This window comes from Triticum urartu, chromosome 5A, assembly GCF_056163025.1.
Source record: "Triticum urartu cultivar PI428250 chromosome 5A, HENAU_Tu73, whole genome shotgun sequence".
In the NCBI taxonomy this organism is placed as follows: Eukaryota; Viridiplantae; Streptophyta; class Magnoliopsida; order Poales; family Poaceae; genus Triticum; species Triticum urartu.
Window position 1 is genome coordinate 598,750,893 of NC_141877.1, and position 72,089 is coordinate 598,822,981.

General features: G+C 44.5%; 1 protein-coding gene and 1 long non-coding RNA gene across 32 annotated transcripts; one reads left to right on the plus strand and one right to left on the minus strand.

Annotated features, from left to right (window-relative positions):
- Positions 1-20,457: 20,457 nt before the first annotated feature.
- LOC125538652 (uncharacterized) lies at positions 20,458-27,574 on the minus strand. Of its 31 annotated transcripts, none has more exons than XR_015602825.1 (10): positions 27,156-27,572; positions 26,931-27,056; positions 26,624-26,805; positions 26,186-26,308; positions 25,006-25,084; positions 23,488-24,274; positions 23,372-23,422; positions 22,559-22,667; positions 21,954-22,144; positions 20,458-21,157 (listed from the first exon to the last, which is right to left on the minus strand). It is a non-coding gene; the product is annotated as an uncharacterized LOC125538652 (long non-coding RNA). The 31 variants fall into 31 exon arrangements; XR_015602843.1 differs by lacking the exon at positions 20,458-21,157 and adding an exon at positions 25,416-25,446 and having other exon boundaries at positions 21,822-22,144; positions 27,156-27,574; XR_015602840.1 differs by lacking the exon at positions 20,458-21,157 and adding an exon at positions 25,416-25,446 and having other exon boundaries at positions 21,822-22,144; positions 23,488-24,296; positions 27,156-27,574.
- Positions 27,575-65,832: 38,258 nt separating this feature from the next.
- Positions 65,833-67,301, plus strand: LOC125510942 (2-hydroxyisoflavanone dehydratase). Its single transcript, XM_048676229.2, has one exon. It carries the CDS (start codon positions 65,985-65,987, stop codon positions 66,981-66,983), a length of 999 nt encoding a protein of 332 aa, XP_048532186.2. The 5' UTR covers positions 65,833-65,984; the 3' UTR covers positions 66,984-67,301.
- The last annotated feature ends 4,788 nt before the right edge of the window (positions 67,302-72,089 follow it).

The window sequence follows — 72,089 nt, forward strand, 5'->3', positions numbered from 1 at the left end:
TTTTATATCAATCTGAACTTTTGTCTTGAATCTTTTGGATCTGATTATTCATACCACAATTAAGAAGAATTACATTAAAATTATGCCAAGTAGCACTCCGCATCAAAAATTATGTTTTTATCATTTACCTACTCGAGGACGAGCAGGAATTAAGCTTGGGGATGCTTGATACGTCTCCAACATATCTATAATTTTTGATTGCTCCATGCTATATTATCTACTGTTTTGGACATTATTGGGCTTTATTATCCACTTTTACATTATTTTTGGGACTAACCTATTAACCGGAGGCCCAGCCCAGAATTGCTGTTTTTTTTGCCTGTTTTAGGGTTTCGAACAAAAGGAATATCAAACGGAGTCCAAATGGAATGAATGTTGGGGAACGTAGTAATTTCAAAAAATTTCCTACGCACACGCAAGATCATGGTGATGCATAGCAACGAGGGGAGAGTATGATCTACGTACCCTTGTAGATCGCAACGGAAGCGTTGACACAACGTAGAGGAAGTAGTCGTACGTCTTCTTCCCGATCCGACCGATCCAAGCACCGTTACTCCGGCACCTCCGAGTTCTTAGCACACGTTCAGCTCGATGACGATCCTCGGGCTCCGATCCAGCAAAGCGTCGAGGAAGAGTTCCGTCAGCACGACGGCGTGGTGACGATCTTGATGTACTACCGACGCAGGGCTTCGCCTAAGCACTGTAACGGTATGATCGAGGTGGAATTTGGTGGCAGGGGGCACCGCACACGGCTAAGGAATGATCTCAAGGATCAACTTGTGTGTCTTGGGGTGTCCCCTGCCCCCGTATATAAAGGATGAAGGGGGGGAGGCTGGCCGGCCAAGGAGGGAGGCGCAGGAGGAGTCCTACTCCTACCGGGAGTAGGACTCCCCCCCTCAATCCTATTCCTAATGGGATTCCTTAAAGGGGAGAGGGAGAGAGAGGTGGCCGGCCCCTCTCCTAGTCCTAATAGGACTAGGGAGAGGGGGGGAGGCGCAGCCCTATGTGGGCTGCCTTCTCAGCTTTCCACTAAGGCCCATGTTAGCCCATTTGGCTCCCGGGGGGTTCCGGTAACCCTCCCGGTAATCCGGTAAAATCCCGATTTCACCCGGAACACTTCCGATGTCCAAACATAGGCTTCCAATATATCAATCTTTACGTCTCGACCATCTCGAGACTCCTCGTCATGTCCGTGATCACATCCGGGACTCCGAACAACCTTCGGTACATCAAAATGCATAAACTCATAATAACTGTCATCGTAACGTTAAGCGTGCGGACCCTACGGTTCGAGAACAATGTAGACATGACCGAGACACATCTCCGGTCAATAACCAATAGCGGGACCTGGATGCCCATATTGGCTCCCACATATTCTACGAAGATCTTTATCGGTCAGACCGCATAACAACATACGTTGTTCCCTTTGTCATCGGTATGTTACTTGCCCGAGATTCGATCGTCGGTATCCAATACCTAGTTCAATCTCGTTACCAGCAAGTCTCTTTACTCGTTCCGTAATACATCATCCTGCAACTAACTCATTAGTTGCAATGCTTGCAAGGCTTTAAGTGATGTGCATTACCGAGAGGGCCCAGAGATACCTCTCCGACAATCGGAGTGACAAATCCTAATCTCGAAATACGCCAACCCAACATCTACCTTTGGAGCCACCTGTAGTACTCCTTTATAATCACCCAGTTACGTTGTGACGTTTGGTAGTACCCAAAGTGTTCCTCCGGCAAACGGGAGTTGCATAATCTCATAGTCATAGGAACATGTATAATTCATGGATAAAGCAATAGCAACATACTAAACGATCGGGTGCTAAGCTAATATAATGGGTCATGTCAATTAGATCATTCAACTAATGATGTGACCTCGTTAATCAAATAAAAACTCTTTGTTCATGGTTAGGAAACATAACCATCTTTGATTAACGAGCTAGTCTAGTAGAGGCATACTAGTGACACTCTGTTTGTCTATGTATTCACACATGTATTATGTTTCCGGTTAATACAATTCTAGCATGAATAATAAACACTTATCATGATTTAAGGAAATAAATAATAACTTTATTATTGCCTCTAGGGCATATTTCCTTCAGTCTCCCACTTGCACTAGAGTCAATAATCTAGATTACACCGTAATGATTCTAACACCCATGGAGTCTTGGTGCTGATCATGTTTTGCTTGTGGAAGAGGCTTAGTCAACGGGTCTGCAACATTCAGATCCGTATGTATCTTGCAAATCTCTATGTCTCCCACCTGGACTAAATCCCGGATGGAGTTGAAGCGTCTCTTGATGTGTTTGGTCCTTTTGTGAAATCTGGATTCCTTCGCCAAGGCAATAGCACCAGTATTGTCACAAAAGATTTTCATTGGACCCGATGCACTAGGTATGACACCTAGATCGGATATGAACTCCTTCATCCAGACTCCTTCGTTCGCTGCTTCCAAAGCAGCTATGTATTCTGCTTCACATGTAGATCCCGCTACGACGCTTTGTTTAGAACTGCACCAACTGACAGCTCCACCGTTTAATGTAAACACGTATTCGGTTTGCGATTTAGAATCGTCCGGATCAGTGTCAAAGCTTGCATCAACGTAACCTCTTACGGTGAGCTCTTTGTCACCTCCATATACGAGAAACATATCCTTAGTCCTTTTCAGGTATTTCAGGATGTTCTTGACCGCTGTCCAGTGATCCACTCCTGGATTACTTTGGTACCTCCCTGCTAAACTTATAGCAAGGCACACATCAGGTCTGGTACACAGCATTGCATACATGATAGAGCCTATGGCTGAAGCATAGGGAACATCTTTTATTTTCTCTCTATCTTCTGCAGTGGTCGGGCTTTGAGTCTTACTCAATCTCACACCTTGTAACACAGGCAAGAACCCTTTCTTTGCTTGATCCATTTTGAACTTCTTCAAAATCTTGTCAAGGTATGTGCTTTGTGAAAGTCCAATTAAGCGTCTTGATCTATCTCTATAGATCTTTATGCCTAATATGTAAGCAGCTTCACCGAGGTCTTTCATTGAAAAACTTTTATTCAAGTATCCCTTTATGCTATCCAGAAATTCTATATCATTTCCAATCAGTAATATGTCATCCACATATAATATCAGAAATGCTATAGAGCTCCCACTCACTTTCTTGTAAATACAGGCTTCTCCGAAAGTCTGTATAAAACCAAATGCTTTGATCACACTATCAAAGCGTTTATTCCAACTCCGAGAGGCTTGCACCAGTCCATAAATGGATCCCTGGAGCTTGCACACTTTGTTAGCTTCCTTTGGATCGACAAAACCTTCCGGTTGCATCATATACAACTCTTCTTCCAGAAATCCATTCAGGAATGCAGTTTTGACATCCATCCGCCAAATTTCATAATCATAAAATGCGGCAATTGCTAACATGATTCGGACAGACTTAAGCATCGCTACGGGTGAGAAAGTCTCATCGTAGTCAATCCCTTGAACTTGTCTAAAACCTTTTGCGACAAGTCGAGCTTTGTAGACAGTAACATTACCATCAGCGTCAGTCTTCTTCTTAAAGATCCATTTATTCTCAATTGCTTGCCGATCATCGGGCAAGTCAACCAAAGTCCATACTTTGTTCTCATACATGGATCCCATCTCAGATTTCATGGCTTCAAGCCACTTTGCGGAATCTGGGCTCACCATCGCTTCTTCATAGTTCGTAGGTTCATCATGATCTAATATCATGACCTCCAGAATAGGATTACCGTACCACTCTGGTGCGGATCTCACTCTGGTTGATCTACGAGTTTCTGTAGTATCTTGATCTAAAGTTTCATGATCATCATCATTAGCTTCCTCACTTATTGGTGTAGGTGTCGCAGAAACAGTTTTCTGTCATGTACTACTTCTCAATAAAGGAGTAGGTACAGTTACCTCGTCAAGTTCTACTTTCCTCCCACTCACTTCTTTCGAGAGAAACTCCTTCTCTAGAAAGTTTCCGAACTTAGCAACAAAAGTCTTGCCTTCGGATCTGTGATAGAAGGTGTATCCAACAGTTTCCTTTGGATATCCTATGAAGACACATTTCTCCGATTTGGGTTCGAGCTTATCAGGTTGAAGCTTTTTCACATAAGCATCGCAGCCCCAAACTTTAAGAAACGACAACTTTGGTTTCTTGCCAAACCATAGTTCATAAGGCGTCATCTCAACGGATTTTGATGGTGCCCTATTTAACGTGAATGCGGCCATCTCTAGAGCGTATCCCCAAAACGATAGCGGTAAATCAGTAAGAGACATCATAGATCACACCATATCTAGTAAAGTACGATTACGACGTTCGGACACACCATTACGCTATGGTGTTCCGGGTGGCGTGAGTTGTGAAACTATTCCACAATTTTTCAAACGTACACCAAACTCGTAACTCAAATATTCTCCTCCACGATCAGATCGTAGAAACTTTATTTTCTTGTTACGATGATTTTCAACTTCACTCTGAAATTCTTTGAACTTTTCAAATGTTTCAGACTTGTGTTTCATTAAGTAGATATACCCATATCTGCTTAAGTCATCTGTGAAGGTGAGAAAATAACGATATCCGCCACGAGCCTCAATATTCATCGGTCCACATACATCGGTATGTATGATTTCCAACAAATATGTTGCTCTCTCCATAGTACCGGAGAACGGTGTTTTAGTCATCTTGCCCATGAGACACGGTTCGCAAGTACCAAGTGATTCATAATCAAGTGGTTCCAAAAGTCCATCAGCATGGAGTTTCTTCATGCGCTTTATACCGATATGACCTAAACGGCAGTGCCACAAATAAGTTGCACTTTCATTATCAACTCTGCATCTTTTGGTTTCAACATTATGAATATGTGTACTACTACTATCGAGATTCATCAAAAATAGACCACTCTTCAAGGGTGCATGACCATAAAAGATATTACTCATATAAATAGAACAACCATTATTCTCTGATTTAAATGAATAACCGTCTCGCATTAAACAAGATCCAGATATAATGTTCATGCTCAACGCTGGCACCAAATAACAATTATTTAGGTCTAATATTAATCCCGAAGGTAGATGTAGAGGTAGCGTGCCGACCGCGATCACATCGACTTTGGAACCGTTTCCCACGCGCATCGTCACCTCGTCCTTTGCTAGTGTCCGCTTATTCTGTAGTCCCTGTTTCGAGTTGCAAATATTAGCAACAGAACCAGTATCAAATACCCAGGTGCTACTGCGAGCATTAGTAAGGTACACATCAATAACATGTATATCACATATACCTTTGTTCACCTTGCCATCCTTCTTATCCGCCAAATACTTGGGACAGTTGCGCTTCCAGTGACCAGTCTGCTTGCAGTAGAAGCACTCAGTTTCAGGCTTAGGTCCAGACTTGGGTTTCTTCTCTTGAGCAGCAACTTGCTTGCTGTTCTTCTTGAAGTTCCCCTTCTTCTTTTTCCCTTTTCCCTTTTTTTTGAAACTAGTGGTTTTGTTAACCATCAACACTTGATGCTCCTTCTTGATTTCTACCTCCGCAGCTTTAAGCATCGCGAAGAGCTCGGGAATAGTCTTGTTCATCCCTTGCATATTATAGTTCATCACGAAGCTCTTGTAGCTTGGTGGCAGTGATTGGAGAATTCTGTCAATGACGCAATCATCTGGAAGAGTAACTCCCAATTGAATCAAGTGGTTATTATACCCAGACATTTTGAGTATATGCTCACTGACAGAACTATTCTCCTCCATCTTGCAGCTATAGAACTTATTGGAGACTTCATATCTCTCAATTCAGGCATTTGCTTGAAATATTAACTTCAACTCCTGGAACATCTCATATGCTCCATGACGTTCAAAACGTCGTTGAAGTCCCGATTCTAAGCCGTAAAGCATGGCACACTGAACTATCGAGTAGTCATCAGCTTTGCTTTGCCAGACGTTCATAACTTCTGGTGTTGCTCTAGCAGCAGGCCTGGCACCCAGCGGTGCTTCCAGGACGTAATTCTTCTGTGCAGCAATGAGGATAATCCTCAAGTTACGGACCCAGTCTGTGTAATTGCTACCATCATCTTTCAACTTTGCTTTCTCAAGGAACGCATTAAAATTCAACGGAACAACAGCACGAGTCATCTATCTACAATCAACATAAACAAGCAAGATACTATCAGGTACTAAGTTCATGATAAGTTTTATGTTCAGTTAATCAAATTAATTAAGAACTCCCACTTAGATAGACATCCCTCTAATCCTCTAAGTGATCACGTGATCCAAATCAACTAAACCATACCCGATCATCACGTGATATGGAGTAGTTTTCAATGGTGAACATCGTTATGTTGATCATATCTACTATATGATTCACGCTCGACCTTTTGGTCTCTGTGTTCCGAGGCCATATCTGCATATGCTTGGCTCGTTAAGTATAACCTGAGTATTCCGCGTGTGCAACTGTTTTGCACCCGTTGTATTTGAACGTAGAGCCTATCACACCCGATCATCACGTGGTGTCTCAGCACGAAGAACTTTTGCAACGGTGCATACTCAGGGAGAACACTTCTTGATAATTTAGTGAGAGATCATCTTATAATGCTACCGTCAATCAAAGCAAGATAAGATGCATAAAAGGATAAACATCACATGCAATCAATATAAGTGATATGATATGGCCATCATCATCTTGTGCTTGTGATCTCCATCTCCGAAGCACCGTCATGATCACCATCGTCACCGGCACGACACCTTGATCTCCATCGTAGCATCGTTGTTGTCTCGCCAATATTATGCTTCCACGACTATCACTACCGCTTAGTAATAAAGTAAAGCATTACATCGCGATTGCATTGCATACAATAAAGCAACAACCATATGGCTCCTGCCAGTTGCCGATAACTCGGTTACAAAACATGATCATCTCATACAATAAAATTTAGCATCATGCCTTGACCATATCACATCACAACATGCCCTGCAAAAACAAGTTAGACGTCCTCTACTTTGTTGTTGCAAGTTTTACGTGGCTGCTACGGGCTTAAGTAAGAACTCATCTCACCTACGCATCAAAACCACAACGATAGTTTGTCAAATAGACTCCGTTTTAACCTTCTCAAGGACCGGGCGTAGTCACACTCGGTTCAACTAAAGTTGGAGAGACAGTCTTCCGCAAGCCATCTATGTGCAAAGCACGTCGAGGGAACCGGTCTCGCATAAGAGTATGCGTAAGGTTGGTCCGGATCGTCTCGTCCAACAATACCGCCGAACCAAAGTATGACATGCTGGTAGGCAGTATGACTTGTATCGCCCACAACTCACTTGTGTTCTACTCGTGCAAATAACATCAAACCATAAAACCAGGCTCGGATGCCACTGTTGGGGAACGTAGTAATTTCAAAAAATTTCCTACGCACACGCAAGATCATGGTGATGCATAGCAACGAGGGGAGAGTATGATCTACGTACCCTTGTAGATCGCAACGGAAGCGTCGACACAACGTAGAGGAAGTAGTCGTACGTCTTCTTCCCGATCCGACCGATCCAAGCACCGTTACTCCGGCACCTCCGAGTTCTTAGCACACGTTCAGCTCGATGACGATCCTCGGGCTCCGATCTAGCAAAGCGTCGAGGAAGAGTTCCGTCAGCACGACGGCGTGGTGACGATCTTGATGTACTACCGACGCAGGGCTTCGCCTAAGCACTGTAACGGTATGATCGAGGTGGAATTTGGTGGCAGGGGGCACCGCACACGGCTAAGGAACGATCTCAAGGATCAACTTGTGTGTCTTGGGGTGTCCCCTGCCCCCGTATATAAAGGATGAAGGGGGGGAGGCTGGCCGGCCAAGGAGGGAGGCGCAGGAGGAGTCCTACTCCTACCGGGAGTAGGACTCCCCCCCTCAATCCTATTCCTAATAGGATTCCTTAAAGGGGAGAGGGAGAGAGAGGTGGCCGGCCCCTCTCCTAGTCCTAATAGGACTAGGGAGAGGGGGGGAGGCGCAGCCCTATGTGGGCTGCCTTCTCACCTTTCCACTAAGGCCCATGTTAGCCCATTTGGCTCCCGGGGGGTTCCGGTAACCCTCCCGGTAATCCGGTAAAATCCCGATTTCACCCGGAACACTTCCGATGTCCAAACATAGGCTTCCAATATATCAATCTTTACGTCTCGACCATTTCGAGACTCCTCGTCATGTCCGTGATCACATCCGGGACTCCGAACAACCTTCGGTACATCAAAATGCATAAACTCATAATAACTGTCATCGTAACGTTAAGCGTGCGGACCCTACGGTTCGAGAACAATGTAGACATGACCGAGACACATCTCCGGTCAATAACCAATAGCGGGACCTGGATGCCCATATTGGCTCCCACATATTCTACGAAGATCTTTATCGGTCAGACCGCATAACAACATACGTTGTTCCCTTTGTCATCGGTATGTTACTTGCCCGAGATTCGATCGTCGGTATCCAATACCTAGTTCAATCTCGTTACCAGCAAGTCTCTTTACTCGTTCCGTAATACATCATCCTGCAACTAACTCATTAGTTGCAATGCTTGCAAGGCTTTAAGTGATGTGCATTACCGAGAGGGCCCAGAGATACCTCTCCGACAATCGGAGTGACAAATCCTAATCTCGAAATACGCCAACCCAACATCTACCTTTGGAGCCACCTGTAGTACTCCTTTATAATCACCCAGTTACGTTGTGACGTTTGGTAGTACCCAAAGTGTTCCTCCGGCAAACGGGAGTTGCATAATCTCATAGTCATAGGAACATGTATAATTCATGGATAAAGCAATAGCAACATACTAAACGATCGGGTGCTAAGCTAATATAATGGGTCATGTCAATCAGATCATTCAACTAATGATGTGACCTCGTTAATCAAATAACAACTCTTTGTTCATGGTTAGGAAACATAACCATCTTTGATTAACGAGCTAGTCTAGTAGAGGCATACTAGTGACACTCTGTTTGTCTATGTATTCACACATGTATTATGTTTCCGGTTAATACAATTCTAGCATGAATAATAAACACTTATCATGATTTAAGGAAATAAATAATAACTTTATTATTGCCTCTAGGGCATATTTCCTTCAATGAAACCTTCGGGAACGTGATTTTTAGGAAGATTATGATTTTTAGGAAGAAAGAAACGAGGAGGCCACGAGGAAGGGGGCGCGCCTGCCTACCCTAGGCGCGCCCTCCACCCTCGTGGGCCTCCTGTTGCTCCACTGACGTACTCCTTCCTCCTATATATACCTACGTACCCCCAAATGATTAGATACGGAGCCAAAAACCTAATTCCACCGCTGCAACTTTCTGTATCCAAGAGATCCCATCTTGGGGCCTGTTCTGGAGCTCCGCCGTAGGGGGCATCGATCACGGAGGGCTTCTACATCAACACCATAGCCCCTCCGATGAAGTGTGAGTAGTTTACCTCAGACCTACAGGTCCATAGTGAGTAGCTAGATGGCTTCTTCTCTCTTTTTGGATCTCAATACAATGTTCTCCCCCTCTCTTGTGGAGATCTATTCGATGTAATCTCCTTTTTGTCGTGTGTTTGTTGAGACCGATGAATTGTGGGTTTATGATCAAGTCTATCTATGAATAATATTTGAATCTTCTCTGAGTTCTTTTATGTATGATTGGTTATCTTTGCAAGTCTCTTCGAATTATCAGTTTGGTTTGGCCTACTAGATTGATCTTTCTTGCAATGGGAGAAGTGCATAGCTTTGGGTTCAATCTAGCGGTGTCCTTTCCCGGTGACAGTAAGGGCAACAAGGCACGTATTGTATTGTTGCCATCAAGGATAACAGGATGGGGTTTTCTTCATATTGCATGAGTCTATCCCTCTACATCATATCATCTTTCTTAAGGCGTTACTCTGTTTTTAACTTAATACTCTAGATGCATGCTGGATAGCGGTCGATGAGTGGAGTAATAGTAGTAGATGCAGGCAGGAGTCGGTCTACTTGTCTCGGACGTGATGCCTATATACATGATCATACCTAGATATTCTCATAACTATGCTCAATTCTGTCAATTGCTCAACAGTAATTTGTTCACCCACCGTAGAATACTTATGCTCTTGAGAGAAGCCACTAGTGAAACCTATGGCCCCCGGGTCTATCTTTATCATATTAATCTCCTACTATTTATTTATTTACTTTGCCTTTATTTTACTTTGCATCTTTATCATAAAAATACCAAAAACATTATCTTATCATATCTATCAGATCTCACTCTCGTAAGTGGCCCTATAGGGATTGACAACCCCTATTTGTGTTGATTGCGAGCATTTATTTGTTTTGTGCAGGTACGAGGGACTCGCGCGTAGCCTCCTGCTGGATTGATACCTTGGTTCTCAAAAACTGAGGGAAATACTTACGCTACTTTGATGCATCATCCCTTCCTCTTCGGGGAAAACTAACGCAGTTCTCAAGAGGTAGCAGGTCCTTGTTCTTCTGGATGTCCATAAGAACCTGAATTGCCGAGCCGTTCCCCAACCCCTGACAATTCCAAGCTATTACCTTCATTGGGGCTTGCAGGGCTGTTCTGATAGCCCCGCTTCATTATCTGGGTTGTAATCAACATTGTTCCTGGCTTTCGTTGGGTCCTTCCGCTCCTCACTTTCTACTTCCATCTGGTCCATACCTCTTTTACTACCACCGTGTACATCTACCTTGATTTGATCACCCTTGTTGTTCCTCCCTTTCCTTTTAAATTTGCCACCCTCTCTCTGAGTCCCCTTGGCTCCTCCTTCATCTTGTCCTACATGCATAGTCTCAGAATTCGGGGAAGCCCCTTGTCGGTGTCAAAACCGGCGGATCTCGGGTAGGGGGTCCCGAACTGTGCGTCTAAGGAGGATGGTAACAGGAGGCAGGGGACACGATGTTTTACCCCGGTTCGGGCCCTCTTGATGGAGGTAAAACCCTACATCCTGCTTGATTTATTCTTGATGATATGAGTATTACAAGAGTTGATCTACCACAAGATCGAAGAGGCTAAACCCTAGAAGCTAGCCTATGGTATGATTGTATGTTGTCCTACGGACTAAAACCCTCCGGTTTATATAGACACCGGAGGGGGCTAGGGTTACACAAGGTCGGTTATAAAGGAGGAGATATACATATCCGTATTGCCTAGCTTGCCTTCCACGCCAAGTAGAGTCCTATCCGGACACGAGACGAAGTCTTCAATCTTGTATCTTCATAGTCCAACAGTCCGGTCAAAGGATATAATCCGGCTGTCCGGATACCCCCTAATCCAGGACTCCCTCAGTAGCCCCCGAACCAGGCTTCAATGACGATGAGTCCGGCGCGCAGTGTTGTCTTCGACATTGCAAGGTGGGTTCTTCTCCATCTTTAAAACGTTTGTAAAGCAGTGTCTGGCCCATAAATGTTTGGACCTCTTGGCTTCTGTGCCCAATAAGGGCTATCTCCCACGCGTCGAATGAATACGAGGCGCCAGGGCGTTTTTGCATTCGCCCCCTAGCTAGATAAATAAATTGTCTATTAAAGGGATGGGGATTCTTAGATCCGATCCATACCATCCTCCCCCAGCGAGAATCCATTAGAGCCTGTTTCGGAAAGATCCATTCCAGCATGCCCGACCCCCGTAGCTCCTCCTCCTGCCCCCGTAGCCCTAAGCCCGGTGATTGGGAGAGATGTTTAGTCCCTCACAGTCGATTAGTCGAACTGCAGACTAAGGGATTTCTCCCTCCGACGTATATGGTGCCCGTTCGAGCCGGGCTTGCCACCTACAATGGCAGGGAGCAAGCGGAGAGCTTTCCCTGTCCCTCTATGGGGGAACGGGTCTGCCTTGTTCCTTATTTATTAAGGGGACTCGGATTTCCAATTCATCCGTTCCTCCGCGGGCTCCTGGAGTTCTACGGCCTCCAATTACACAATTTCACCCCTGCCTCCATTCTACATATCGCCGGCTATGTTGCTCTCTGTGAGTTGTTCCTGGGCTGCGAGGCTCACTTCGAGTTGTGGAAAAGGCTATTTTGCCTCGTCCCTCGCACACAGAGGGGGTCACTTTACGAAGTGGGCGGAGCCGAAATATGGCGCATCGCCGGTACCGGATACCTGTCCGGTACCCCCAAGAAGTTGTCTGAAGACTGGCCTTCAGAATGGTTTTATATGGAGGACGTTCCCCTTCTGGAGCCTGTTCGGCGGGGTCTTCCTGAGTTCAACAATGCTCCTCCGAAGAAACGCCGAAGTTGGCGCCCACGGAGCCTCCAGGTGGAAGACAATGGAGAAGTCCTCTATCTGATGAATCGAATTAAAGCACTGGCTCAATCAGGATTGACAGTAATTGAAGTTATGTCGATTTGCATAATGCGGGGAGTGCAACCACTTCAATATCGTGGGCACCCCTTGTGGTGTTTTAACGGGGCGGATGATACCACCCGCTGCGGGCGTAAGGGTCCGGACAATGCTGCCGCTTTAGCAAAAATTATGTCTGAATTGTTCAAGGGAGAGGAGGAGGAGTTCATCCACATCAAGCCACGGGATGGATTCTCCCTGTACAATCCTCCAAGCTGGGTAAGTTATATCTCCTTACTCCCATTTTTCCCGCATTCTTTGTCGTAAGTATTCACCTTGCCACTTTGCGGCAGGAACTGCGAAAAGCCATAAAGGAGGTCAGCAGCCCTTCTCCACAACCAGAGGACCCTGACGGGGCCCTCGACTCCGGACTCGAAGAAGATCCGGTTATATTCGTGGAGCTGATAGACTGGCAGTTCTATCAACTAAGTTGTGATGACGCCATGGTGGCCATTATGGACGACTATCCCGGACTGCTTCCTACATCACACGTAAGAAAAACCAAAAATCCCAACTCCAAAAACTAGGACCCCCTTTTAGACACTTCACCTACCATATACATATGGTGTTTTTACAGGGAAGGCATTCGGGACGCCCTGCCGTACCCACAGCAACTCGCCAACAAGAGGCACCGAGGCTGGGCAGGCCAAAAAGGAAGGCGGTCAGGATGGAGACGCCGACGCAAAGGTATAACAAAAACCCCGCTCTGTGGTTGTCGTCTTTCTCGAAATGTAATGACGCCCGTGTTTCTTTAACAGAAAAAACGCTCGCCAGAATATGTCCGGCGATGTTGCTAATCACGCTTCCACCAGTCGGGCGCCAGGACCGGACATAGAGGCGGAAGCCGATATGGGGCGGGCGCAGGATAATCCTCCTACAGAGGATGCAGATAGATTATCTGCCACAAATTCAGAAGTGGAAAGAGCCATGAATCATAGGCGCCGCCGGACCGTACTCCGCGACGCTTGTTTCTCACCAGAGGCATTTGATGCCTTCAATTCTGGAGAGACGTACCTCCGTGCTGCTCAAGATGGTCTAGCCAGAGCCACGGATCAGTATGTAAAGGATGTACGGGTAAGTAAATCTGACGATTTATATGTATCAGTAGCCCCTAAGACTTGAAACAGTTACTGATTTAAGGATCATCTTTATTATGCAGGTTCTCACAAGGAAGAATACTAAGCTGTCATAGGAGCTGGTGGAATGCAAGACCCGACTGCGGGCCGCTGTTGCCGCATTGAAGGAGCCGAAAAAGTCTCCCGCTGGTAACATTTATTTTAAAGTATGATGGTTACCATCTAGTGTGCGGCGTGGCTGCAGATCTAACAATAGATGTTGCAGATGAATCCGGAGAAAATCCGGAGGACCAGCATGTCGTGCGGCAGCTGGAGGCTGGCAAACGCGTGCTGACTGAGGTTAGGCGGGAGAAAAACAATCTCCAAGACGCCAATATCAAGCTGAGCGTGGAACTAAAATATGTTCGAGCCCAGCTTGCAGACTCCGAGAAGGAGAATAAGCGGCTTTGACGCGGCATTTTCAGTAAGTGCTTGAACGAATCCTTTTGAAGGAGTTCGGCGAAGAAGCTGACTAACAACGTTATGTCTGTAGGTATGCTGATGGGTCGTCCCACGGAGGAAATGCCCGGGTCTACTGGTGATCTTCTATCCGAGCTTTCACATCTGCACGAACAAGTTCGGCAGGTGATGCAAGGTGTTGCCCAGGCCTTGTGGCCATCCGTCTCCCTGCCAGAAGGCATTGCAGAGCTTACGGAGAAGCTCAAGGGAGCACGGTGGTGCTTCCGATTATGGAAGGTATCAGCCTACCGACAAGGTGCCAGAGAAGCCTGGGCCATGGTGAAGACGCGGTATACCAAGGCTGACCCAAATCACATGGCCGAGGTCGGACCTGTGGGGCCCGACGGAAAAGAGATCCCTGTTAGCTTAGTTTATGGGCAAGTAGAATTAGCCGCAAAGTATTCCCAACAGGATTGTAGGCTAGACCGCCTGTTGGATGGTATAGAAGAAGAATTTAGTCAGTCTGCATGACTATGTAATTAAAGTGACATGTATAATGCCTTCTAGCCGGGTTGCAGATCATTTGTCATGGCGGACCTTTTCGCTTAAACCTCAGGACCCGATAGTCCGGAGTGTATCCGAATACCCGCTCAGTTATATAAGAACCGGGGTATGCGTGGAGACCAGGCGTAGGGGTCATTAGTGCTTGAACAGACAAGTGCCCAACTAGTTATGTTATATTACATGGGTAGTAAGAAACATCTTCCAGGGAGAATAGTTCCGTTAAGGGTTCCTTTCCCTGGGTATGCATGCCCTAAAGTGCATGTCCGGACTGCGATAAGAAACACAGGAAAAAACATCTGGGGGCAGATATGGAAAATGAAAAATTATCTTTTGTTCACCGACCAAATATTCCCTTAAGAACGCTAGCTTTCGGCTTCACCCAGTCCGAGGTACACATCCGGCTGACCCGGTAGTAACAATCGCAGAGGTGCTCCCCTTATGCCCTAGCCGAATTAACGGGAATGTAGGGCATAAATACAAGAGCCAGGCAACCCAGCTTGGCCAAAACTTAAGTCATATCGATGCATATAATGGCGAAAAAGGTACATGCGGAAGTATAACACATGTGCGGGGCATGAGGCCCAGATAAATAATTAAGCTTCTGTGAAAGAAGCCCCCAGGTATGATGAGCGTGGCTAGTGCATCTATAATGTGCGAGCGAGGCACAAGTTGGCCCTTGAAGGCCTATAGAAAGAATAAAAGAAAGGAACAAAGAAAAACAAGACAGATAATGTATATGCAAAAAATGGACAGAGGAAGGAAACGAACATAGAGTCCGGCGCTAGGCGTAGAATCTTCGGAGCCTGCCCGCGTTCCATGGGTTCGTCTCGAGTCGATTAGTCGATGCATCCCACAGTCGGTACGCTCCACCGGTCAGAACTTGGTCAATAATGAAGGGACCTTCCCATTTGGGCTCGAGCTTGTTCTTTTTCTTATCCGGCAGGCGTAGAACTAGTTCGCCAACGTTATAAGTTTTGGCCCGTACTTCTCTGCTTTGGTATCTGCGAGCCTGTTGCTGATAAAATGCGGAACGGGCTTTTGCTACGTCGCGCTCCTCCTCCAAGGTGTCCAGACTGTCCTGCCGATCGAGCTCGGCTTCTCTTTCTTCGTACATGCACACTCGAGGTGAATCATGAATTATGTCACAGGGCAAGATTGCCTATGCGCCATACACCATAAAGAAGGGTGTATATCCAGTACTACGGTTCGGCGTGGTCCGCAGCCCCCAGAGTACGGAGTCGAGCTCCTCTACCCAGTGCGTGTTAGACTCCATTAAGGAACACACTAATCTGGGTTTGATGCCGCTCATTATAAGACCGTTTGCTCGCTCAACCTGGCCGTTTGTTTGTGGGTGATAGACTGAAGCGTAATCGAGCTTGATGCCCATTTTACTGCACCAGAGTTTTACCTCATCGGCCGTGAAGTTCGTGCCGTTGTCAGTGATGATGTTGTGGGGGACGCCATAACGGTGTACGACCCCGGATATGAAGTCTATCACCGGTCCGGATTCGGCTGTTTTAATAGGTTTGGTCTCTATCCATTTGGTGAATTTATCCACCATGACTAGTAAGTATTTTTCCTTGTGGGTTCCCCCTTTAAGGGGTCCAACCATGTCAAGCCCCCAGACCGCAAAGGGCCACGTAATGGGGATTGTTTGGAGGGCGGTGGGTGACATGTGGCTTTGATTTGCAAAGAGCTGGCAACCGGCGCAACGTTGGACCAAGTCCTGTGCATCTGCCCGGGCCGTTGGCCAATAAAATCATGTATGGAAGGCCTTGCTTACAAGAGCCCGGGCTGCGGCATGGTGACCGCCGAGTCCGGCGTGAATTTCTGCCAAAAGTTTCCGCCCTTCCTCTTCGGAGATGCATCTTTGAAGGACCCCGGTAGTGCTTTTTGTATAATTCTCCCTCATGGACCCTGTAGGCCTTGGATCACCGCACTATGCAGCGTGCCTCATTTTGGTCCTCTGGAAGTTCCTGTCTAGTTAGGTAGGACAGGAATGGTTCTGTCCATGGGGCAATGATGGCCATTATTACGTGGGCTAAAGGTGTTATTTCGGTGGCAGAGCCTCCGATTGTGTCAGAGTGTTCGGTATCGGGTATTTTGGCCGGGTCCGGACTATTATTACCGGTGTCCCCTTCCCATACTACGGATGGCTTGAACAGCCTCTCCAAAAATATGTTGGGGGCGGCATTGCGTTTTGCGCCGATGCGGGTGAGGATATCCGCCGCCTGATTGTTTTCCCGAGCCACATGGTGAAATTCGAGCCCCTCGAACCGAGCTGACATTTTTAGGACGGCGTTTCGGTAGGCCGCCATTTTTGGATCCCTGGCGTCAAAGTCTCCATTTATTTGGGATATTGCGAGGTTTGAATCCCCACGCACCTCCAGGCGTTGAATGCCCATGGAGACTACCATTCGAAGACCATGCAACAGAGCTTCGTATTCGGTTGCGTTGTTGGAGTCTGTATACAATATTTGCAGCACGTACTGAATGGTATCTCCGGTTGGGGATGTCAGGACAATGCCAGCCCTTAGACCAGTCGGCATTTTAGAACCGTCGAAGTGCATGATCCAATTGGAGTATGCGCCGTACTCTTTAGGGAGTTCGGCCTCCGTACATTCGGCGACAAAGTCGGCCAATACTTGCGACTTAATGGCTCGTCGAGGTTTGTATGTTATGTCGAACGGGAGGAGCTCAATGGCCCATTTAGCAATCTGGCCCATGGCATCGCGGTTGTTTATAATATCATTAAGTGGCACTTCCGAGGCTACTGTAATCGAACACTCTTGAAAGTGTGTCGCAGCTTCCGGGATGCCATGAATACCGCATAGGCTATCTTTTGATAATGTGGGTACCGTGATTTGCATGGACTGAGGACAGTGGATACATAGTATACCGGCTTTTGAAGAGGGAATTTATGTCCGTCAGCTTCTCGTTCGACGACGAGCACTGCGCTTACAACTTGATGAGTTGCCGCAATGTACAACAGCATTGGTTCACCGATGTTTGGCGTGGCCAGGATTGGGTTGGTTGCCAAAATGGTCTTTATTTCTTCCAATCCGGCTGTGGCAGCGTCCGCCCACTCGAAGTGTTTGGTGCGCCGAAGGAGGCGATAAAGGGGTAAAGCCTTTTCTCCTAAGCGGGAGATAAAGCGGCTTAGAGCCGCCACGCATCCAGTTAACTTCTGGATTTGTTTGAGGTCTGTTGGGGTAGCCAACTGTGACAAAGCTCGGATTTTGGCTGGATTAGCTTCAATACCTCTACTGGAGACAATGAAACCCAGGAGCTTTCCGGCTGGTACGCCGAAAACGCATTTTTCCGGATTGAGCTTGATGTCGTATGTTCGGAGGTTGTCGAATGTGAGCCTCAAGTCGTCTATCAAAGAGTCTACGTGTTTGGTTTTGACGACCACATCGTCTACGTATGCCTCTACTGTTTTGCCGATTTGTTTCTCCAGACATGTCTGAATCATGCGCTGATATGTTGCGCCGGCGTTTTTGAGCCCAAAAGGCATTATGTTGAAACAGAAGGGACCGTATGGTGTGATGAATGCCGTTGCGGCTTGATCGGACTCTACCATCTTGATTTGGTGGTAACCGGAGTATGCGTCGAGGAAACACAATGACTCGTGTCCTGCGGTAGCATCGATAATTTGATCGATGCGGGGGAGGGGGAAGGGATCCTTTGGGCAAGCTTTATTGAGGTCCTTGAAATCGACACAAAGGCGCCAGGATTTATCCTTCTTTGGTACCATCACCAGGTTTGCTAGCCAGTCCGGGTGTTTTATTTCTCTGATGAATCTGGCCTCCAATAACTTGGCTAGTTCCTCTCCCATGGCCTGTCTCTTAGGTTTGGAGAAACGCTGAAGAGCTTGCTTGACCGGCTTGAATCCCTTTAGGATATTGAGGCTATGCTCAGCCAGCCTGCGTGGGATTCCTGGCATGTCTGAGGGATGCCAGGCGAATATGTCCCAATTCTCGCGCAGGAACTCTCGTAGTGCGGCGTCCACTACGGGGTTTAACTGTGCCCCGATGGAGGCTGTTTTTGTAGGGTCCGTTGGGTGGACTTGGAATTTGACTATTTCATCCGCTGGTTTAAAAGAGGTGGACTTGGATCTCTTATCGAGTATCACGTCATCCCTGTCCACTGTGGAGCGTAGCGTGGTTAATTCATCGGCCGAGAGGGCTTCGGATAATGCCTCGAGGGCCAGTGCGGCTGTTTTGTTTTCGGCGCAGAGTGCTGTGTCCGGATCACTGGTGAGGGTGATGATTCCGTTGGGCCCGGGCATTTTGAGCTTCATGTACCCATAATGGGGTACGGCTCGGAAGATCGTGAACACCTCACGTCCTAAAAGGGCGTGGTATCCACTGCTGAACGGGGCCACTTGAAATGTAATTTCTTCAGACCTATAGTTCTCTGGTGTACCGAATACCACATCTAGTGTGATTTTCCCAGCGCACCGTGCCTCTCGACTGGGTATGATTCCCCTGAAGGTTGTGCTACTTTGCTCAATGCGGTTCCAGTCTATTTCCATTTTTTGAAGAGTTTCCTCATAGCCGTCCACAATTGGACTGAGGACCAGTGCGGCTGGTGCTCGGGCTGTTCGGAATTTAGGTTCGTCACTGGCATTGAAGGTAATAGCCGTGTCACTCCATGGATTTATTGCTGCTACGTGGAAGATTTCGGCCATGCTGCGGAGTGTTCGCTTGCGCCTATTATTTGACGCGAAGGTCTCAAAGACTGTTAACACCATATTGTTATCCACGGGATGGTGCTCTGTGGCATTTGGGATAAGAAGATCCTCACCACTTTTGGCCACCTGCCGGAGTATCCAACATGCTCTAAGGCTGTGCGTTGGTATTGTATCCGCTGTACTATGAATTTTGCAGGGTCCGTTAAGCCATCCCTCCGGTACGGTTCCATTCCCTGTAGAGGGTTTTGTTTCCTTGCAACTAGCTCGGGTGTCTTATGATAGTGCACCCTTTTACTTCGGACTAGGTGTATATTCGGGGCCGGATTATCCCAAAATTTTGGTTCGGTTTTCCAGGTGCTTTCCATCGCACAGTACTTCCGTACTATGGATGCCAAGTCAGTGAAGCGTGATATGTCACGGCGACTTAAGGCGTTAAGGATTCCCTTGTCCGTGCAATTATTGCAGAAAAGTGAGACTGCATCTTCCTCGTGACAGTCCTTAACCTTGCTCATCACAAGGAGGAATCTGGCCCAATAATGATGTACTGTTTCATGGGGCTCTTGCCTGATGTGGGAAAGATCGTTTATGTCTGGGTGGGTGGGTGGATTTGAGTCCGAACCCCTACCCGATCTGAGACCCAGGGGCCGAGGAGCTTCCAATATTGGAAGTTCGGGTTCCGGAGTGTTGCCCGATAAGTCTGGCCCACTGCCTGATTCTAGGTTCAGGGCTTGGGTGATGTCCTCCCGTAAGCGGGTATCCGGCTCGGAGAGCTCTGGAATCCGGACATAGTTAGTCCTCAAAATAGGGGAAGAGTTGCCGCATTGTTCCTCTACCACCGCAACGTGATGGGTGACCGATGGAGAGTTAATCTCCCTTTGATCGGGTTTAAGCACAAAAATAACACCATGACAATTCTGCTGAAAACAGCGTCAGTCCGGGTTAGTTCCATTCAAATCATGCAAGTTAGAGTCCAAAACAAGGGCAAAAGTGTTTGGAAAAGTAGATATGGCGAAGACGTATCAACTCCCCCAAGCTTAAACCTTTGCTTGTCCTCAAGCAATTCCGTTGATAAACTGAAAATGATAAAGAAAACTTTTACAAACTCTGTTTGCTCTTGTTGTTGTAAATATGTAAAGCCAACATTTAAGTTTTCAGCAAAGATTATGAACTAACCATATTCACAATAACACTTAGGTCTCATGTTTACTCATATCAATGACATAATCAACTAGCAATCAATAATAATAAATCTCGGATGACAACACTTTCTCAAAAAAATCATAATATGATATGACAAGATGGTATCTCGCTAGCCCTTTCTGAGACTGCAAAACATAAATGCAGAGCACCTTTAAAGATCAAGGACAGACTAGACATTGTAATTCATGGTAAAAGAGATCCACTCAAGTCATACTCAATGTAAACTAGTAGACTGCCCGTGCGTTGCCATGGGCCAGGGAAAAATTTGTAAACAATGCTCAAGTTACCCGCCTCAGACGAAAACATTGCACGCAAGTATCTTCTCTCTATTCCAACAAACACCATGCACCCCATCTAGCCTCTGTTTTTTGTTGAACTTCTCCCTAGCCCTCTTTGTCCATACATAAACCATCCTCTCAATATGCGGTAACTTGATTATGCATGTGGCTTCTATGTCATTGTTTTGTTGTCTCGCACTACTACGTATGTTAAAAATATGGCATGTACAAGGCACCTCACCTTAGTAGAAATAGTAAGAAAATGTGGCATATGAACAAGAAAACAATCTTTCCACCACATGTTCATTCACAAACTAATAATTCTCTATTTATCTTTGGGCTCTGTTTCCATTTCTACCTAAGATGCATCTCCATCACTTTATCTCACTAATACATATTTTCCTACGAACCTCAAATATACATACAAGAATCACACGACAAGGTTGCATCATTGTCATTCCATCTCTTCTTTCACTTCGGCTCTTTTGGTCATTGCAACACCAGCGTGCGCCGTCTTCACACTGCTCCAAATCTGCCCATGTTTCCATCCGGCTCCAAATACGCCCATTTTTTCTCTAAGTCATGTCGTAACAAATTTGTACTTTCAGCCTCAGAATTTCATTGTTTGGAATGAGGAGGGATTTCAGAGTTCACTTCTCAAAAAGAGAACGCAACACATATTGATACAGATTAGTGATGAACAAAAAATTGCTTCCATAGATGTAAATTACTTCTGTATGAAAATATATTTTGTTTCAAATGTTGATACTCCTTGCTTTTGGAACTTAGTTTCCTTCATATGGTTTTTTCACTTCCTTTTTTGGATGGTAACTGTTTCGGGTCAAATTACTTCTATGGCAACTAAATATTGTTTCCATATGGTTAAATTTTGTTTGTTTGGACTGACCATAGAAAATGATTCCTTGAATTGGCAATCGCTTCAATGTAGTACTCCCTCCGTCCCGCAATAAGTGACTCAAAAATGACTCAACTTTGTACTCCTTACTTCAATTGGAGTATATGTTTTCTTTTCTCATAGGAAAGGAGAGTGCTTTAATTTTTTACAGAACAAAATTGAGATTGATTTATTCTTTAGTTAAAATTGGTGCCATGAATATGTTTCATGGAATCTGGGAATTGTTCCAAACGTATCGATAAAATACTTCCAATGAAGTAAAAATTGGCAGTCTGAGGATTTTGCATTGAACCTCTTTTAAAATGGTGATGAAAGACCACACATGTTGAAGATAAGTTTCGCCTTAATCTAATCGAGAAACAACTGTTTTTCATACCAGACAAGCAACTACTCCTCTCTGACTCAATGTGCCACACCATTCACTCACCAATGTAATCCATACACATGTTCAATACCTTTTGAATTTTATGCTCCCGCTTCTCCATGTGTCAACCCCTCTGTTCCTTGTTGACCCTAGCTTGTCTTGATTCAACATCAAGCAACAACAAAATATTACACCTGATACAACATCAAGCTATACAGGAACTATTAGACCACCCAAATTATTGAAGCTTCAGAATTTGTGTCTGGGACCATGCCTAATAAACTGGAAGAAAACCAAAAGATACTTATTGATATGAATCAACTTGGTTAAGTATGGTCAAATACAATGCACGGTGGAATATCTGCCCTGGAAAACAAAAGAAAAGGAGATGGAAGAAATCATGTACTCAATGGGTGGTTGTAAGTTCACGGGTATCAAGACTTGGCTCACATATCATTGATCATGGGTCTGTGTCAATATGGCTCCGGTGCCCAGTTTATCACAGTGTTTTGTTATTATTTCCGAGATAGTACTTTCTATTATAGTGTTGAGATAAGCAATTTAGATGTTTTAAATATTCCCAGCTCTTTGGATAAGAAGTATTTCAGTAACTGAATAATCTTTGACCGTCCAAAAGAACTACAATGTTTCTTTGGGAATAACAGCAGAACAAAAAATCCGAGAATCATGGCTGACCTATGAGGCGCAGATGTTGTCGAGGACCTAGCTGGCAAACCAGTGCCAGAAGACGACCTTGAACCATGCCTCCTCTCCTTTGCGCAACCTTGAAACCACAAGTAATTACCTGGCATTATTTCATTATCTCAGCTGGTTTTATGACTTCAAACATATGAGAGTACTCTAACATGTAAAATAATTCTTTCTCAGGTTCCAAATAAGTCAACAGTAGGTCAAAAATAGAGGTGAAACATTGCCAGGCAGGCAGACACACAACAACAGCCGATGATTATAGCTTAAGGTCCAATGAGGATAATATAAGTAGTGGAAAACGGAATTTTGTATCCACATCCCTATTGATCAAGGAGTAAGTCAACATGATACAAGGAACTTACAACAACACCCGAGACAATATAATTACAACACTGCAGAAAAATTAGAGATCCATGTAATCAAATATCTCTTTGTTAAATTTTAGCTGAACAACTTAACTTATAGAGTGTCGATGGTTCAGATCTTTTTCCTTTTAATTAACATGTGAGTTATTATAAAGTGGGTAATTTCTTTTTGCGGTATATAAAGTGGGTAATTCATATAGACTAAGACATGGAAAAAGGGTGTAGGTGGTGCAAATTCATAGCAAGTTTTATATTGGATGCACACAAACAACTGTATGGACACACAAAAAGAAAACAATCACTTTGAAAGTTTGAATAGAAATGTCTAAATGAACATCAGATGGTCTAGTGTCTCCACTGAAAGCACTACATGGACCCCTCATTAACAATTTAGCAATGAACAAACAATTCTAGTATTTAGACATGAGAATACCTTGTACAGAATTTCAAAGCCATAAAAAACGTTACCACTGGTTTTGGTATCCTGGAAATAAAACAGAGGTAATAAATTCCTTATAACTAATCAGGTGAACATAGAAAATTGATTACCTCTGGTTTGATCCCATGTGCTCTAGCCAAAAATAGATCAAATCGGCAGGATATCCTATAAGGAAACAAATCTAGCAAGGAAACTGATTATTATTATATCTAATTTCCAGCTACCAGTGGTAGGCGCAAAGTGGAACACTATTACGTAGGACAACAAATTTGGGCAGGAGGAAGTATAATGGTTATGAATGCCAGGCAAAGTGTATTAAGTTCATAACTATGAGCATGCAAATAATTTATATGAAGGGTCCCTTTTCTTCTGCATAAGTCAGACATACTGTATGTATGTGTAATGTGTCCAACTGTACACAAATACAAAATATATATTACAACAGAAAATGCGTGAATATGATGATGAATATCTTATTCTGAACTCTTTTGCATCTTGTATAATGGACAGGGATTGAGATTCTAATTTCGGCACTACTGGAGAGTATGTTGTGTGCAAAACGAAACTACATGCAGTAATCTACATGATTGTTCGTATCAACAGAGAAACAATTTTGCATTTAGTAGATGTGTGTATGTTTCAGGGTTACTTTCACAATATTTAGTTGGTATAGAAAAAACACTTAAGGCTAGCAAATAGAATTAACCTAGTACATAGAAAGTAGAGAACTGACCGCTGCAGTAAATTATGAACTGATATCACACATAAAACAGTAACATACCCCAAAATCTATTCCTCGCAGCTCCCCACAAGTCTTCCTTCGCCCTCTTCTGCTCCACCAACCCCTGTTATGATTTCTCTCCCCTTAAATCACTCTTCTTACTCCGCATACCATCTCTGTCTCCCCAGCCCAAACATGCTAGTACCGTCAGTAGCGCGTCCGGCACCCCACGAAAGAAAACACAATACAACCCACACATGAATAATGATGTAAACATACGTGAAATTATGAACGCTCCAAGAAAATCATTCTGTAAGTAACTTGAATGGTGTGTTGATATGCAGAAACATCTACTTCTTTACAAGACATTTACTTGTTTGGATTGCAAAACAAATATTGTTGTAGGAAATGATCTATTGGAAACTGGTACAAAACTTCAAACATCTTTACTGCTGGACATAGAACAAGCACACAACATCCTGTAATTATTTAGTTGCAGACGTACATGCATGACAGCCAACATATATAAAGTCTTGTGATGAATTGTGTTCAATGGTGAAGAAACTTGCAGCGAAGTGTTTCCTATTAAATGACCTCCCAAACCCAATGTTGGTTGGTACACTCTACTAAGCTGTGCTATGTCAATAATCAAAAGAAATATATGCTTGTTTTACCACTGGCAATCATGAAAAGCCTACTGACTTTCGAATATAACTTAATCTGAAGATTATGTTATTTGTCCCGTCGACTTTGTTGCCTAGCTGGACAATCAGTACTGCAGTTGCCTAGATCCTACCCTCCTACGGACACTTATGTTCTAATCTGGAGATGAGGTAAGTACAGGGGTCACCCATGGATATATTGTCTAGACGATGAGATAGCACAGGAGATGAAGCAATGTGTGTACCTGGACGCCGCACTGGTTGAGGCACTTGATGGCGACTGATAAGCGCCTCCTGTTGCCGATAAAATCAATTGTTCTTGACCTTCGTTTAGGAGAATATCCAGAGTCAATGTGAAAGCATACGACTACATTTTCAATAAAATGGCTGAGAAATATTCATGTTTTTATGGAAGCACAACATGCTCGGGAGGGTAAAACTATCAAATTAGAGCAAGGATAATTATAGGAATCCAATTTAATAAAACACATTTGAGAAATTAAGGAGATCATCTCAATACTGAATTACGAGGGTGGGTGATCCTCTAGGATTCCAGATCAATAAACACAACGTGGTGCGTGGTACGTTCACCCCGACTCAAGGGAGACAGTAGATTGATTAGAAATTCATTCTTGCTTCCTGTCGCATTGTCCACCTGTCTTGTTTCCTCGCAGCTCCACCTTCCCCTGCAGCAACAGCCAGACCCTAAAACACCGAGCTCCTCTGCATCTCAGCGGGAAAGATAGAGAGATCGGATTGCATCTCACAAGCACACTTTAAACATGAGTTGATGGATGGCATCCGTAGCCGAACCCTAGTAACAATTGTGTATTATTGATTGGCACAATCAGAACCTAACTAACAACCACCTTTCAGTGTCAGTAGATCTATAGATGTTGCATCCCACTTCACGTCCTAAGATTGTCTACAAAAACTTCACGTCCTAAGTGACAGAAGCACAAAGGCTTCCATCAACAAAATAATTTTTTCATAACAAAATCTCTGCTATAAAGGATGCAACTATGATGAAGATATGCCTCTGTGTTTACCTTACATCATCAGAAGTTCAAAACTAATGCTAGATTTATTTTTTATAGAGAGATGCTAGATATGATAATACAACAGTAGTAAATGCCACATGATCCATTTGTGCAACGTCTGCCCTCCAATTCTTATTTAAGTGCTGGAATTAAAAGGGCAAAGCAGTGGGACATCACCACCCACCCATTAAATTTTTTGGATATTAACAATATGACTTTAAGGGGGAAAATCCTCACTGAACAGTAAGCTCCCATTAAATATGCAGGTTTGGCCCCTATCCCAAAGCTACTCCGTAATGTGCCTTAGTGGAATATAGTCTGCCGCAATCAAAAGATGAAATAAACAGCAGCGACATTGCATTAGGGAGGTTCGTTGCGTACATACCAGATGTACTCGGCGACGAACACGGTAGTCTCAATGGCGAGGGCCAGAACCTTCAACCCAGATGCTCCTCCCGACGCCCCACACCCTTGCTGCCGCCGACTTCGTGTGGATGGCTTACTTGTCCTGCACCATGAATTGGGCACGACAAAGATTTTACTTTTAGGAAACAAATTTACCATAATGTGAAAGCACTGTAATTATGAGGCATAGCAGGACATTGACTTTATGCTCGCAGATTTATCACCTCTAGCAACGGTTGCCAAATTGCCACAACAATAGAGCCCCAACCAGATTACTGATCTATCTTAACTCTCAAGTATTAACTTATTAAATGTACAATTCAGATGCAAGTGCAGTAGATTACTGCAGTTTAGCACTAACTGTACAACCAACAATTAAGATTTCAGAGGGCAAGCACTGTAGAATAGCATATGCTACCTTCACATCGGGTCCATGAGGTGTCGTGCAGCCACTGTGCGAAACCGACAGGCTCAACCACGGTATGGGGGCACACATATCTTCAAATCCCGACAATCAACATCGTCCCACACTGGAAGATGCCAAGGCAATTCTGAACCTGACGTCCTACTGTTCTTTAATCTCTACATCCCAAATCAACTCTGGATCAACCAAAACAATAAAAAAAACATTAGTAAGTACTAAAAGGCAAATTAATGGCCGAATTTGGATATTTCTGCATGCATCAGACATGCAAAAGTACTGATTCTAGGCACATGAATCGTACATTTGGATGCTTGGACGGACTGGTTGCATCAAAGATAATTAAGCTCTCAGTGTTAGCAAGTATACTGCTTAAATACTGGCAGAATCATGTTCCTCACGCATGGTGTTGCAATATTGCTTTTGGCGTCTAGCTCAACCAAAACAGCCGAGATGAGACAGCAAGGAAGCGGGTCAGTGTTGTACCTCAAGGATTTTCCTTCTGAACAAATTCAGCAAAATAGATTACCTGGCATATAATCACCCAGTCGCTCCCAAGGTCCAAAGGCATAGGAGACTGCGACCGGGACCTTCGCAAGAGGCCGGTCATGGTGGTGGTCAGACGTCGATCCCGCAGCTCGGCAAAAGGCGGTCATGGATCGCGAGGCGCACGTGTGTAGTGCAGTCAGGGCATCGCGGATCGAGGAGGTCGAGGAGGAGGCGCGACGCTCGTGCCACAGACGACCGGCGACGGACCAGAGTTGGCGGAAGGAGAGGGCCATGAATCGTGGCGAGCTCGGGCGGCCGCGGATGAACAAGGGTCGGAGAGAGGAGGAGAACGGAGAGGAAACAGGAGGCAGGTAGGTTGCGCGAGATCGCCGGTGTGGCCCTCGTCGACGGCGGGGCTCCCAGCCAGATCTACATATGGTGGGGTGGATATAATGCATCATGTACATAAATATCGTAGAGGCTATGTTGATTTTGTTTCAACTACATGCGTGAACATATGCCAAGTCAAGCCACTCGAATCATTCAAAAGAGGATACCACCCTATCATACCACATCACAACCATTTTAATAGCATGTTGGCACGCAAGGTAAACCATTGTAAGCTCCTAGCTAATTAAGGATGGCATAAGTAACTATAATCTCTAATTGTCATTGCAAACATGTTTCTTTCATAATAGGCTGAATCAGGAACGATGAACTAATCATATTTACAAAAACAAAAGAGGTTGAGTTCATACCAGCTTTTCTCATCTCAATAAGTTCATCATATAATCATCATTATTGCCTATCACTTGCACGACCGAATAGTGTGGATAATAATAATAATAATACTGCACGTGCATTGGACTAAGCTGGAATCTGCAAGCATTCAATTCAAGAGAAGACAAGATAATATGGGCTCTTTGTTAGATCAACAATAATGCATATGAGAGCCACTCAACGTTTTTATTATGGTCTTCTCCTCTCGACCCCCAAAGAACAAGAAAAGAAATAAAACTATTTACACAGGAAAGCTCCCAATAAGCAAAAGAAGAACGAGAAATCTTTTGGGGTTTTCTTTTTAATTACTACCACTACAGGCATGGAAAGTAAACTAACTAAAAGCTACAACTAATTTTTTATTTTTTCTTAAGGTTTATCAAACACACAAGAAGAATGCATAAAAAGGGAAGTAAACTAGCATGGATGATACAATGAAAAAGTATGAGCACCAACAACTAGCATGAGTGTGTGAACATGAATGTAATGTCGGTGAGAAATACGTACTCCCCCAAGCTTAGGCTTTTGGCCTAAGTTGGTCTATGGCCACGGCTGCCCTGGCGGATATCCAAAGTTGTAGTTGGAGTCGTACTGAGAAGAATTCCCCTGGTGCCACTGGTTGGCGATCTCTTCCAGATTCCACTGATAAACAAACTGCCGGTGAGGATCAAATTGTGGTTTCGGCTCTGGCTCTGTAGCTGGTGTGGGGTTTTGGTAGGCGTGAATGGCCTCCGGCGGAACAAGGTACTTGCTTGCAGATAAGTCAAACAAGGAAGGAGCAGGCAAAGTAATAGTCTCAGGGTGATTTTTTATATCAGCTTGTACTTAAGCATCTTTTCCTTATTCACGATAAAATCATGTGCTACCATATTCTTATAGTCTAGAAAAACAGGAGGCATCAACTTCTCTTCCTTCTCATAATGCCTAATAGGTATGTTAAAGTGTGCAGCGAGGCGTGAGGCGAAGATGCCTCCAAGGACGGACCCTTAGTACAGTTAAGATTTAACCGCTTTGCAACAATAGCGCTCATACTAAATGTGTCATCATGGAACGGCATGGCACAAAATAACAATATCAGGGGCACTAAGGTTGCCACAGTTTCCGCAAGCAATTAAGCATCTACTAGCAAATATTGCAAAGTAACGTAAAACAGGAAAATGTATGCTAGTAATTCTTGCATCGGAGACCTTCCTCGTTTCCCCTACAGTAATTGTATCAATAAACCCTTCCACATTGTCATGATGTGGTTCCTCTACACTACCCTCAAAAGGGATCAAACAAACTCGACAAAAATCATGAAGTGATGTCTCCTTATACTCATCATATAAATAAAACTGCACCAAAGGTGGTGAGCTCCTAGCATGGAAATGACAGTTTTGCACAAAGATATTGGTGAGTAAGAGATATTGTTCGCGTTGGTCGTGGAGGAAGACGGTGAGGCCTGCATTCTCAGCCAACTCATAGAAATCATCATAAATCCTGGCTGCTCTCAAGAAATCATCACAAGGCCATTCACACGGCCGAACCTCCACGGTGTGAGGGAAATTATACTTGGGCTTCTTGTTCTCTTCACTTTGTTTATCCTTCGAGTTTCGGCTCGATGAGCCCCTCAAAAATCTCTTCATCTTTTTCTGAAATTTTTAGTAACTCAAAATAAAAGTGAACCAAACTCAATAAAATTGATAGCAACTACTCCTACAAGTTCCTAGAGGTAATATCATGCATTAAAACCACTTTTGACCATATAAATTTGATATGCAAGCTCAAGAACAAGGTCACCTAAGCAGCAAAAATTTGCAATGAATAAAGCACTAGAACAAAAACTAATTGGACCATTGGAGGAGTCACATACCAAAGAACAATCCCCGAAAGTAATTTTGTGAATGGAGCTTTGAGCTAGGAGATCGAAAATGCCAGCAAGATGAGTTTGAACTCGGTTTGAGGTGGCTAGTGATTTTTTTGGGAGGAAGAAGGAGTGTGTGGTAGCTGGAATAAGTGGAGGGGAGCCACCATGGGCCCACGAGGCAGGGGGGCGCGCCCTGGATCCTCGTGGCCAGGTGCTTGCTCCCCCTGCTGTGTTCTCAGTGCTAGATATTCTCAAATATTTTAGACAAAAATCATATTTAAATTTCAGGGCATTTGGAGAACTTTTATTTCGGGGTATTTTCCATTGCATGGATAATTCAGAAAACTGACAGAAAAAATACTATTTTTGCTTTATTTAATATAAATAACAGAAAGTAAAAAGAGGGTACAGAGAGTTGTGTTTTCTAAATTCATCCATCTCATGCTCATCAAAAGGAATCCACTAACAAGGTTGATCAAGTCTTGTTAACAAACTCATTCTGAATTGCATGAAACCGGAGAATTTTCAAATAACACTAGGTTATCTCAATGGGGATATGCATGTCCCCAACAATAAGAATATCATATTTCTTATTGACAGTAGGAAAAGGAAATTCAAAACCTCCAATAGTAATTGTTGAAATTTTTCCAATAGAATTGATACTGTGGACTTGAGGTTGTTTCCTTGGAAAGTGTACTGTATGCTCATTACCATTAACATGAAAAGTGACATTGCCTTTGGTGCAATCAATAACAGCCCCTGTAGTATTCAAAAAGGGTCTTGCAAGAATAATAGACATACTATCGTCCTCAGGGGTATCAAGAATAACAAAGTCTGTTAAAATAGTAACTTTTGCAACCACAACAGGCACATCCTCACAAATACCGACATGTATAGCAGTTGATTTATCAGCCATTTGCAAAGATATTTCAGTAGGTGTCAACTTATTCAAATCAAGTCTACGATGTAAAGAGAGAGGCATAACACTAACACCGGCTCCAAGATCACATAAAGCAATTTTAACATAGTCTCTTTTAATGGAGCATGGTATAGTTGGTACTCCTGGATCTCCAAGTTTCTTTGGTATTCCACCCTTAAAAGTATAATTAGCAAGCATGGTGGAAATTTCAGCTTCCGGTATCTTTCTCTTATTAGTAACAATATCTTTCATATATTTAGCATAAGGATTCATTTTAAGCATATCAGTCAAACGCATACGCAAAAAGATAGGTCTAATCATTTCAGCAAAGCGCTCAAAATCCTCATCATCCTTTTTCTTGGATGGTTTAGGAGGAAAAGACATGGGTTTCTGAACCCATGGTTCTCTTTCTTTACCGTGCTTCCTAGCAACAAAGTCTCTCTTATCATAACGTTGATTCTTTGATTGTGGGTTATCAAGATCAATAGCAGGTTCAATTTCCACATATTGTCATTACTAGGTTGAGCATCAACATGAACATCATCATTAACATTATCACTAGGTTCATGTTCATTACCAGATTGTGTTTCAACATCAGAAATAGAAATATCATTGGGATTCTCAAGTGTGTCAATAACAGGTTCACCAGAAGCATGCAAAGTCCTATCATTTTTCTTTTTCTTCCTCTTAAAAGGACTAGGTGCATCAACGTTATTTCTCTGAGAATCCTGCTCAATTCTCTTAGGGTGGCCCTCAGGATACAAAGGTTCCTGAGTCACTTTACCTCCTCTAGTCATAACTCTAACAACATTATCATTCTTTTTACTATTCAATTCATTGAGCAAATCATTCTCAGCTTTAACCACTTGTTCTACTTGAGTGGTAACCATAGATGCATTTTTACTAATAAGTTTAAGTTCACCTTTAACATTAGCCATATAATCACTCAAGTGTTCAATCATATAAGCATTATGTTTCAATTGTCTACCAACATAAGTATTGAAGTTTTCTTGTTTAATAATAAAATTATCAAACTCATCTAAACATTGGCTAGCAAACTTAGTAGGAGGGATTTCAGCTTTATCATATCTATAGAGAGAATTTACCTTTACTACCTGTGTCGGGTTATCAAGACCACGTATTTCTTCGATAGGTAATGAATTAAGACCATGTATTTCTTCAACATGAGGTAAATTCTTAACATCTTCAGCTTTTATACCTTTTTCTTTCATGGATTTCTTTTCCTCTTGCATATCTTCAGGACTAAGAACTAGAATACCCCTTTTCTTCGGAGTTGGCTTAGGAGTTGGTTCAGGAAGTGTCCAATTATTTCCATTAATCAACATACTATTCAATAGCAATTCAGCTTGATCAACAGTTTTTTCCCTGAAAACACAACGAGCACAACTATCCAGGCGCTCTCTGGAAGCATCGGTTAGTCCATTATAAAAGATATCAAGTATTTCATTTTTCTTGAGAGGATGATCAGGCAAAGCATTAAGTAATCGGAGAAGCCTCCCCCAAGCTTGTGCGAGACTCTCTTTTTCAATTTGCACAAAATTACATATTTCCCTTAAAGCAGCTTGTTTCTTATGAGCGGGGAAATATTTAGCAAAGAAATAGTAAATCATATCCTGGGGACTATGCACACAACCAGGATCAAGAGAATTAAACCATATCTTAGCATCACCCTTTAATGAGAACGAAAATAATTTAAGGATATAATAGTAGCGAGTTTTCTCATCATTAGTGAACAGGGTAGCTATATCATTTAATTTAGTAAGATGTGCCACAACAGTTTTAGATTCATAGCCATAGAAAGGATCAGATTCAACCAAAGTAATTATATCGGGATTAACTGAGAAATCATAATCCTTATCAGTAATAAAGATAGGTGAACTAGCATAAGCAGGATCATATTTCATTCTAGCATTCAGAGTTTTTTCTTTCAGCTTAGCTAATAGTTTCTTAAGATCACTTCTATCATTGCAAGCAATAAAGTTTCTAGCAGTTTCTTCATCCATAACATAACCCTCAGGAACAACAGGCAATTCATATCTAAGGGGATAATCTTCATCATCACTTTCATCAATATTATCGGTTTCAATAATTTCATTCTCTCTAGCCCTAGCAAGTTGTTCATCAAGAAATTCCCCAAGTGGCATAGTAGTATCAAGCATAGAAATAGTTTCATCAAAAGTATCATGCAAAGCAGAAGTGGCATCATCAGTAACAAGCGACATATCAGAATTAATAGTAGAAGCAGGTTTAGGTGTCGCAAGCTTACTCAAAATAGAAGGTGAATCAAGTGCAGAGCTAGATGGCAGTTCCTTACCTCCCCTCGTAGTTGAGGGAAAAATCTTGGTCCTTTGATCTTTCAAGTTCTTCATAATGATAAGCAGATATAAATCCCAAGTGACTCAAAGAATAGAGCTATGCTCCCCGGCAACGGCGCCAGAAAATAGTCTTGATAACCCACAAGTATAGGGGATCATAACAGTTTTCGGGGGTAGAGTATTCAACCCAAATTTATTGATTCGACACAAGGGGAGCCAAAGAATATTCCCGAGTAATAGCATCTGAGTTATCAATTCAACCACACCTGGAAACTTAATATCTGCAGCAAAGTGTTTAGTAGCAAAGTAATATGATAGTAGTGGTAACGGTAGCAAAAGTAATTTTTTTGGTTTTATAGTGATTGTAACAGTAGCAATGGAAAAGTAAATAAGCGAAGAACAATATAGGAAAAGCTCATAGGCATTGGATCGGTGATGGAGAATTATGTCGGATGCAATCGATCATGCAATAGTTATAACATAGGGTGACACAGAACTAGATCCAATTCATCAATGTAATGTAGGCATGTTTTCCGAATATAGTCATACGTGCTTATGGAAAAGAACTTGCATGGCATGTTTTTGTCCTACCCTCCCGTGGCAGCGGGGTCCTATTGGAAACTAAGGGATATTAAGGCCTCCTTTTAATAGAGAACCGGAACAAAGCATTAGCACATAGCATGAACTCCTCAAACTACGGTCATCACCGGGAGTGGTCCCGATTATTGTCACTTCGGGGTTGCCGGATCATAACACATAATAGGTGACTATAGACTTGCAAGATAGGATCAAGAACTCTCATATATTGATGAAAACATAATAGGTTCAGATCTGAAATCATGGCACTCGGGCCCTAGTGACAAGCATTAAGCATAGCAAAGTCATAGCAACATCAATCTCGGAACATAGTGGATACTAGGGATCAAACCCTAACAAAACTAACTCGATTACATGATAAATCTCATCCAACCCATCACCGTCCAGCAAGCCTACGATGGAATTACTCACGTACGCCGGTGAGCATCATGAAATTGGTGATGGAGGAAGGTTGATGATGATGACAGCGACGGATTCCCCTCTCCGGAGCCCCGAACGGACTCCAGATCAGCCCTCCTGAGAGAGTTTAGGGCTTGGCGGAGGCTTTGTATCGTAAAACGCGATGAATCCTTCTCATTGATTTTTTCTCCCTGAAAGTGAATATATGGAGTCAGGGTTGAGGTCGGTGGAGCATCAGGGGGGCCACGAGGCAGGGGGCGCGCCCCGGGGGGTAGGGCGCGCCCCCCACCCTCGTGGACAGGGTGTGGGCCCCCTGATGAGGATCTTTCTTCCAATATTTTTTATATATTCCAAAATAATACTCCGTTGATTTTTAGGTCATTCCGAGAACTTGTATTTCTGCACAAAAATAACACCATGGCAATTCTGCTGAAAACAGCGTCAGTCCGGGTTAGTTCCATTCAAATCATGCAAGTTAGAGTCCAAAACAAGGGCAAAAGTGTTTGGAAAAGTAGATACGACGGAGCATCAAATGCCAACTTTGGCTATCACTGCCACGCCCCCAATCCCTATTATCAAAACTGTCGAACCACCTCGATGAACCCCTCCTGTTGGAGCCCCATGAGTCTCTATCGTTACTTCCACTGCCCCTTCTTTGCTGAGAACATCTTAGCCATCGCCCAAACTGAGCTTCCTCCCCCTTTTTTAGTCTGATGCAACACCCCTTCTCTGTATGACCTATTATTCCACAAGCGTAACAAAAAGTTGGTAGGAATTCATATTCAAATCGGCACCAATCCTCTTCATCCTCCTCTTTGCCTTTATTTTTCTTATCATGCGCTTCGTCCTTCTCCAGATCGAGTCTTAGTACTTGATGACCCACAAGTATACGGGATCTATCGTAGTCCTTTCGATAAGTAAGAGTGTCGAACCCAACGAGAAGAAGAAGGAAATGATAAGCGGTTTCCAGCAAGGTATTCTCTGCAAGTACTAAAATAAGTGGTAACAGATAGTTTTGTGATAAGATAATTTGTAACGAGCAACAAGTAACAAAAGTAAATAAGGTGAAGCAAGGTGGCCCAATCCTTTTTGTAGCAAAGGACAAGCCTGGACAAACTCTTATATGATGTGAAGCGCTCCTGAGGACACATGGGAATATCGTCAAGCTAGTTTTCATCACGATCATATGATTCGCGTTCGGTACTTTGATAATTTGGTATGTGGGTGGACCGGTGCTTGGGTGCTGCCCTTACTTGGACAAGCATCCCACTTATGATTAACCTCTATTGCAAGCATCCGCAACTACAACAAAAGTATTAAGGTAAACCTAACCATAGCATGAAACATATGGATCCAAATCAGCCCCTTACAAAGCAACACATAAACTAGGGTTTAAGCTTCTGTCACTCTAGCAACCCATCATCTACTTATTACTTCCCAATGCCTTCCTCTAGGCCCAAATAATGGTGAAGTGTCATGTAGTTGACGTTCACATAACACCACTAGAGGAGAGACAACATACATATCATCAAAATATCGAACGAATACCAAATTCACATGACTACTAATAGCAAGACTTCTCCCATGTCCTCAGGAACAAAAGTAACTACTCACAAAGCATAAACATGTTCATAATCAGAGGGGTATTAATATGCATATAGGATCTGAACATATGATCTTCCACCAAATAAACCGGCTAGCATCAACTACAAGGTGTAATTTACACTACTAGCACCAATCCCGGACTTGGAGACAAGAATTGGATACAAGAGATGAACTAGGGTTTTGAGATGAGATGGTGCTGATGAAGATGTTGATGGAGATTGCCCTCTCCCGATGAGAGGAGCGTTGGTGATGACGATGGCGATGATTTCCCCCTCCGGGAGGGAAGTTTCCCCGGCAGAACAGCTCCGCCAGAGCCCTAGATTGGTTCTGCCAAGGTTCCGCCTCGTGGCGGCGGAGTTTCGTCCGAGAAGATGGCTTATGATTTTTTCCCATTGAAAGACTCCATATAGCAGAAGATGGCCATCGGAGGGCCACCAGGGGGCCCACGAGGTTGGGGGGCGCGCCCAGGGGGTAGGGCGCGCCCCCCCACCCTCGTGGGCAAGGTGTGGCCCCCCTGGTGAGGTTCTTGATCTCATTATTTTTTATATATTTGGAAAACATCTTCCGTGAAGTTTCAGGACTTTTGGAGTTGTGCAGAATAGGTCTCTAATATTTGCTCCTTTTCCAGCCCAGAATCCCAGCTGCTGGCATTCTCCCTCTTTATGTAAACCTTGTAAAATAAGAGAGAATAGGCATAATTATTGTGACATAATGTGTAATAACAGCCCATAATACAATAAATATTGATATAAAAGCATGATGCAAAATGGACGTATCAACTCCCCCAAGCTTAGACCTCGCTTGTCCTCAAGCGAAAAGCCGAAATCGAAAAATATGTCCACATGTTTAGGGATAGAGGTGTCGATAAAATAAAATAAAATACGGACATGAGGGCATCATGATCATTCTTAGAACAGCAACTCATATAATTCTTTGTCATATAGTATCTAATGCTAGAGTAATAATTCAATCACAATATCAACTATGAATCGTAAACTTCATTGAAAACTAACAAACTACAATCTCAGTCATTGAAGCAATTACAATTTATCATAACATAGGAAAGAGTCAATGTATAAGAGCTTTTCAGCAAGTCCACATACTCAACTATCATATAACCTTTCACAATTACTGACACTCACGCAAAACTTATGGGTATGGAGTTTTAATCGGACACAGAGAAAGATAGGGGCTTATAGTTTTGCCTCCCAATGTTTTACCTCAAGGGTAATGTCAACAGTAATAGTTCATGAAAACTCACATCCAATTAGCCATATATAATAGGATCTTTCCAACATACTATGCTTGCCAAAGGATAAAATGTAAAAAGGAAGGGTGAAGATCACCATGACTCTTATGCAATGTAGGAGATAAAAGTAAAAGATAGGCCCTTCGCAGAGGGAGGCAGAGGTTGTCATGCGCTTTTATGGTTGGATGCACAAAATCTTAATGCGAAAGAACATCACTTTATATTGTCACTTGTGGTATGGACCTTTATTATGCAGTCTGTCGCTTTTATTACTTTCATATCACACGATCGTATAAAGCTTAATTCCTCCACACCAATCAATCATACATATTTAGAGAGCAATTTTTATTGCTTGCACCGATGACAACTTACTTGATGGATCTTACTCAATCCATAGATAGATATGGTGGACTCTTATGGCAAGACTGGTTTAAGGGTATTTGGAAGCACAAGTAGTATATCTACTTGGTGCAATGAATTTGGCTAGCATGAGGGGGAAGGGCAAGCTCATCATGTTGGAAGATCCAAGTCAATATAATTTATCTCAGATGTAATAAAACATAACCCATTACGTTGTCTTTCTTGTCCAATGTCAACTCTTTAGCATGTCATATTTTAATGAGTGCTCACAATCATAAAAGATGTCCAAGATAGTATATTTATATATGAAGACCTCTCTTTCTTTATTACTTCCTATTAATTGCAATGATGACCAAAACTGTGTTCGTCAATCCTCAATAACTTTTATTCATCATACTTTTCTATGTGAGTTCATTACTCTCCATAAGACTCACATGATCTCTTTGTTTCTTTTTATTTCTTTCTCTTTTCTTTTATTCCCTTAGGATCATGGCAAAATAATCAAGCCCTTGACTCAACACTAATCTTTATTATATAGCTCACGGACTCGATTACATAGAAGGATAATAAAGCAAAACTCACAGCTAGATCATACTAAGAACTTTTATTCTACTAGATCAAGATATTACCAAAAGGATCGAACTAAGAAAAACGGTAAAGATAAAAGTGATGGTGATACGATACCGGGGCACTCCCCCAAGCTTGGCAGTTGCCAAGTGGAGTGCCCATACCAGATACTCAATTCTTCTTTGTTGGTGAAGAAGGTGGAGTTGTTGATGATGGATAGTCGCACATCGAGCGTAGGAGGTCTTCTAACTTGCGGATAATGCCCTTGAGTGCGATGATATGCTCCTTCAACAAAATATTTTCACGTGTGATATACTTATTTTGTATACGAGCTAACTCAATCATCTTGAAAGCTTCGATTTCTGTTGGGGTAAGAAGATTGTGATCCAGTTGAAGGGTGTCTTCTGTTGCCGGAACTTGGTCCTCCATGGCCTTCTTGATCCCTTCATCCTTATTGATCTCCATAGGTTCTTCTCTCTTCAGATCTATCTTCATTAGCCAAGCATCGTAGCCCTCATGGTTGGAGGAGGAGGGAGACGACATAGTGCCTGGCCTTGACAACCCTGACAGAAAACAACTCGAAACAAAGACATGAGATTTTTGCGTGATACGGGAGTCAATACCCCCGAGAGATTATATAATGAATTTTTACCGACCAAAATATGTGTCGTGTACGAAAACAGAGTCCGGAGAGCACATGAGGTGCCCACGAGGTAGGGGGCGCGCCGGGTAGGGTAGGGCGCACCCTCCACCCTCGTGGAGCCCTCGTGTCCTTCCCGGACTGCTGCTTATTTTTCTATTTTTCTAAATATTCCAAAACGGAGAAATATTGCCTTAAAAACTGTTTTGGAGTCGGTTTACTTACCGTACCACATACCTATTCCTTTTCGGAGTCTGAAACGTTCTGGAAAGTGTCCCTTATGTATTCCTCCGGGGTTACGGTTTCAATAACATTGGTTTAAACATTTATGGGATTACCTGAGATATAATGTTTGATTCTTTGACCGTTCACCACCTTCGGATTTGTGCCTTCGAAGTTGTTGATTTTTATGGCACCGGAATGGTAAACCTCCTCAACAACGTAAGGACCTTCCCATTTAGAGAGAAGTTTTCCTCCAAAAAATCTGAAATGAGAGTTGTACAGCAATACATAATCACCTACATTAAACTCACGCTTTTGTATCCTTTTGTCATGCCATCTTTTAACTTTTTCTTTAAACAACTTGGCATTTTCGTAGGCTTGGGTTCTCCATTCATCAAGTGAGCTAATATCAAATAACCTCTTCTCACCGGCAAGTTTTAAATCATAATTAAGTTCTTTAATAGCCCAATAAGCCTTGTGTTCTAGTTCGAGAGGTAAGTGACATGCTTTTCCATAGACCATTTTATACGGAGACATACCCATAGGATTTTTATATGCAGTTCTATAGGCCCATAATGCATCATCAAGTTTCTTGGACCAATTCTTTCTAGACCTATTAATAGTCTTTTGCAAAATTAATTTGAGTTCTCTATTACTCAATTCTACTTGACCACTAGACTGAGGGTGATAAGGAGATGCAATTCTATGATTAACATCACATTTAGCAAGCATTTTATGGAAAGCACCATGAATAAAATGTGAACCACCATCAGTCATTAAATATCTAGGGACTCCAAATCTTGGAAAAATAACTTCTTTAAGCATTTTAATAGAAGTGTTATGATCAGCACTACTAGTTGGAATAGCTTCTACCCACTTAGTAACGTAATCATCAGCAACTAAAATATGTGTATAACCATTAGAGGAAGGAAAAGGTCCCATATAGTCAAAGCCCCAAACATCAAATGGTTCAATAACAAGTGAATAATTCATAGGCATTTCTTGATGCCTACTAATATTACCAATTCTTTGACATTCATCACAAGATAAGACAAACTTACGGGCATCCTTGAAGAGAGTAGGCCAATAAAAACCAGATTGCAGTACCTTATGTGCAGTCCTATCTCCAGCATGGTGTCCTCCATAAGCTTCGGAGTGACACTAGCGTAGGATATGTTCCTATTCATGCTCAGGTACACAACGTCTAATTACACCATCTACTCCTTCTTTATACAGATGTGGGTCATCCCAGAAGTAATGCCTCAAATCATAGAAGAACTTTTTCTTTTGCTGGTATGTGAAACTAGGTGGTATAAACTTAGCAACAATGTAATTAGCATAATCAGCATACCATGGAGCAGTATGAGAAGCATTTATGACATTTAATTGCTCATCGAGAAAGCTATCATCAATAGGTAGTGGGTCATCAAGCACATTTTCTAACCTAGACGAGTTGTCTGCAACGGGGTTCTCAGCTCCTTTTCTATCAACAATATGCAAATCAAATTCTTGTAGCAAGAGAACCCATCTAATAAGTCTAGGTTTAGCATCTTTCTTTTCCATAAGATATTTAATAGCAGCATATTCAGTGTGAATAGTTACTTTAGAACCAACAATATAAGGTCTAAACTAATCACAAGCAAATACAACTGCAAAGAATTCTTTTTCAGTAGTAGCATAATTTCTTTGAGCATTGTCTAGAGTTTTACTAGCATATTGAATAACATTTAGTTTCTTATAAACTCTTTGTCCTAGAACAGCACCTACAGCATAATCACTAGCATCACACATAATTTCAAAGGGTAAATTCCAATCAGGTGGCTGAACAATAGGTGCAGAGATAAATGCTTTCTTAAGTATTTCAAATGCTTCTACACAATCATCATCAAAGACAAATGGTATATCTTTTTGTAATAAATTAGTCAGAGGCCGAGAAATTTTTGAGAAGTCCTTAATGAACCTCCTATAAAAACCGGCATGACCAAGGAAACTTCTTATACCTTTAATGTCCTTGGGACATGGCATCTTTTCAATGGCATCAACCTTGGCTTTATCAACTTCAATACCTCTTTCAGAAACTTTATGCCCCAAGACAATACCTTCATTAACCATAAAGTGGCACTTTTCCCAATTCAAGACAAGATTAGTTTCTTCACATCTCTGCAAAACTCGATCAAGGTTGCTCAAGCAATCATCAAAAGAAGATCCATAGACGGAAAAGTCGTCCATGAAAACCTCACAAATCTTTTCACAAAAGTCAGAGAATATAGCCATCATGCATCTTTGAAAGGTAGCAGGTGCATTACATAAACCAAAAGGCATACATCTATAAGCAAAAGTACCAAAAGGGCAAGTAAAAGTAGTCTTTGATTGATCTTTGGCCGACACAGGTATTTGAGAGAAACCAGAATAACCATCTAGAAAGCAAAAATGTGTATGTTTGGAAAATCTTTCTAGCATTTGATCGATAAAAGGTAAGGGGTAATGATCCTTTTTAGTAGCCTTATTTAATTTGCGGAAATCAATTACCATCCTATAACCTATAATAATTCTTTGAGGAATCAATTCATCTTTATCATTAGGAACAACAGTAATACCTCCCTTCTTAGGGACACAATGGACAGGGCTTACCCACTGACTATCAGCAACAAGATAAATTATACCTGCCTCAAGGAGCTTTAGTATCTCCTTTCTTACCACTTCTTTCATTTTAGGATTCAGCCGGTGTTGATGATCACGAACTGGTTTAGCATCTTCTTCCAAATTAATTTTATGTTGACATAGAATGGGACTAATGCCCTTAAGATCATCAAGAGTATACCCGATAGCAGCACGGTGCTTCTTCAGAGTTTTCAATAATCTCTCTTCTTCATGCTCTGAAAGGTTAACACTAATAATAACAGGATATATCTTTTTCTCATCAAGATAAGCATATTTAAGAGTATCAGGTAACGGTTTAATCTCAAATACGGGATCACCCTTGGGTGGAGGAGGATCCCCTAGGATTTCAACAGGTAAATTGTTTTTCAGAATAGGTTCCTGTTTAAAGAATACTTCATCTAATTCCCTTCTTTCATTCATAAACATGTCATTTTCATGGTCTAGCAAGTATTGTTCTAAAGGATCATTAGGAGGTACGACAATAGAAGCAAGACCAATAATTTCATCCTTGCTAGGTAATTCTTCTTCACGGTGTTGTCTACTAAATTTATAAAAATTAAATTCATGAGTCATATCATCTAAACCAATAGTAACAACATCTCGTTTGCAATCTATGGTAGCTTTAACAGTATTTAAGAAGGGTCTACCAAATATAATGGGACAAAAGCTATCTTGTGGGGAACCAAGAACAAGAAAATCAGTAGGATATTTAGTTTTCCCACACAAGACTTCAACATCTCTAACAATTCCCATTGGTGAAATAGTATCTCTATTGGCAAGTTTAATTGTGACATCAATATCTTCCATCTCAGCAGGTGCAATATCATGCATAACTTCTTTGTATAAGGAATAAGGTATTGCACTAGCACTAGCACCCATATCACATAAGCCATGATAACAATGATCTCCTATTTTAACAGAAATAACAGGCATGCCTACCACATGTCTAGGTTTATCTTTATCACGGGGTTTAGCAATTCTAGCAGTTTCATTACAGAAATAAATAACATGCACATCTATATTATCAGATAAGAGATCTTTAACAATGGCAATATTAGGTTCAACTTTAACTTGCTCAGGAGGTGTATATGTTTTAATATTGCTTTTACGAACCACAGTTGAAGCTTTAGCATGATCCTTTATCCTAACAGGGAAAGGTGATTTCTCAACATACAAAGTAGGAACAATAGGATCATTATAAGTAATAGTCTTTTCTTCAACTTTAATAGGTGCATCTACTTTTACTTCTATGTGAGGATGATATTTAAACCACTTCTCCTTGGGGAGATCAACATAAGCAGCAAAAGATTCACAGAAAGAAGCTACTATCTCAGAGTCAAGTCCATATTTAGTGCTAAATTTACGAAAAATATCGGTATCCATAAAAGATTTAACACAATCAAAACTAGGTGTCATACCTGACTCCTTACCATTGTCGAGGTCTCAATCTTCAGAGTTGCATTTAATTCTTTCCAATAAATCCCATTTGAATTCAATAGTCTTCATCATAAAAGAGCCAGCACAATAAGTATCAAGCATGGTGCGATTGTTACCAGAAAGCCGAGCATAAAAATTTTGAATAATCATTTCTCTTGAGAGCTCATGATTGGGGCATGAATATAACATTGATTTAAGCCTCCCCCAAGCTTGAGCGATGCTTTCTCCTTCGCGAGGCCAAAAATTATATATATAGTTGCGATCATGATGAACAAGATGCATATGATAAAACTTCTGATGAAATTCCAATTTCAATTGTTTGTAATTCCAAGACCTCATATCATCACATAGCCTATACCATGTCGATGCATCTCCCCTCAAAGATAAAGGGAAGACCTTCTTCTTAACAACATCTCCGGGTACACCTGCAAGCTTAAATAATCCACAAACTTCATCCACATATATCAGATGTTCATTAGGATGTTTTGTTCCATCTCCTAGAAAAGGATTAGCTAGCAGTTTTTCTATCATACCCGAAGGAACTTCAAAGCAAGCATTTTCATTTTCGTTTTCAGTAGGTTTAGTAGGTTCAGGAGCAACTCTTTGCTCTACTGGTCGGGGTGAACATACCCCGAACAAGCCCCTTAGAGGATTACCTTCCATGGTAACATGTGACAGTAAATTTCAGCACACTATATAAATTTTTCCTTACCAAATTCCACCTACCAAAGGCGCTTCACTCCCTGGCAACGGCGCCAGAAAAGAGTCTTGATGACCCACAAGTATAGGGGATATATCGTAGTCCTTTCGATAAGTAAGAGTGTCGAACCCAACAAGGAGCAGAAGGAAATGATAAGCGGTTTCCAGCAAGGTATTCTCTGCAAGTACTGAAATAAGTGGTAACAGATAGTTTTGTGATAAGATAATTTGTAACAAGAAACAAGTAACAAAAGTAAATAAGGTGCAGCAAGGTGGACCAATCCTTTTTGTAGCAAAGGACAAGCCTGGACAAACTCTTATATGATGTAAAGTGCTCCCAAGGACACATGGGAATATCGTCAAGCTAGTTTTCATCACGCTCATATGATTCACGTTCGGTACTTTGATAATTTGGTATGTGGGTGGACCGGTGCTTGGGTGTTGCCCTTACTTGGACAAGCATCCCACTTATGATTAACCTCTATTGCAAGCATCCGCAACTACAACAAAAGTATTAAGGTAAACCTAACCATAGCATGAAACATATGGATCCAAATCAGCCCCTTACAAAGCAACGCATAAACTAGGGTTTAAGCTTCTGTCACTCTAGCAACCCATCATCTACTTATTACTTCCCAATGCCTTCCTCTAGGCCCAAATAATGGTGAAGTGTCATGTAGTCGACGCTCACATAACACCACTAGAGGAGAGACAACATACATCTCATCAAAATATCGAACGAATACCAAATTCACATGACTACTAATAGCAAGACTTCTCCCATGTCCTCAGGAACAAAAGTAACTACTCACAAAGCATAAACATGTTCATAATCAGAGGGGTATTAATATGCATATAGGATCTGAACATATGATCTTCCACCAAATAAACCGACTAGCATCAACTACAAGGAGTAATTAACACTACTAGCACCAATCCCGGACTTGGAGACAAGAATTGGATACAAAAGATGAACTAGGGTTTTGAGATGAGATGGTGCTGATGAAGATGTTGATGGAGATTCCCTCTCCCGATGAGAGGAGCGTTGGTGATGACGATGGCGATGATTTCCCCCTCCTGGAGGGAAGTTTCCCTGGCAGAACAGCTCCGCCAGAGCCCTAGATTGGTTCCGCCAAGGTTCCGCCTCGTGGCGGCGGAGTTTCATCCGAGAAGATGGCTTATGGCGGAGTTTCGTCCATATAGCAGAAGATGGCCACCGGAGGGCCACCAGGGGGCCCACGAGGTAGGGCGCGTGCCCCCCACCCTCGTGGTGGGCAGGGTGTGGCCCCCCTGGTGAGGTTCTTGATCTCAGTATTTTTTATATATTTGGAAAACATCTTCCGTGAAGTTTCAGGACTTTTGAAGCTGTGCGGAATAGGTCTCTAATATTTGCTCCTTTTCCATCCCAGAATCCCAGCTGTCGGCATTCTCCCTCTTTATGTAAACCTTATAAAATAAGAGAGAATAAGCATAAGTATTGTGACATAATGTGTAATAACAGCCCATAATGCAATAAATATTGATATAAAAGCATGATGCAAAATGGACGTATCAGTACTCTCATAAGTGGTTCATTCACTTTAATCCTAACCTTGACTCTAAGAAACAGCCCCACTGCCATGCCGTCCTCCCCTACATCCACTTCCACCACTTCACCTAGCGCCCTCCCAATAGCTTCACCAGTCTCCCTACTCATCGATCCCAGAGGGATATAAACATCCTGACCCATATCGGAATAGTGGCAAACTCATATTCATTGATCCTCTTTTTGCATCAAACTCCTCCATCACTAAAGCATCATTATCGAACAGCCATGGCCCATCCTCTAATGCCTTGCGCTTTCCTGTTGGCTGATGGAAGGTGAAAAGAAAGATGTTGTCACCCAGCCCCTTACAATCAACACCTCACATCGGACACCAAACTCTTCCCAAAGCTGCCGCTATACCCTCGTCAAAAGCTGGTTTCTCCGAGAGAAGTTTGTCCCAGTGCCTGTGGAACCACAACTCCCCCTTTACCTCCTCCGTTCAACCCGATATTGACTCCTTTCTTCTCAGCATTCGTCAACTTTAGCTTCTTCATCAGATTGTCAACCTTATCCATCCCTACTATCCTCCTCCACAACACCCTTGAAACAGAGCTCCTCGAGGACAGGGCCAAGGAACTTGCAGGGGATCGCTGGGATTAGGAGTCTAGTCGCCAGCGGCCGCCGCAAACACGAGCGGAAACCTAGGTCACGAAAAGAGCCGCCGAAAAATCGCCTGGGACCGAACCGTCACACGAGGGACAGAAAGACAATCTATCGGTCGGCCGCTTTACAAAATATAAACTAAAACCTTTATTGAGGACCGGATGTTGCCATGGGGTGCAACATAGTTGAAGTGCCCATGGTGACCAGTCTCCGGCAAGCAAAGAAGTCCTCAATGATTTAACCATTACCAACAAGTAAGCAAAGAGGGGGCGCAACGGCTGACCCTGACGCAACAGAAGAAGGGTCAAATTAAACATTCCCTCTACAGTACAAGCAAGCAAAGAAGTTCACATCTTGAATGGAGCCAATGATTCAACCAACAGTCCATAGACCGAAGAAATGACACAGGACATGAGGAACACATGACACATGAACCCAAAGCACCTCAAGGGCAAAGTAGAACAGGATGTCATCAGTCTTCCACTCACATAAGAGCATCTCCAACAGCCGCGCAATATAAGCGCCACGCTGGAAAAATACAAATTTTTGCGCGCGCGCAGCCGCTCCGGGCGATCCAGCGGAGGCGCAAAAAATGCGCGCGCGGCATAAGTAGTTCAGTGTGCGGGGCGAAACGACATCGCGCGTCGTTTATTTCGTGCGCCCGCTTCCGCGCGCTGCACACTCGAGCGCCCGCACCACACCCTCTCTGCTGCGCCGCTTTCGCCCCGCCCACGTCGCCGCCGGCGAGTTCGACCGATCGACGGCCGCGCCGACACCCCCCTCACCCCTTCCTACACCCGCGACCCCTCCGCCGCTGCCGCCACCGGCGAAAACCCTAGAGTGGGGTGCTTTGGCTTCGCCTCCGCCGGTGCTCCTCCAAGCACCGGTCTCGCGCGCGGCCTTTTCATTACGGACGACCTCGGCAGCGGGTGGCGTCACGCTGGTGCCCACCGTGAAGCCACGTGCCCCCCTCTCGAAGCTCCCCAATGCGGCGCTGGCGAAGGCGGGCAAGGTATCCAGGAAGAAGAACAAGGCGGCAGACGGCTCATCTAGGCGGCCGAAGAAGCTTGCAGGGCGTGCGACAGATGCGGCGGCGAACGAAGCGCCGGCGAGCTCGCTTGTTGCGCCGGGGGCCGATGCGCACAAGGTGTTCGATGAAATGCCCACAAGGTAAAATTTCGCCCACTTTTTGTTGTTGTTGTTGTTTTTTGAATGCATACATATGGATAGCTTATTTGCTTTGTTGTATATACTTTGTAGTTTCAATGATGAGACATATATGTCAACTATGGGTGTTGGCTCCAACAATTCTCATTGGTCTCAAACCAAAGATGTGCATTTCGATGATCATGAGTTCGAGGTGGACGAGGATGGTGAGGGTATCGTCGATGCACCGAAAGGAAGAGCGGGCAACTACACCATGGACGAAGACATCTTGCTATGCAATACATGGTTGCAAGTGTTGCGGGATGCCACCATTGGAGGGGATCAAAGTAGAGATGCATATTGGATCCGGATGAAGGAGCACTTTGATTTACACGACAAAAGTGGAATTGACCACTCGAAAAGATCTCTTTGCTCCCGGTGGTCAACAATCAACAGAGATTGTCAAAGGTGGGCGGCCACACTTAAGGTGGTTGACACGTTAAACCCAAGTGGCGCTAATGATAGAGATAGGGTAAGTGTCATTTCTTTCATGATTCTTCCATGTTCATCATGCTTCTTCTTGGTGTTTTAAGTGCTAACTTGTTCTTTTGTTTGTAGCTCACTATTGCATAAAACTTATTTCAAGGAGAGGAGAAGAAGACCAAGAAAGGGAAGATCAAGAAAGGGAGACCATTTACTTGCCTCATTGCTATGATGCATTGAAGGATGGTGAGAAATGGAAGCCCCATGATGGTGTGAATGACGAGGAGAGCAACAAACGCAAGCGAACTATTGATTTGGATGATGATAATGAGGAGGCATCAAGTGATGACGGCAAGAGAAGCCCTACACCAAACTCGGTTGCATACTCCAAGCCAAAAAGACCAAATGGATGCAAGAAAGACGGAAAAGAAGAAGAAGAAGAAGAAGAAGAAGAAGAAGAAGAAGAAGAGGAAAGGAGATGACGAGCTAAAAAATGCTATGGAAGCTATTGTGTACGCAATAAAGGAAGCAAACGAGGTGAGGAAGATGGCAAGGAACCAAGATGCGGCAGCCGGGGAGAGGAGGTTGGCGGCCGAGGAGAGGAAGGTGGCATTGGAGGAGAAGAAATTGGGCAAGGAGGAATGAACTAGATTGTTGGAATGGGAGAAGTACGTGTTCTTGATGGACACATCTACCCTCGATGAGAAGCAAAAGGAGTACGTCAATCTTGCCCGTGAAGAAGTCTTGGTCCAAAAAAGAGTCATGGTTGGCATGGGTGGCATGGGTGGCAGGGGCGGCATGGGTGGCTTTGGAGCTACCATGGGAGGCATGGATGGCTTCGGAGCTACCATGGGAGGCATGAGTTTTGCGTCTCTCATGGGAGGCATGGGAGCACCTCGGGGTGACATGGGTGGACACGTATCTTCCGGTGTGCCTCACATACCTACGCATGATGCCGGTGGAGATCTTGCCAACACCTTTCGAGCTCCCCATGATGATGCGGCGGGACATAATAAAGAGGAGGACGAAGAATTGAAGGAAGAGGAGGACGAAGATGAGGATAAAGAATAGGAGGAAGAGGAGGACGAAGATGAAGATGAGGCATGATTGTTTATGTGCCATTTGTTTGTGGGAACTTTTATGTCATGAACTTGGTTCGATGATTTTGAACTTGGTTGGATGATGATGTGGGCATGATTTTGATTTTATGTCACGAACTTGTTTGGGTGATTTTAAACTATGCTATGTCTTGTTTTGATGTTTGAATATCACCGTATTGTCTCCAAAATGAACATACGGCAAGCACCGATTGCTCATGCGCGCGCAATTTTTTGCAGCGGCCGCTAGAGACAGCGCTCCGCGCCGCGCAAAAACTGGCTATTCAGACGCTGTAAAAGGTTTTTTAACGCGCCTGTTGGAGATGCTCTAAGATAGAACGACCCCATGTGCTTTTAGACTGAACTCAATATCTGTAACTCAATGCGGATCCTCCACATATGGAAATGAAATGATAAAAGTTTTTGTCCCCATGTGGAACAGTCTCTCACCTCCACTGGGGTGCATCCTCTTTTCGTACATTTTTGCTTGGATTTTGCAAAACAAAAAACATTTTTTCTTGGAATCGAAACCAAGTTTACAACCTCTGACAGCCATGAGAGGGAGATAGAGAAATGTCACAATTGTGTGGATAGCATAATGGGTTATAACTTCCACAAAGTTAATACTACGAATTAAGACTAGGAAAGCGTAACTTTAGTAACCTAACATGTAGTACAAATAATTCAATTATGTTGGCAGGTACATGTGCTCTCCAAATCAAACAGGTGGCATGTTTGCCTTTATAAGTATAACCCAGATATCATATGTTTCTATCTTTAGAAGGCGGTAAGCGTTTCAGTAGTGCATAGTCCTGGCTTGCTGGTTGGCTATCTGCATGATTGACCAAAGACTTTCCACAATATTTTTGGAATGGAAGGCACCGGAAGGAGTGATAGATCTGAGAGAACCAAAGAAAGAGAGGAAGCATGGCCTCGTTTATCCCTTGTTTTCCTTTTAATTACAGCTCATGATGAAGATATGGCCGGAGCCAACAACAAGCGACCTGGGAAGCTGCCTGGGTGGTTCCACAAAGGAGCAGCAATGTTGTCGATGGATAATCCTAGGCCAACACTTCGTGGGCTTCGCTTCATGGACTAATCAATGATTCACTCAGGTACTCCTCCACCTCTTGGTCCTTCGTCGACTCCACGTCAAATCGTGAGCGCTCCTCCAAAGCTCAACAGCGATTGCACTGAAAATAGGCATGTTGCGTAGATATCTTCTGCAGGTAAGGTTACTAGCGGATGTGTAAATCAATTTATATGACGTTGTAATCCCTGGTGATTAGCGATCCATGTTGTGGATGCACAACCCAACCTTTGGTATGTATAAATATAGCAGCCGGCATATAGTTGATGCAATAGAAAACAAATCTTGAGCCCCATCTATTTTTACATGCACCAGATGGCTAGTTCATCATAAACATGCAGGAGCACCATTCTCCACCTTTGTGGATCGGACACATAAGAAAGCTGAAGCTGACATCTCAGCCAACACCATGGTCTCACATCCCCTGATCATGGTTGGATTGCGTTATCTTTCGATGGATCATTCAACATTGTAGGTGCAGGAGGCGTCATTAGTGACAATCTTGGTCATTACATCTTCTTGGCCTGCAGGTCCCTGGAGCCTTGAGTTTATGACTATAAAGCTAGTGCCTGCGAAGATGGGACTAGAATAGGCTCACCGATTCACAACCCTCATGTTGCTTTCAAAACCGATTCCTAAACTAAAGATGGTGCCAAAGTTTGTAGCTGAACTCCATGAGCTGATCACTAGAGATAAGCAATTTTTCTTTTCGATAAAGTGGGCCTTATTGATTCAAAATGTCGCAGCAAGCAATACAACCATAACAAGCACACATCCGGTCTTTACATGACTACGATGCACCAAGCCAAATGCAGGCATACACACGTTGTTTAAAATCTGGCAAACATATGAAGTCAAATAAGACCAAGAAAATGCCTAAGGCGAGATGAGTATGGCACCAATCCAGATACTATGCCGCCACTCATATTGGGTAAAAGCATCATGGGTCACTTGTTCTAATTGTGTACACACCAGTGCATATAACGGTTTGTGTTCCTATTGTTGAAGAATAGACCACGAACGGAGCTAGGGTGTGCACCCGCCACCCGTAAATAACATGCCATGTATTCGAGGTTGCACGTGCCATGGCGTGTCATCACCTTCACCATAGGGTCCTTCTCATTGGACTGGCTCTGTCCGGGCCAGGGGTGATGCCCGTTGTGGCATAGAGCACAAGATGACGGTGGTGGAGTGATCGACGAAGGCATGAACAATAGTAGGCCCACGGGCGCGTCAGACACGATCATGCCACGAATGCCGGTGGAGAGATGCATCTTTCATGTGCAGGTGTGCCTGGCCAGTAGCTTCTCGAGGGAGATCGGTGTCTTGGTACCCCATTGAGAACATAGTTTTGAATTTGGGACGAAATCCGGCCATATCAGCCAGGCCCGTTATATGTCTTTCTCAGCCCGAACCGAAACTAAGTTTACAACCTCTGACATCCATGAGAGGGAGAGAGAAATGTCACAATTGTTTGGATACCATATTGAGTGATCACTCTCACAAAGTTAATTACTATGAATTAAAACTAGAAAAGCATAACTTTAGTAACCAAATATGTAGGACAAATCCTATATAACACTAAGCTCCCTAGTTTTTAAGGTCTCTAATCAATTGAGGTCTCCAATTTGGAACTGGGTCACACAATTTTGACCAGGTCAACAATTTCACAAGGAGATCTCTAATTCTCAAATTTTTTAATACTCATTCTCAATTTTTAATACACTATGCTCCCTAATTTTAGAGCTCTCCCATTCCATTGAGGTGTACAATTGTAATGTCTTGATTTTAACTCGGTCAATCCTTGGTTCTTGCAATGAAATCTCTAACTTCATTAAGCTCTCTCGTTTTAAAGCCCTCTTATTCAACTTAGGTCTTCAATTTGGATTGGATACACGATTGATTGGGTCGTTGACTTGGGCTTCATGGTGGGATCTCTCTGTGAATGGTCCCTTGGTTAGTGCTTGGATTGGTGTGGGACTTCCTTAACAGAAGGAGGTCCCACCTACGACACACGTGGCCAACGACGTAGGTAACTTTCTCATGTATTTGTATTAATTAAAAGACGCCCTTCAATCACATGGTCAAAAAGACCCACCCAAACACCATAATAAATTTAAAAAAAAAGATACACTTATGGACAATTCGCTATGGATTGGTCATACCAAACACTCTCCCACCAATCACTTCCATGATTTCACCGTTGGGCCACGCTTCCCCTAATCTCCAACCATAAATTAACACATCCATCTATAAACATGATTCCATAAAGTTTGTCGATAGGTGTAGCATCTCTGATAAAAAGAACACACTTTATTGTTTCAGCCACACGCCAAACCAACTAGCACGTAAATAATGTTCACAACTTAGGAATAATTACCACGTAAAAATAAAACATGTTCAACCCCAAAAACATAAACGACACAGCAAAGCACACACTACCCTTCTAGTAATTCATCAATTATGCCACCCAATCATGGCAAATCCGCCTCCATGCCGGGCGCCCAAGGTCGCCGTCACGTCTTGGCCAGAGATCCCCTCGCGGAGAGAGTACGAGAGTCCACCGTCCGCCGGGTGAGCCTCGCTCACCGACCTCCTTCGGCGGCGGCGGGGAAGCAGGGAGGGAGGGTCGGGGGCGGCAGCGGCTAGGGTTCGCCCGAGCCGTCCCCTGGAGGCGACGTGAGCGAGGCCATGCAAGAGCATCATGCACCATCTTTCTGAAATGGAGACGTAAGAGGGCTGAAGCTGATGTCTCAGCCAACACCATGGTCTCCCAGCCCCTGATCATGGCTGGGTCGCGTTATCTGTTGATGGATCCTTCAACATTGCAGGTGTGGGGACGCCATTCATGGCCATCTTGGTCATCACATCATCTTGGCCTGCAGGTCCCTAGAGGCTGGAGTGGTGGATCAGGGATTTGAAGTTAGTGGGCCGGACTTTTAAAGGAAACAAAAAAAATCGATGGCACAATGCAATCAAACAAGACAATTAACCCAATTAATAGACCAGCAGTATGCATTCAGCCAAGACAATCAACACAGACAATTGTACAAAGTTGTTTCATTCTCAAAAGTAGGTAAAGAGCATAAAGCACAATAAAAATATATGAGGTCTAACTTGGACTCCCGCTGGTTGAATCTTCCATTCTTTATCCAAAAGAGTTGAGAAGTATTTATGTGAAATGGCCCTCAACTGACCATAATGGCATTTCTAGAGCTGTAATTTGGAAGGAATTGGTGTGCTATTTTATCTAATTATCTCTGATATACCACCGTATATTACATTTTCTTTGTTCCATTTCGTGAGAAGTTTTCATAGCACATATGTGCTTTGTGTGTCTACTGTACGGCCAAACAGAGCGAACAAATGAAGCAAGTACCAAGAAAAGAAAGGGACAATGAGCACCATTTCGATTGTCCCGTCATTGCTCAAAACAGCTCATGGGGGTAAAAACTCTCAAATTAAAAGAGCAAGGTTGGTTTTAAACCTTGAGATTCTAGGGGATAATCTAAACCATGCCCCAACCTTTTTATCCTTGAATTTGGCAAACTTGCGAGTCATGGTCGATTCCGGTCATTGATCCACGTTATTGGTTGTCAAAATCTTATTTGGGCGTTGTGATTTCCATCATGGCAGAATTGAACATGGAATTGCTAATAATGTGTCCTGGAGCAAGGGTTCTTTATTCCTTCAGTAGATACAAGGTCATTTGTAGGATGCATGGATGCAACTCTGGTGTCTAGCTAGCTAGACCTATAGATCCGACTCATGAAGGGATGCTTCAATCCTTCACTTTTGTAGCAGAGGCATTACCCATCTGCAGTATTGAGTGTGATGAAAGAGATGGGAAGAAGAAGAGATGAAGCAAGAAAGAACCCTTCACGTACAGTTAATTAACCCACCACAAAGCCCCATATTGCTAGAAATTTTCTTCCCATGCCTTTTGTTCTCAAAGCTCCATGGTCACCTTATCCTTAATCAAGCATATATGGCTATGCTCCTCTATCAAGATGATACCGAGAATAGTTCGTTCATGTACCTCATCGCTAATATATGGAGTACAGTGACTTTTTTTGCGGGTAGGAGTACAGTGACTTTGACATAGTAATGACTTCGAATGTGAGGAAATTGAGAATGAGAGAGAGAGGGGTATATGTATCTGTATGTATATATGCAGACAAGTGCATGTGTGCCTCATGAAAAGAGCAATTAATATTGTTGGTACTTTGGTACAAATCAAAGTGTAGCATGCGTCCTCATGAAACCAAGTTAATGCATAAAATATGGGACTTTCTATGTCTTGACAGGAGACAGAGTTCACATAATTTACATTCGGAAAGCATAACTTCAGTAACCAAACATGCAGTACAAATAATTCAATTATGCTGGCAGGTGCATGTGCCCTTGGAATCACACAGGTGGCATGTATGCGTTTATAAATTATAACCCAGATATCCTATCTTTCTATCTCTTACGTAGATGACAACCCTTCATGAGTAGTGCATCGTGTTGGCTTGCGCGTTTGGCTGTGTGCATGCTAGACCAAAACCTTTTTCCGGGGTATTGTTGGAATGGAAGGCACCGGAATGAGTGATACATGCAAGTGACACAAGGAAAGAGAGGAAGGTTCGGCTCGTTTATCCACTTTCTCGCTTCTAACTACGACAGTTGATGATGAAGGGTGGAGCCAGCAACCGTCGACAGTGGGAAACTGCCTGGGCTCGCCGACTTGGTCCCACGAAGGAACAACAATGTCGTCACTAGTTAGTCTCGGGCCAAGAATTTGGGGGCTTCATTTTGTGGCCCAGTAACTATGTCACCCAGTCACCGTTGCACCTCTTGTTCCTTCCTCGGTTGCACGTCAAACTGTGAGCGCTCCTCCAAAGCTCAACATCTAGTGCAGTGAAGATAGGCATGTTGTGTAGATACCCTGGACAATAAGGTTGATGGCGACTATGTTAATCAAGTTGTATTGTAATCCCTGGTGATTAGCGATTTGTGTTGCGGAGACGGCATGTAGTTGATGTGTATAAATAGAGGAGACGGCATGTAGTTGATGCATCAGAAAACAAATCTTGAGACACGTCTATTTTTATATGCACCGGATGGCTGAGTATATAGCAAAAAAAAACTACCACATTACGGGCTATGTCTATAGAAAACTCACTTTTTTTAATTTTTAAAAAACTACCACAAAAGTGGCTGGCTGTTCCAAAAAACCTCTAGGTGTTGAAAGTCAAGAATAATATATCATCCGACACCAAGTTGGTGAATTATAACGTGAGACTTTCCAAAAAAAGAAACTTTTATGAGAATAAATATGTCATGTCGCATGATAATCTGTGCAGTAATAGTTTTTTTTACAATGTTGGTACAGTAATAATCTAACTCGTTGTCAAAGTTAAATGTTAAAATTAAATGTGTACATGTCCTTTTTTTAGACAATGAGTGGGTAAATTTTTTTATAAGAGGGGTAAATAGATCGTGGAGACGGTCGTCCCTCCCGAGGATCCGGCGAGGAACGGCTTGCGACCCGGAGAGAAGCTGGAGCTGCTCCGGCGTGTCGTCCATCGAAGGACGGCGGCGAACGCATCTCGGCCATGGAAGGGTCCAATTCCCAAGGTACGTCTTCCCAAACTTACGGTTTTCAATTTGGTTGCGCCGGAGGCGTGGACGGTTGTGGTTAGACGGAAGAAAGGTGGCCGTGTGGCGGCCGGCCGGCAGCAGGTGACGCCGGCGGCTTCGATCGGGATCGCGGCGGCGAGGGCCCTGCGTTTGAACTCCCTGATTGGCGCCTGTGGGCCATCAGTGGCTACTGGGCCTCCTTCGGCTGGGTATGTGGCCCAGTGCGAAGGGGCTGCAGTTGGGCCGGGTCAAGTAATTCTGGAAAAGGATGGGATCGAGGATACATCGATCGTCGACGTGAATTACGCATGCATTGATCGATCGGGTTCATCCTCCTCCTGCTCGCGCCGTAGGGTTCTGCTGCGGCGTTCTCCACATCGGCGGGCGGTTCCTGCCAGTCGTGCTCGTCGCATCCCCCCGCTAGGGTCCATGGCGGGTCGGGGTGCGGCCGGGAAGAAGCCGACCGAGCCTACTGGGGCGGGCCGCGCTGGGGCTGTGTCGGGCGGTGGCCGTGGTGTGCTGCCCTCGGCTGTGCCGCCGCCAGCTGCTGCCTCTGGCCGTGGTTCCTTGCTCCCTGGAGCTGTCCGAGCTTCTACTGGTGGGGGGGCTGGCCGTGGCGAAACTGCACCACCGCCTGTTGCGGCCGGTGGCCGGGCCGCTCTGCCCCGGCCGGTGAATGGCTCTGGTCCTGGGGGGGTGCCGCCCGTGCCGTCGGGTCGGGGCACCGGAGCTCCTGGCGGTGCGGCTGCGGCCACGTTGGGCCGAGGAATTGGCGCACCAACCGGGGTGAGGCCGCCCGTGCTCCCAAATTCGATGGCCACCGCGGGCCGTGGTGCACCTCCGCCGAGGCCTCCCGTCACCTCCGTCATGGGGCGCGGAGCTGCGCCGCCAAGGCCGCCGGTGCATAATGGCCCTAGACCGGTTGGCCATGTCGATGGGGTTCGGCCGGTGGTTCAGGCAACCCATGCCGGCGTGCAGCCTCGAGTAGCGCCACCGCCTCATTACATCACGAGGCCGACGCATAATCGCTCGGGTCCGACGCAGATGAGACATGACAACGTGACTGCCGAGTCATCGGATCCGCCCCGAGGACAGTGGGGAGATGATGGTTATGATGTGTATGGAAAAGGCCAAAACCGTGGTTCGTCATCTACGGGAGGTGGACGCGGATACGCCTGGAAAAGTGATGGTTCGGATGAGAGACCTTTCCTTGGCCCGGCGGGTAGCTTCGTCGAAGGGACTTCGGGCCCGAACAGCCGGCAGAGAGGTGGTTTCTGTGGCCATCGTGGTGGCCGTGGTGGTGGACGGGGTGGTGGTCGTGGTCGGTTTCGCAAGCCGCCCCCAACACTGGTCGTGGTTGACCAGGCCTCTTCGGATATGGCTATTGATCCTGTGCAGTCGACTGAGTTGCCTAGCCAGGCGATGGAGGTGGTGACGGCCTTGGACAATGTGGAGGTCCCTATTACTGGTGGAGATGCCGAGGTAGGGGACATGGCTGAGTCTGAGAGGGCATCTAAATGGGCACGTAAGAAAGAAAAGATGTTGTGCTATCGATGTGGTGAGAAAGGCCACTTTATTGCAAAATGTGTGGCGGAACTATGTAGCGTGTGTGGCAAGAATGCTCATGTTATGGGGGACTGCCCGGTTATGCGTGATCAGGCTCCTGCGCTCACGATGTATGGAGTATATTGTGCCGAACTCACTTTCTTTGAGTCCCCGGCGGCGAGGGACATTACTGTTGTGGCTCAGAGTATGACTACTGGCATTGTGAAAGCCACCCAAGAGGTGGTGTCTGAGGCTCAAATTGTGCGGAGACTTCAGGAACTGGCTCCCGGTGACTTTCAGTGGGAGCTTGTTCGGATCGAGGACAATGTCTTTAGGGTTGATTTCCCAACGGTGGACGACTTGCAGAAGCTGTTGAGTTTCGGGTTATGCAGGGTGCCTGGTACTAAGTGTATCCTGGAGCTTCACGAATGGAAAAAGGAGGAGCCTAAGGGCAAACCGCTCACACAGGTGTGGCTGCGGTTTTCAGGGGCCCCATCTGAGGCTTTAACCGATGCTCGAGTAGTGGCGAGTTTGGGTATGCTGGTGGGTAAGACTGAGGAAGTGGACATAGCTTTTACCCGCGCACATGGGGTGGCCCGGCTCTTAGTGGGCGTTCTGGACATTGATTTTATCCCGAACGCGGTTAACTGGTTTTATCGGGGAGAGGTGTTTCCTCTTGAGATAGAGTTTGAGGATGCCGAGTTGTTTGCCGATGTGGGTTCTAGGGCTGATATGGACATGCACGAGGGGGATGGTGATGCCGGTGCTCGTGAGGACCCGACTGATGAGGCAGGACGAGAGAGGGCCAATGGACCTAGCACGACTGCTCAGTTGCCTGATGATGGTTCTGGAGTTGAACCTGCATCAGCCCCGACGGTACCGATGAGTACGTTGCGTTTTGGGTCTTTCGAGCCAGCTTCGGCTCCTCCTCGGCTTTGGAGTGACAGGGTTGAGTCTGATGATTGCTTTGAGTGTATGCTCCCTCCTTTGGAGCTTGATGTTGTGGCTAGTCCTGTGATGGTTACGGAGGTGGAGCCTCAGGTGGGTTCGCTTCCTCCTACCGTGGCTTCGAGTAGGGATATAACGACAGGTTCGGAGGTGCTCTTTGGGGAGGGGAGTCTAGGGCAGGTGGCCCCGGCCTCTCCCTCTCGTGGTCTGGCGCAGGTCACACCGGTGAGGTCGGTGTTGGTTGGCAGTGGGGGAGGTAGCCTAGCCTCCTCTCCCACTGCGACGCCGGTACCGGTCGGCTTGGCCAGTGCCGGGGTAGCGAGCCCGAGGCAGGAGGCCTCGGCTCCTGCTTCTCCGGTTGGGGCGATGGCCCTCGCGCCGGCGGCTGCGCTGGGGGGAGAGCTGGGGCAGGTGGCCGTGGCTCTCCCCTCCTCTCCGGCAGTCAAGCGGACTGCTTCTCCTTCAACAACGACGGTTTCCCCTGCACTGGCCCTAGACATCCCTTCCTCATCTGCGGTCAGGAGGACCGCACCGTCGGCGACTTCGACGCTTCGCTCTGAGCCGGTGGGCGGGGCAGGAGGAGGGAGTGGGCAGGTGGCCCCAGTTGTCCCGTCTCTTGTCCTACCCGTCGGGCACTTGTCCGAGGGCATTGGGAGCCCGCGGCCTCCTCATTCTCGAGAGGAGGTTATTGCCTTTGGCGGGATCCCAGACCCGGTCTCGACGGGGAGACGGATGAGTGCTCGCGTTTTGGACCTTCCGGAGGTGGACGATATGCAGCAGCGGTGCGCTATGAGGGCGGCCAAGCTTCACGATGTTGCGATCTCTTCTGGTATGTCCGTTAACATATCTAATTCTTTATTGCATTTTGCTCCTGAGGAGATTATTAATAATGCAAACCAATTAGGAGTTTCACTAGGCGCTACTGATAATGAAATTTCCAATTCGGTGAATGATATGTTAGATTTAGAGGCGGAGCGGGCCTTAGAGACTATTCGTAATCTTGCTGCGGTCAAACCCATGAACGATGAGGAAATTGATGCGTTAGGGGTTAGAGTGCTAAATAATCTATGTGCGGATCTAGCACCTTCTAATCAGGAGTCTGAGGGCGATGATGCGCCCTTAGATGATGTAGATGTCGGTTCCTTTCAGCCCGGTTATGAGGACCGGGTGACGGAGCCCACTAAGCCAAAGCGTAAGTGGAAACGAAAGATTTATCCTGATTCTGCAGTTCGTAGGAGTGCTAGGATTCGGACTGCTAAAAAATTCCATGATGAACTATGAAAGGAATCTTTTGGAATAGCAGAGGTCTGAAGGACTTGGCTAAAAGAAGGTTTCTTGCTGAAGCTTCTCTGGAACATCGGTTAGATTTCATTGCTTTATCGGAAACCGGTAGAGAGAATTTTGCGCCGTAGTTTCTTTCCTCTCTTGTGGGTGGTATTGATTTTGACTGGCATTGTCTCCCGCCACGAGGTAGATCGGGAGGTATCTTACTGGGTGTGAGATGCGATTCCCTTGAAGTCCGGAGTGTAGTAATGGGTGACTTCGCGGTAAAGTTTCGAGTTAGGTCTAAAGTTGATGGGTTCAACTGGGCTTTGGTAGCGGTCTATGGTGCCGCACAACCCGAGCTTAAACCGGAGTTTCTGGCGGATCTTGTTCGGATCTGTGGGTCCGAACAGCTTCCGATTTTGGTCGGGGGGGATTTCAATATCATTAGGAGGAGAGAGGAGAAAAATAATGATAACTTTGACGGCAGGTGGTTGTTTATGTTCAATACCATTACTGAAAGCTTAGATCTAAGGGAGATAGAGCTTTCTGGTAGAAAGTTTACTTGGGCTAATGCTCTGCCAAACCCGACGTATGAAAAGCTTGATCGGGTTCTCGCCAGCGTGGAGTGGGAACAGAAGTTCCCTCTTGTTACGGTGCAAGCTCTCACGCGGGGAATCTCCGATCACACACCATTGTTCGTTGACTCAGGGGAGCCGAACCATATGGGAAACAAAAACACCTCCTCATTTGAGATGGCCTGGTTCGAACGCGAGGGGTTCTTAGACATCATAGCCAGGGAGTGCGCCAAGGGTGTTGGAGGAAGGACAGCGGTCGAGCGCTGGCAGAATAAAATTAGGCATTTGAGAAGTTCCTTACGGGGTTGGGCTAAGCACCTCAGTGGGGTGTATAAGATTGAGAAGGATAGGCTCCTCTCTCTTGTACAGGCCTTGGACGTAAAAGCCGAATCCGCGATGTTGCTGCCTGCCGAGGTCCAGGTTAAAAATGAGGCAGAGAAGAGGCTGAAAGAACTTCTCCGCGAAGAAGAATTGAAGTGGGCTTTGCGTGCCAAGGTCCGCAAAGTAGTCCAAGGGGACGCGAATACTCAATTCTTTCACCTCATTGCTAATGGTAAGCACAGAAAGAAGCGGATCTTTCAGCTAGAGCAGGATGAGGGTACTATTTTAGGTCAGGATAATCTCAAAACCTATATTACCGAATACTATAGACAGTTATTTGGACCGCCGGAGGACAATTGTGTGTCCCTCGATGAGTCCAGGATCGAGGACGTGCCTCAAATGTCTGCTGCTGATAATGATATCCTGGTTGCCCCGTTCTCAGAAAAGGAGGTGTTCGATGCTATTGCACAAATGAAAAATAGTAAGGCTCCCGGTCCGGATGGGTTCCCGGCTGAGTTCTATAAAAAGTGCTGGCAAATTATTAAGGGGGATTTACTACCGATGTTTCATGATTTATTCTCTGGACAGCTTCAATTATTTCACTTGAATTTTGGAACTATCACATTGCTCCCGAAGAAAACGGATGCTGTGAGGATTGAGCAGTTCAGACCGATCTGCCTCCTCAATGTTAGTTTCAAAATCTTCACCAAGGTCGGGACTAATAGGCTCACACAGATTGCGCAGTCTGTGGTGCAGCAATCCCAAACTGCTTTCATGCCGGACAGGAACATCCTTGAAGGGGTGGTTGTTCTTCATGAAACGCTCCATGAAATCCATTCCAAAAAATTAGATGGAGTAATTTTTAAGGTGGATTTCGAAAAAGCGTACGATAAGGTTAAGTGGCCATTCCTCCAACAGGCATTGCGCATGAAAGGTTTTGATGAAGCCTGGCGCCGACAGGTCGAATCATTTACGCAAAAAGGGAGTGTGGGAATTAAAGTGAATGACGACATAGGTCATTACTTCCAGACACATAAAGGCCTAAGACAAGGAGATCCGATGTCCCCTATCCTGTTTAACATTGTGGTGGATATGTTAGCAATTTTGATAGGAAGGGCTAAGGAGAATGGTCAAGTGGGTGGGTTGGTACCTCACCTTGTTGAGGGAGGTGTTTCCATCCTTCAGTACGCCGATGATACAATCATCTTTATGGAGCATGATTTGGCCAAGGCGAGAAATATGAAGCTAGTGTTATGCCTGTTTGAACAATTGACCGGGTTAAAAATTAACTTTCATAAGAGCGAGTTGTTCTGCTTTGGTAGAGCCAAAGACGATCAGGAGTCTTATAGGCAATTGTTTGAGTGCGAGTTGGGGAGTTTACCCTTCTCTTACCTTGGTATTCCGATTCACCATCGTAGGCTAACAAACAGAGAATGGAAGTGCATCGAGGATCGCTTTGAGAAAAAACTGAGCTGTTGGAAGGGTAAGCTCATGTCATACGGAGGACGTTTGATATTGATTAATTCGGTGCTCACGAGTATGCCTATGTTTCTCTTATCTTTCTTTGAGGTCCCAGTTGGTGTTAGGAAATGACTGGACTTCTATCGGTCGCGTTTCTTTTGGCAGGGTGATGAACTTAAAAGAAAATACCGGCTTGCTAAATGGGACATCATCTGTAGACCGAAAGATCAAGGGGGTCTTGGTATTGAAAATCTTGAAGTTAAGAACAGATGCCTTCTTAGTAAATGGTTGTGGAAGCTGTCTTCCGGGACTGAGGCCATGTGGGCGCAGATCCTCCGCAACAAGTACCTCCAGACTAAAACATTGTCCCAGGTCGCAGTCAGGCCGACTGATTCGCCTTTCTGGAAAGGGCTAATGAAAGTCAAACAATCTATGTTCAATAGGACGAGATTTGTTATTGGAAACGGTACAAGTACACGTTTCTGGGAGGATACTTGGCTTGGTGAATCACCTTTAGCCATTCAATATCCGTCTTTATAGCGGATTGCTCAACGACGTGAGGTGTTCGTGGCAACGGTATTCCAATCTGTCCCCCTTAATATTCAGTTTTGACGGTCGCTAGCGGGCAATCGTTGGGAAGAATGGCTCCATCTAGTTAGGAGACTGATGGAGGTTCAACTTTCTCGCCAACCCGATATATTGCGCTGGAAGTTGACTAGCTCTGGAGTATTTACAGTTAAATCAATGTATATTGATGTTATTAATTCGAATGCTATTCCAACTTCCAAGTATGTTTGGGCTGTCAAAGTTCCTTTAAAAATTAAAGTGTTTATGTGGTTTGTCCATAAACAAGTTATTTTAACAAAGGACAACTTGATTAATCGCAATTGGACAGGACCTACTAGGTGTAGTTTCTGTGATCGGGATGAGACGATTAAGCATTTATTCTTTGATTGCCCGTTGGCCAAAGTTCTATGGCGGACGGTCCATATTGCTTTTAATATTACTCCACCGACTTCGGTCAATGCTTTATTTGGGACATGGCTTAATGGGGTTGAGCCTGAATTAGCAAGACATATTCGGGTTGGAGTTTGCGCTTTGTTATGGACTATCTGGAATTGCAGAAATGATTTGGTTTTTAACAGAACATCACGGATTCATTTTTTGCAGGTTATTTTCTGAGCTACGACACTGATCCGTTCGTGGTCGCTACTCACTACGATGGAGGCCAGGGAGCATTTGGTTACTGGATCTATCCGTTGGGAGATGGTAGCTCGGGATATCTTCAACCGGTTTGGATGGCGGTCATGTAATAGGATAGGCAATTAGTTTCCCTATCTATTTTTAGCCAGCCGGTTGTGGCATCTTTTTCGGGCTAGTTTGTGTATCTAGCCGTCTGTCGCTCTGTGTGAGCTGCATTTATCCTTTGCTTTTTGTTTGGCTGGAGACTGTGGAACCTTATTGACACCTTTTGTTATTTGGTTAATACGATGGTCGTATGTATCGTTCTGATGCAGAGGCCGGAGAGATCCCCTTTTCGGAAAAAAAATTCATCAAATAAAGAGGGAGCGCTCAAATAAGTTTGCGTGTTCATACTCCCTCGATCCTGGCACCGCCACTACTTACATCTTTGGCACGTAAACTCAGGGTAACGGCTTATTGCTAGGGTAAGATCGATTTCATATTGTGAGAATGGTTGACACCGGGAGAAATCTTCTAGCTAGCGAGATCGCTGCAAGTAGGATCATTCTAAAACATGAGGTAATCACTTTGTACACCTGAGATTGTGAACTCCTGAGCAAAATTATAGTCAGGAGAAAAAGTCTATCTGTGAAAATCCATCCGTTCACAGACATGAGATGTTCTAATTTTTTTTCCGACTCAGATATACTCCATCCGGTTTTTTTAGTTCGTATATAAGATTTGTAAAATCAAGTCTCGTAAAATTTGACCAACTTCATAGAAAAAAATATCAACATTCACAATATGAAATCAATACCTGTTTATGCATCAGGATTTAAAGTTTCATATTGTATAACTTTAGCATAATACTATGGAGGGAGTAGATGTTAATATGTTTTTATATAAATTTTTTTTTTGAAACAAGACAAAAGATTTGCCATTTTCATTGATTAAGGAAGAAGATTTTAGACAAATAGCCGCAAAGCGGGGAACAAAGAACTACTCTCGCGGCATTACAATACTCAAATGGGTGGCACCTGCCAAAGCCCAAAGATGGGCCTCCTCTTTGATCTTCGCGACGACCATCATCATAGTAGCGGCGGTGTTGCGGAATACCCTCGCGTTGCGCTCTTTCCAAATCTCCCAAGACATTAACATGAACAAGGAGGTGATTGCCTTTCTCTGGTTTCCACTCTCAATCACATTTTTAATCCACCATTCTTGAACCGAAACCTCAAATCTCCAGCTCCTCACCACATCACCATGTAGGCCAATCCACGCAGCAACCTGTACCCAAACACGTTGGGAGAACCTGCACTGGAAGAGAAGCGGGCAAAGGTTGCAGTTTGGCCAGCCACGACGGAGCAATCGATCAGCCGTCCATACTCTGTTTTGAATTATCAACCAAGCAAAAAACTTGCACTTCGGAGGGGCCCAAACCTTCCAAACAGCAGCAGGCATGATGCTAGTTGTGTGTCCTGCAAACTGTGCCATATAGGCAGTAGACGTCGAATATTCTCCTTGAGTGGCGAACTTCCAGTGGATAGTATCTTGCACACTATTGTTGAGGATAACAGAGGATAGTTTCTCCCTAAGTGTGCTGAACTCCTGTAGGTGCTCCAGGGTGATTCCATGATGGGTATCAATCTGACTAACCCAAAAATTGTTGAGGAGAGCAATTTGGACCGAGCAAGATTTCTTCCTCGAGAGGTCAAAGATCCTAGGAGCAATATCTTTGGGTCTCATGCCTTGGAGCCAGGATGATTCCCAGAACTTTGCCTTTCTTCCATCTCCAATGTGAACCGTGGTGGCCGCCGCAAAAATGTCCCTATCATTGTCATTGCACGGCGTTCCCATCCCAACCCAAGTCTTGGGTGGGTAGCCCATTCATACCAGAGCCATCGCAATCGAAGGGCAGTAGCAAACTTCTCCAGGTTGAGGATGCCCAAACCACCGAAGATCTTGGGCTTGCAGACAAGTTCCCAGTTGACCTTGCATTTTCCACCGGTCACCTTGTCACAACCCGCCCAAAGGTAGGCGCGTCGCAAACTGTCAATTTTCTTCCTCACTTCCACCGGCAATTCCAGGGGCGTAATATGATAAATAGCAATGGCAGTAAGCACGGCCTTGACCAAAACGATGCGGCCCGGAGCAGCCACATGCTTGGCGATCCAAGGCGGTAGCTTCCCAGCAACTTTATCTTCTAGGAATTGAAAGTGTATCCTCTTCAACCTTGTAACTGAAAGAGGCAATCCCAGATATCTCATTGGAAAGGTGGAGCGAATAGCGAGGAAAGCCTGAAGGACATCATCAAGATGAATGTTACCGCAGCGAATGGGTGCAACAAGACTTTTGATACAATTGGTGACCAATCCAGTAACATCACCAAAAGAGGCAAGAGTTGAAGCCAAAAATTGGATGTCATTTTTTATTGGCGAAACAAATATGGCGGCATCATCAGCATAAAGCGACGCACGAATAGGTCGACCTCTGAGTGGTTTAAGATGGCCTTGGGAAGTCGCCGTGGCCAGGATGTGGTGCGGCGGGTCTATAGCAAGGACAAAAAGCAACGGGGAGAGTGGGTCCCCTTGACGAAGGCCCCGACCATGTCTAATAGGGTCGCCGGCAGTACCATTAAGCAATACACGTGAAGATGCCGAGGAAAGAAGGGCGGTGATCCAATCTCGGAAGCGGCTCGGGAAGGGTCAAACTTTGAGAAGTTTGACTTCAGACAATTTTTATATGCAGAGTAAAAAGAACTGGAGGGAGTATGTACACGTATTTTAGTGTATCTGTTCATTCATTTCAATCTGAATGTAATTTATATTGAAATATGTAAAACATCTAATGTTTGTGAACAGCCGGAGTAGCATGTAATCTTTTGGAGCCAGTAAACTGGGTCGGTCAACCGTACCTATAGCTAGAGAAGCAGAAAATCTGTAGCGCCGTGCACGGGTTTCAGTGGCAGGCCATATGGGGCTGGCTGCGGAGTTGATACAACAGGGGCGGCGTGTTCTTGTTTGACTCTGCATATTTTGGTGAGTTTTGAGGCCGAGCATATACCGTGTGAGAGAATCTTGCACGAGCGGACGAGCTCCCACCACTACCGCATTTGCTGCATTCCCACGAAACAACTAACAAATTTTCTCCAGATCCAGGCGTTGGCTTCGAGGTTTCCATTTTTTCTTTTCTTTTCGAAATAGCTTCAGAAAAAATGTTGACAGAAGGAGGCGGCAAATTGCGGCCATTTTGGACTAAAGAAACACCATTTTCACCCATTGGACCAACTTAATTATGCTGCTACGCAGCCTGTGAATTTTGGGCAAGCAGATCAGGATCCACAACCCTCCTTCCCTCAAAAAATAAAGAAAAATCGGTCAGAACTCTTCCATGTTCTACAACTACGACTAATCAGGATTAACCAATGGAATTAATCAATTCTTCTTCATTTTAAGTAGTGTAGTTGAGTTGCAGCAAGAAGCCAATCAACACAACACCAACCTAGCTTGAGCCATTTCTACTTGACCAGAGCAGAGCAAAGTCTACACGTCCCCTCAACCTCGGCCCGGAGTCCCAACCACCACCGTACCGTCGCCCCGTCGCCCAGATCTCGCCCGCGCGCGCGATGGCCGCCGCCGTCCCCATCCCGGCCCCGGCGCCCGCGGCCGACGACGAGATCGTCTACGAGTCCATGCCCTGCATCCGCATCTACAAGAACCGCGTCGAGCGCTACTTCGGCTCCGAGTTCGTCGCCGCCTCCGCCCACGCCGACGCCGCCACCGGGGTCGCCTCCCGCGACCGCGTCATCTCCCCCGAGGTCTCCGCGCGCCTCTACCTCCCCCGCATCGACCCCGCCAAGCCCGACAACGCCAAGCTCCCCGTCCTCGTCTACTACCACGGCGGCGGCTTCTGCCTCGGCTCCGCCTTCAACCCCACCTTCCACGCCTACTTCAACAACCTCGCCGCGCTCGCCGGCGTCCTCGTCGTCTCCGTCGAGTACCGCCTCGCGCCCGAGCACCCCGTCCCCGCCGCCTACGCCGACTCCTGGGACGCGCTCGCCTGGGTCGTCTCCCACGCCGCCCACGCCGCCGCTGGCTTTGAGCCCTGGCTCGCCGACCACGCCGACTTCGCCCGCCTCTACCTCGGCGGCGAGAGCGCCGGCGCCAACATCGCGCACCACGTGGCGATGCGGGTGGGCGCGGAGGGGCTGCCCCACGGCGCCGCGATCCACGGCCTCCTCATGATCCACCCCTACTTCCTCGGCACCGACAAGGTGGCCTCCGACGACCTGGACCCGGCGGCGCGGGAGAGCCTGGCCAGCCTGTGGCGCGTCATGTGCCCGACCACCACCGGGGAGGACGACCCGCTCATCAACCCGTTCGTGGACGGTGCGCCGGGGCTGGACGCCCTGGCGTGCCGGCGCGTGCTGGTGTGCATCGGCGAGGGCGACGTGCTCCGCGACCGCGGCCGCGCCTACTACGACCGGCTCAGGGCGAGCGGGTGGAGCGGGGAGGCCGACATTTGGCAGGCGCCGGGGAAGGGGCACACCTTCCACCTCCTCGAGCCCTGCTGCGAAGAGGCCGTCGCCCAGGACAAGGTCATCGCCGAGTTCCTCAACAATTGATTGCATCTCATCACCATGTATACTCAGGAAATCGGGAAATAAGCGCAGCTTCATCACTCAGTGGATGGATGCTGCTTTAACATTTCGGGTTCAGGATTCAGATTTGTGTTGGTGTTGTTCACCCATTGTTCAGAATTCAGGTATTGGGTTTACGGATGGAAGGGAGTCGCCATTGTTTGTGGCAATGGGTGCTGTATCAGAATTGCTGGAGGATATATGGTACATTCATAGTTTCATACAGAGATGATATTAGTATACTTGTTGTATTGGGCCCAAGGTTTACTTTGCGGTATATGTATTTCGGGAGTTCAAAGTTCAGGAATTCTTTCTCTTCGCTAATTTATTTATATATGTACTACAAGTTTCTGAAATTTCTGCTTGCTTGTTTGGCACTAGCCGCTTCGCTGCAAGAATGTCAGGTTACGCTTGAAATGAGAACGTTTCAAGTTCATTCTGTCTCCTTGTTGCATTTCCTCTGCTTGGCATGTCTATGGATGGAAGGCGAATCGCCATTGTTCAGGAATACTTGTTGGATTGGTGATCGAAGTTCAGGAATTCTTTGCATTGTATGCACTTCAGAGTTCAAAGTTTGGCAATTCTTTCCTCTTCGCTTATTCTATTTCTAGCTGTACAAGTTTCTGAAATTGCTGCTTGCCTGGTTGGTACTAGCTAGAGTTGAAAGCTCATTTCAGGTTCATTTGCTTCAACAGTTACGCAAAGTTATGTCTCGTAGTTGCATCTCCTCTGCTTAGCTAGCTGGTTTCACATGGCAAGATACCTTTGCTTAATCCCTGTTGCTTAGCTAGTCGGTTGCCATTTGATTATTAATCCCTGTTGTCTTCCATGTTGCACCATGAGCTGGTGACCATGTAGTGCTCGGTTATGTAAGTCAATGGTTCAGCTTATTATTCTCTCATTCTCATATCTTAAATGTTGCAAGATGTATAAAACAACTCTCTTCAGCTTCAGTTTCTTCAGCAAAGTCTTCAACTCTAGTGTCTTTAGCTACTCTTCAACTCAAAAGAAGGCACCTTAGTAGTGGCTCTCAAAATATTGCTAAGGTGCCTTCTTTTACTATGATCCATTGTTTCCTAGAATCAGCATATCCTAAAGTTTCAATGCATAGATGTCCAATAAGCAGAAAGCTCCAATGCTGCCGTCTGAAATTCATGTGGGCTTCGATTGTCAGCAAAACATTCAGTAAGTGATCTTTTCAGTTTTTTCAGAGCATTCTGTTTGTGCAGACTTGCAAATAGACTGTTGCTCCATTTGCCACCCAATAATCTACTCCCTCTGTAAACTAATACTCCCTCCGTTCCGAATTACTTGTCGCAGATATAGATGTATTTTAGTTCTAGATACATCTATTTCTGCGACGAGTAATTTGAAACGGAGGGAGTATAAGACATTTTAGATCACTAATCTAAAACATCTTATATTAGTTTACACAGGGAGTATCAATCTCTCAAGGTTTTGAGCCATGTTTGGGTTCGATGCTTAGGTCATGGCATTCCTTGGTGAGACCAACCGTGAAGACCGATCCTCTTTCTGACAACAAAGCTGACACATCTCCATCTGTCACCAAACAAATCTAGCAGCAGATGATGTGCTCTTTCGCACAATAGATAGAACATACAAGTGTGTAGTGTACATATTGATTTCACAACACATGTCTAATTTCCAAAAGTTCTGCACCATGTGTGAGAAAACAAGTAGAGTTCTTTGTTTTTTTTAGGTAAAAGGGTTTCCCCTGATTTTCATTAAGAAAACCATCAATTCTACATCGTCCACCACCGTGACACACCAGCATTCGAGCATCAAAAGAGAAAGACACTACGAGTTTATAAAGTGCATTACAGAAAGAACACCTAACATGTGGAAAACCAAAGACAATACTAGCTTTGGAGAAAACAGGGGGAAACTATTCCTCTAAGCTTCTCCAGCAGCATATAGCAGTTTTGCTGGGTTGACAATGCACATATCAGATCATCTCACACTGTCAGCCTCCGGATACAGGTCTTCCAACTTCTGCTAGCGCTAAACATTCACAACCTACTTGTGCTAGAAGTCTTACAGGCCACCGCCGCCAGTCCTTTATGTCATCCTTCGCCTGCAATAAACTCCAAGAGCCAATTCATTTGCATATCTGAAAAAAACATGTCAACCGACCCGCGCAGCCAAATGCTCTGAAACACACAGGGTTCCGCACTTTCCGATTCCCCCAAATCACGGTTGTAATAGACATAAGATCCTTTTGTCTACCATTTAATCCCCCAAGCCAAGTATCTATGCCATCTTCAGCGTTTGCAAAGTGGTAATCAATACTAAAAGCACAGCTGGCAACATTTCATACATGTCTAGCCATGGGGACAGGTGAAAAAAGGTGAGAGATAGAGACGAGGTGTTTTGGCTCCTGGGCTTAGATGTGCCCGGGAGTGAACAAAATATCGGTAAAAATACTAGAAAAATTCAAAATATCCCATTTTTTGTGTGGAGAAAGATGGCTGAGTGCATAATGTCCGTGCAAAATTTCAGATAATTTGGATCAACAAAAAGGACAATTTTGAGGTCTGTGAAAAAGTTTCCTGTTTGTGCACTGTTTGGAACCGTTTTTTTTTTGCTGAGAGCTACTCAGATATCCAAATACTCTGAAATTGGCATGCACCTCACGCACGCGGTCGTCTTTCTTCACATTTTTTTTATTTTTCTAGTATTATTTTTTAATTCACTATTCATTGGATGCAGATGAGCTCGGGCTCAGAATTGGGTATTCGGAGAGATATATTCATCTCCACTGCAAAACGAGCATTGTTTGATACACTTTCCACCTCTATGGATCTGAACATCCCTAGTTAGTATACTCTGATCAAGCACAAGCCATACATGTCTAACCATGGGACAGGTGAAACAATGTGAGACATAGATTCATCCCCACTACAAAACAAGCATTATTTGATACACTTTCCACTTCTATGGACCAGAACATCTCTAGTTAGTATACTCCTACTAAGCACTAGCCAAATGAATGTTTTGGTTCCTAAAGGTATTTTAATCTTCCGCATGAACTTCTATGGAACAACACCGTGGTGTTGCAAGGCATTGTAGTAAGATTTTACAGAGACGGATCCCGAAACTGTTACTTTCGAAACCAACTTATCTGAATCTTCTGTCAAAACCACCTGGCTACAAATGTCATTCAGCTTAGCCAACTGTTCATTCCTAGCACCAACCTGACCACGTCCAAATTGAAGGGAATTTAAACCAACAACAAACACACATCATGCACTGAAATGTTTAAGATGAGAAAAATAGCATAAAATGTGGGAAAGGAAGCTGCCAGAAAACAAGTACTAGCTCAGCTTCGCTTCTTTGACACATGCCCAAGGTCATCTGCGTTAGTCTAGGTGCAGCTGACGTAGCACAAAGATCCTCAAAAACTAGAAGGAACAGCTATTTTGATCAATAGCCTGAAGCCTGCGAGATAAATTAAAGTACATGTATCTTGTGTTGGTTCATCTTGGTAGTTTTCTCTGTTTGAGAAATTCATCTTAGTAGTTGAGTATATGTACGGATGCAAGGTCCGGTCAGAGTTCAACTGAATGGCAAGTAGGGGGGGAACAGCACGAGCGAGCAACCGACACACTAGGTGGTGCGGCCTGACACGTTGGTGAAGATGAGGTTGTTTGCTCTTTTTTACATAGTTGTGGCGTAGTATTGGTTGAAGAAGTGAGACATCAAGTTTTCTTGACAAATGACTTTTAATTTGTGCCATACCAAATTTTCTTGGACAAGTGACTTTCAGGAACAAGGGGATTCAATAAGAAGTCTTGCCTATAAATAAGTACCAAAACTAAGAAGGATGCATTTCCTGACCGCAGAAATCATTGATTAACTATAGATTGATACTCCATTGACGACAAAGAACACACCATCAAGTTTTTAATACAAGAATATCAAGTACATACCATTGACCATGAATATCTCGGAACATGAAAGTCCCTTTTCCCACCTTGCATTCATAACTCGCACCGCTATAGCATGTCATATTAATATGACCTAAACAAGCAATACATGGTATCTGTAACATCTCACTCCAGCCATGAGCGCAAGCCTATATGTACTCCGTTCCCTTTGCTAACTATTTTCCTCTTATGATTCAACGCTTGTAGGCATACGAGGGCTAAGAACTTGTATAGTTGTAGTTGAAAATAAGAAATGATATTAGGAAGCTAAGCAGCGAAGCAGTGACAAGCATTTGCTACGTACTGGCAGACAACCACACTTAAAACGACCACATGACATTCTGAACAAACTATCTAGATTTTAGGAGTGCGAGGCATTCTAGGCCGGGTGTACATCCTAACTACGCAGAGACCAAGTGTTGCTCATCATGTTGTGTAGCTTGATGCTACATTTTGAGTTAATAAATATGCCATTTATCGAAAAAAAGAGTGTGAGGCATCTGAAAGGCTTCTCCAGGTGAGAGTCCTGCCTATGCCAACCGTTAGGGATACACCTGCTACAGTAGCTGCGGTAGCGAAACCCTACGCCGACCCTTGGGGTATATCTGCTATAGTAGCTACATTACCGAAATCCTTGGCCAACCCTTGGGGATACATATTCTACAATAGTACCAAAAAAGTGCTACAACAACAAAGGGTTTGATAGCCACGCTCCAGGTCATGGCCCTTGCTATCTGGGGCCTGGATACGCCCCAGACACTAGGCGCAGCAGCCAGCCACATTGGTACTGTAATGCTAATTATTTTCACATAGTTGTGTTGTACGGATCTCGTATTGTTGATAGAATTGAGAGATCAAGTTTCTTGACAAATGTTTTAGTTTGTGCCATGCCAAATTTTCTTCCACAAATTACTTTTGTGAACTACGGGTTTACATATGAAATCTTGCCTAGAAATAACTATCAAAACTTAGTAGGTTACATTTTCATGATCGCTGAATCATTGATATTAACTATATCTTTATGCTCTATTGACAATGAAGAACACACCATCAAGTTTTTAATAAAAGGGCAGAAATCTGAGAGGTCGAGAATATCAACTACATACCACTAACCATGAATATCCCGGAACATGCAAGCCTCCTT

Excerpts from the sequence above, each read along its gene's own strand:
- LOC125510942 (XM_048676229.2), top strand. The coding sequence starts at position 65,985 with ATGGCCGCCGCCGTCCCCATCCCGGCCCCGGCGCCCGCGGCCGACGAC.